The sequence below is a fragment of the Nicotiana sylvestris genome, chromosome 2 (genome assembly GCF_000393655.2).
Source record: "Nicotiana sylvestris chromosome 2, ASM39365v2, whole genome shotgun sequence".
NCBI lineage: Eukaryota > Viridiplantae > Streptophyta > Magnoliopsida > Solanales > Solanaceae > Nicotiana > Nicotiana sylvestris.
The window spans coordinates 61953377-62025465 of NC_091058.1; the positions used below are offsets into that span (position 1 = coordinate 61953377).

General features: G+C 38.7%; 2 protein-coding genes across 3 annotated transcripts; one reads left to right on the top strand and one right to left on the bottom strand.

The window, feature by feature from the left end:
- The first annotated feature begins 32169 nt into the window (after window positions 1-32169).
- On the top strand, window positions 32170-35304 carry LOC104226273 (transcription termination factor MTEF18, mitochondrial). The gene has a single exon (XM_009778224.2). It carries the CDS (start codon window positions 32513-32515, stop codon window positions 34274-34276), a length of 1764 nt encoding a protein of 587 aa, XP_009776526.1. The 5' UTR covers window positions 32170-32512; the 3' UTR covers window positions 34277-35304.
- Window positions 35305-37251: 1947 nt separating this feature from the next.
- Window positions 37252-42057, bottom strand: LOC104226259 (BTB/POZ domain and ankyrin repeat-containing protein NPR1). 2 transcript variants are annotated; one of them, XM_009778213.2, is made up of 5 exons: window positions 41024-42057; window positions 40785-40933; window positions 39258-40008; window positions 38282-38479; window positions 37252-37746 (listed from the first exon to the last, which is right to left on the bottom strand). In XM_009778213.2, exons 1-5 carry the CDS (start codon window positions 41337-41339, stop codon window positions 37484-37486), a joined length of 1677 nt encoding a protein of 558 aa, XP_009776515.1. In that variant the 5' UTR covers window positions 41340-42057; the 3' UTR covers window positions 37252-37483. The 2 variants fall into 2 exon arrangements, with proteins under 2 accessions (XP_009776515.1, XP_009776511.1); XM_009778209.2 differs by having other exon boundaries at window positions 40785-42056.
- Window positions 42058-72089: the final 30032 nt, after the last annotated feature.

Sequence of the window (72089 nt, forward strand, 5' to 3'; positions counted from 1 at the left end):
AAAAGCAACAGTAGTGCCAAAATCTGGGCAGAATCAAATTGTAACAACTGAGCCACTCATTTCATTGGAGGAGAGGAAACTTTTGGATGCAATGGTAAGATCTACTCCTCTAAAATCCTTAAATCTTGCTACGCTTAGCACTGGTCCTGTAAGTAAGAGCAAGAAAAAAATGCAAAACATAGGACAACAACAAAGTAAGACAATCGTGACAACGACACAAGGAGGAGATGCCTTAGTGACACTAGATATCGTTCAAGTTTCTCCACAACCTGTTAATTTGGGGAGTGAATTTTTTGAACAAGGAGAAGAAGATGCAATGTTACAAGAATGTCGTGCACAGGCATCAAGAAAAGGGGATCTATCACCAAGGCATAGCGGCAAAGGTAAAAAGACTCATACAAGGAAAAATAGTTGGGACAACAAGGTAAGTGATTTTTTAAATGTTAGGCGACCTCCAATGAGAAATGCCAAACAAAAGCAGGTCGCCCCAACTACATCAACAAGGTCCAATCGTTCTAAAAATAAATCATGAATTTTGAATACTTCTTGAAGAATTGGGAGTGTGATGAAAAAGAATTACAAATTGAAGAAATTACAAGTTTGAACAAGAAGGGACAACATTTTAATTCCTTCATCATTTTATTCTACCATTATGTTAGTATTCTGATTTGTAATATCATCACAGAGTATGTTATAAACTCTGTGGTGATCATGGAATATTTGATTGTAGCTAGTTCTTTCTTTTTACATGCTTGCTAGTGAGGCTATTTTATGCCTCAATAGGATTAGTAAGGTAAGGTTTAGCCCGGTTTGTGTTATATGGGTAACAATACCGGTGCTATTGTCCCCCCTTATTTCTACTTTTCCTAATTATTGTATTTTTCTTTTCTGTTATTAATAAAAAACTAGCCATAGGCGCTTGCCTAGCGGATTGCCAAAAAAAAAGTACCTGGAGATTCCATTATCAACTAAAAAGCTCTCCCTGATTCAATGACAACCTCTAGTGGAGAAGATCATAGCCAAAATTTCTTCCTGAACAACAAAAAGACTTTCATATGCTGGCAGAGCTCAATTAATCCAATTTGTGTTGTTTGGCATATAAATATACTGGGCACAACTCTTCACCTTGCTCATGAAAGTGATTAAGCTCATTGATGCCCATTGTAGGAGCTACCTTTGGCCGGGCAATAACCAACTAACCAAAAGAGCTCTAATAGCTTGGGAGAGAGTATGCACACCTAAGGCTGCATGGGGTTTGAACTTAACCAACATCCAACTTCGGAATAAAGCAGCTATAACCAAAACTTGTTGAGACTTAGCTCATAAACAAGATAGGTTGTGGATGAAGTGGATTCATGAATACTACATCAAGAAGCAACAATTTCAAGACATTCGAGTGCCCCCACAAGCGTGTTGGATGGTGAGACAAAATTTGCGTACTGTTGGGAGCTTACAACAATTACAATACAACTTTTCTCCAGGTAAAAGTGCAATCAGGAGCATATATATGAAACTATTGGGAGATTACACTAGAGGTCCATGGAAATGTTTAGTATTCAACAATGATGCAAGGCCAAAGGAAAAATTTATTATGTGGTTGCAGTTACATAGGAAGTTACTAACAACTAATCGGTTGCTTAGCTGGGGATTACAAGTAGACTCATGTTGTGTCCTTTTCCAAAGCTATAATAAGTCAAGGGATCACTTGTTTGTGCACTATGATTATACAAAATAATTATGGAAGGAGTTCATGAGATGGATAAAACATTATCACATGCAAGCAGGTACTTGGGAAAGCCACTTGGATTGGATCATCAGCAATGCCAAAGGCAAGTCAAATGCTGCTCATATATATTCAAAAATAGTGTACGCTGAAAGTATCTATGCAATATGGATGGAGAGAAATCAGAGAGTATTTGAGAAGAAGAACTAAGGATGTAAATGCAAAGAAGATTGCATATAGTTGTTGTGTTCGTGCTTTACCTAGCTGTCACGACCCGGATTTCTCACCGTCGGGATCGTGATGGCTCCTACTAGTGAAAATTAGGCGAGCCAACTACTCCGATTAATTTACTCTTTTCATTTTTATCCTTTAACAATTTACAAGTTAACATAATATAAGCAGCGGTATAATAATGTGGAAGAACGGAATTTAACAAGTCAGCTTAATACAAATACGAATCTATAGTAAAACTCTACCCAGAACTGGTGTCACAAAGTTACGGACTGTCTACGAATACTACAAATAGTGGTCTGAACAAGGAAAATATACATCTGTCTCTGAAATAAGTAAAAACAAAATGGAAATATGATGGAAGGGATGCCAAGGCCTGCGGACGCCCGTAGGACAACCTCGGGTCTCCACTGGACTGAAGGCAGCAACCTCGAATTACGGTTCGTAGGGTCCAGTACTGGGATATCCACAAAAGAGTGCAGAGTGAAATATCAGTACAACCGACCCCATGTACTGAGTAAGTGTCGATCCTAACCTCGACGAAGTAGTGACGAGGCTAGGACGCGACAACCACATAAACTTGTGCAATTAAATCATATTCGAGAAGCAATAATAACAAGAATGAAACATAATAAGATGGAAAAAGGGAGAACATGCTGAGGGGAATATCAGGTTATGACAATGATAAAGTAAAGCGACAAGGTAAATATCAAACTTGAAGCAATAGAAATAATAACACAGAAACAAGTGCACGACATCACCCTTCGTGCTTTTACTCTCGTCCTCACCATAGAAATATAGAAACGGCACGGCATCGCCCTTCGTGCTTTTACTCTCTCATAATCATGGCATGGCATCACCCTTCGTGCTTTTAATTTTATTTATATGGCACGACATCACCATTCGTGCATTAACACTCACAATATCGGCACAACATCACCCTTCGTGCATTAACACTCACTCACAATCTCATGCACGACATCACTCTTCGTGCTTTACACTCTTCCTCACCCAAACAAATACAATAATAACATCCCGACAAGGGAACCAATAATAGAAATAATACTGTCCGGCAAGGGAGTCAACAATAGAAAACAATATCATTCCGGCAAGGGAATCAGCTATAACCAATCTAGTTCAACAGTTACTTCACAAAATAATTCCCAACTTGAACCAATACTCGACAATGGTCAATTACCAAGAATTTATCATAAGTTTTGTTCCACAGTGCTAATCATCAATCTAAGTATGAACAAGACATAATAAAATCACAACAATCTTAATATAAGACTCACGAGCATGCTTGACACCAACGTATAGATACTCACCACCTCACCTATACGTCGTACTCGATACTAATACATAGCAATTAAGACACAACACCTATTCCCTCAAGCTAAGGTTAGACCAAACACTAACCTCGAATTCCACGGCCAAACTCAAGCCTCAAATACCATTTTTACTTTTGATTCCACTTCCAATTCAATTGTATCTAGTCAATATTAACTTATTAACATTACTTGAAGCTCAAGAAACCAATTCAAATGGAAAATTACAGATTTTCCAACATTCTTTCAAAAAGTCAAAACCCGACCTCGGGCCCGCTTAGTCAAAACTCGAGGTTCGAACCAAAACCCGTTTACCCACGAGCCCAAATATGTAATTAGTTTCGGAATCTGACCCCAAATCGAGGTCTAAATCCCCAAATTTGTGAAATCCTCAATTCTCCTAAAATCCCTAATTTCTACCATTGAAGAACAAGATTTAGGCCTAGAAATCTAATGGGTGTTGATGGAAAATGAAAAAAATGAGTTCAAGAACACATACCTATGATTTGGTGTTGAATTTTCTCTTCAAAAATCGCCCTAGGTCTGATTCTATGGAAAGAGATATGAAAATATGGCTTAATCTCGTTCTGCCTCTATTTTTAAATCGTTGGACAGACCTTCTTCGCGTTCGCGAAGCTTATGGCCAGAAGGGCCTACGCATTCGTGATGAGCTGCTCGTGTTCGCGATGGTCTGTCCCCCCTGATCATTACGTTCGCGGGCCTGGGACCACGTTCGCGAAGAACAACCCAAAGACTCCCCCCAGCCACCTCCTTTGCACTACGCGTTAGCGTGTGGCCTGTCGCGTTCGCGAAGAGCAATCCCTCCAGTGCTCCGCGTTCGCGACCAAGGCCTCGCGTTCGCGTAGAAGAAATTCCTCCCTAGCCCAGCTTGAGCTTCGCGTTCGCGAGAGCTATATCACGAACGCGAAGAACAAAATATCAGCATACCAGAAGCAGCAAAACAGCAAAATTCCTTAAGTCCAAAACATCCTGAAACTCACCCGAGCCCTCGGGGCTCCAAACCAAACATGCACACAAACCTAAAAGTATCATACGGACTTACTCGTGCAATCAAATCGCCAAAATATCACATACAACTACGAGTTTAGCATCAAAATCAAAGAAAAATCTCAAGAACTCTTAAAGTTCCATTTTCACAATCGAGGGTCCGATTCACATCATATGAATTCCGTTTCTTACCAAATTTTTACATGCACAACTTAAATACCATATTAAACCTGTATCGGGCTCCGGAATCATAATACGGACTTGATACCATCAAATTCAAACATCTTTAAATTTCCAAAAACTCTTATAATTTCAGTTAAATAAGTTCTTTTAAAAATTCATTTCTCGGGTTAGGGACCTCGGAATTCAATTTCGGGCATACGCCCAAGTCCATATTTTCCTACGGACCCTCCGGGACCGCCGAATCACGGGTTCGGGTCCGTTTACCCAAAATGTTGACCGAAGTCAACCTAAATTCAATTTTAAAGGTAAAATTAGCATTTTCTCGAATTTTTCAGATAAAAGCTTTCCGGATATACGCTCGGGCTGCGCACGCAAATCGAGGTGAGATAAAAATAAGGTTTTTAAGGCCTTTGAACACAAAATTGATTTTTAAAACAAGTGATGACCCAAAGATCATCACACTAGATACCTTATTAGACAAAATTTAAATACTAAGGAGTAGCTTATGAAATAGTTAGATTTGGTTTTCCTTTTATTGTAATTCCTACTTATAACAAGCTGAGTATGCTTGGCTATAGCTTTGTAATGTTTATAAGTGATAACTAATAAAAAGTTCAGTTAATTACCAAAAGAAAGAAAACTAAACTAGCATCCTAAGAATTCAGAGAAAATAATTGAAAGACGGTGTTTTTTGCATTTGCTTATCGCGGAAATTGAAAAATAATTAATAAATCTTAGGTCACAAGTCACAATTCACTCGGTACCAATTCTCTTTATATTTTACAATTTATTATATTTCTCGTGAAATGGCAACAAACATCTAACATGTTTTCATAACAAAAAGAAAGCTCATGGTTCAAACTTCAAGGTATAACAATAACTGAATTAAGTTGTTGCCATTTAGTGAAAGTAGCCAACAATATTATGGTCGTGGTAAAGAATTGTTGCCAAATTATTTATATTTAAATGTTATTATATTAACCGTAAAATATGTCAATTAGATATGAAAAGTATACTAATAAAAAGTATATGAATAGCAAAACTTAAATTAAATTATTACTTTTATTGAATTAGTCAAAGGTATTGTTGGTAAAAAGTTGTTCCAAATTTCATACTTTGGTGTAGTGTTCATAAAAAAATTCAGTTAATTACCATATGGAAGTTCGAGATGGGAAAATTGGTATCCCTTCTGATTTTTTTTATTTTTTTGTACTGGGTAGCTTTAATTAATTTTCATTTTCAAATATCAGCTTAACAAGAAAATTTACTTCATGAACAATGTAATTCGATTTATCATTTGGTGATATCACCAATTACAAGGAATCAAGATAAAATTTCAACGTAATTAATTAAATAAATTACATACTAGAATGTTATAAGAAAAAGATGACGGGAATGAAATGTGAAATTATCTCGTAATGAAATGGCCGATGTGTTTTAGATGATACATGACCATATGAATTTTTCTGTGAAGGCTGTGAACTATTTAGTATTTGGTCCTGTTAATTATTGAAATATTATCACTTTAAGTCTATTAATTTTGTTTATATGGTATTATTTAAGGCGGGAATAAATATGAAAAAAAATACTTACTTTAAAGTAAATGATTATCATTTAGGGAACGAGTTTAATTAAATTTGCCTTTGAACTATGCAGAATAAGTTTTTTCCATTCCGTTTATAGTTGAGGACTTGAGGTCATGCTATTTCCAGGGATCTATACCCGCTTTTTGGGTCACGTTTTAACTTATACCTGCTTTGTAAAAGAAATTGCAAGCGTACCCGTTTTTAGGGTAAACTTCAGACATATGAGCCTGAAGTAGCAAAGGCAATCACACAAACTTCAGCATTCTAGTAGACGGGCCTGAAATTGTTTGTAATTCCTGAACTTAAGCATTCTACTAGCTGAAGTTTTGTTCTCTATTTGCTGAACTTCAGGATGTTTTAGCTCAAGTTTTGTCCTGGATTCAATAGTTTTATCGTAAAGCTTTTTCAAAAACTTCAGCAGAAGATGCCGAAGTTATTTAGTTCATTTGAAAAACTTCAGCACTAAATAAGTTGAAGTTTTATCCTGGATTCATTAGTTTTGTCATAAATCTTTTTCAAAAACTTCAGCAGAAGATGCTGAAGTTATTTAGTTCATTTGTAAAAATCTTCAGCACTAAATAAGTTGGAGTTTTTGTCCTACAGTCGTACTAACTTAAATTTTGTCTTCTTCCCAACTAAAAAGGTTCATGCCAATAAGCTTGTTGCAGGGCAACAGTTTACTAGTTATAATGTTGATCGATCAGTTACTAGCCCTGGGATTGGCCATTAACAATTAGCTTCCTATATTGGCTACTTTTAACTTTGCAATGGCTGCATAGATATATACAGGATTATGAAGTGCAAATATACCCCATTCAACAATTTTGAAACAGATAATTGATCAATTAACATATAACTTTATGACGAACATCAACCAAATCTTGATTTTTATTTGTCGAAACATCGACACCAAGAAGACACAAGTTCTTCCGCAACAAATCCGCATTCTTGAATTGAAGGCCTTTGAGTCCTATTTCAACTGCAGCTTCAACATTTCTCATCCAGGACAAAGAGTAGAAAAGAAAGGAGGAAGAAAGGAGCGTACAAGTAGCAGGAAGAAGGAGGCACCTAAGTTGTAAAAATTAGGATATAGGTTAAATAATTTTAAAAATATGAGTATATGCTAAATGGGGGCGACCATTTTCTTGCTATTTCCCCCATTTAGAGTAATTTATTAAAAATGGTAAACTACACTAAACACCTCTACGATGGTAGATATATTCCTATATTTTGTAATCAAACACTTGCATCTCCTATACAAATATAATATGTTATTATCCATATTTTTAAAAATCAAACACCTAAAACCTTATATACAAAGTACAAATCAGGGGAACTCTCGTGTAACTAAGTGAATTTAAATAATACGAAGCAAAACAACAAACAACTAAAACAAAAAATGAAAAATTCATGCACATTAATTAAATATTTTATATTTTAAAAATATAAACCGCTCACATGTTTAATGCAAGAAACAATCCACGTATTCGATGTAGATTATAAATTAGTTTGTGGCCATTTTCTATTTAAGAGTTCAAAATGTACATATTTTACAAAATGTTTAATATATTTTTTTAGCAAAGGGATGAATTATAATTTTTAAAAAAGATATTGTTTCTCTTTCGTACATCTCATAAAAACTGAATATAAAGGAACTTCCCATTCGAATTTTCATATATCTTTAATTATTTTTAATCTATATAGTTATATATATCCCTCTTGATTTTTAAATTTAATACGTAACACCCTTGTGAAATAGAATATTATTCAAACTAACGTATAAAGGGGGTTAAGTGTAGATTTCAAATATAGTAAGTGTATTTACAACTATTTCAAAATATAATGAGTGTATTTATGACTAAGCCCCCGTTTGTCCATAATTTTTTTTTTTAATTTTTTCAATTTTTTTCTTTTCAAAAATGTGAGTCCGTGAAATTTTGCAAATTTTTGGAAAAAAATTCAAAATTTTCGGATTTTTTTCCCACTCACAAAAGTGCAATATTTTTTCGAGAGAAATTTGTGTCCAAATTCTAAATATCATTTTTCAACTTAACTTCAAATACTATTTTATTTTTCAAAAATTATAATTTTTATGTCCAAGCGCCTACTAAGTCATATTACAGTGAGTTTAACGTAATTTACAATGTGAAAAGTACCGATTGTTCCCTCTGTCTCGAAATTTTTATTGTGTTTCTCTTTTAAGAGAGGTTTGGACTATTTTATCTTTATTTGTATCTTAAGATATAATTTTTCTTTATTGAATATTTACTCTACTTACGTGTTATGTCACACCCCAAACTTAGAAAGTGCGAACGGTGCTCAACCGATTGAACCCGGTCAAGCAAACCTGTTGAACACTTTCTACCCAACTCACCCATGATTTAAAGAGAATGCATAACTTGAAAATTGACCAACAAGGAGATCATGTAGACAATATCAAATACCTAACCATTAGTTACTTCATTTAATAAGCCTCTAAAATAGTGTGTTTAACAATCATAGTTTACAAATAGGAGCATGTGATACAATTAGGGCATTCTTAGTTCAACTTTTCCAACACCAATACACGACCCACACTATGTCTACGGAGTCTCTACAAATACCAAAGAGTACAATTGTAGTGCCGGCAACAAGGCCCCGGCTATACATCAAAACATGATAATACATATGAAATAAAAGATGCACAACCCCGGAATGAGATGGGGCTCACCAAGTCAGCTGGGAAGAATGATCACCGCTATTACTGGTCAATGTCCTCCGTTGTGGAACTACCTGCATCCATTAAAGGTACAGCGCCCCCCGGCAAAAGGGACGTTACTACATATCGAATAGTACTAGTATAAAAACCAAACACCTAATCAACAACTTGAAAATACAATATGAATATGATGAATCAAGGTGACAATAGAATAACGTAGATGGCCATTGAAGCCAAAACAAGTTTATCAAGAGCTGCCAATAACATTTATAAAATATAAGACAAGATCCTTTGTAACCATCTTTACACAAAGCGGCCCCGCCGCCTCATCCCAAAGTATGCATGAGGAGGTGCAAGCACAATACCACAACTCTACTCAAGCGGCCCTGCCATACCACCCCAATGTATGCGGTTGGAGGTGTGACCACAATACCAAAACCTACACAAACTCACCCCAATATGTATGCGGGTGACGGTGTAATAACAATACCCAAAATTTCACACAAAGCGACCCTTCCATCTCACCCCAATGTATATGCGGGTGGAGGTATAACAACAATACCCAAAATTCTACATAAAGCAGCCATGTCGCCTCACCCCAATGTGTATGCGGGTGGAAGTGTAACAACAATATCCAAAATTCCACACAAAGCGGCCCCGCCGCTTACCCCAATGTGCATGCGAGTGGAGGTGTGATCCCAATCACAATCTCTACACAATTTGGCATATTATCTTTTATATGAAACACGACTTGGAGTTACAATATTTAGATACACAATCCATAATTTGGAACACATCCTCAATTAATAGTACAACATAACAAGGGCATTTGAAACACGAATTGAACATACATCTTTATCACAAGGCTTATTCGGAATAATCGGTTCATAATGAACATCTTGGAACTTACAAGAGTAATGTGGGGTTCAATTCTTAAAGAAGAGTTTAGCCAACAAACCTCAATTGAGCTTCCTTAAACTCTAAAATGTTCCGGAAATCTTAGCCAACTTCAATCTATTTTAGAAATGTAACAAATTGAACCACAATTAGGAAGATGATCATGGTTCTAGCTCATTTGAGCATTTTATCAAACACTAGGTGTACATTAAGGTTTTAAGGTCCTCCTATGGTGGGTTCCATCATTCCAAACCCATTATCTATTATTTTTAGCTCAACAATCTTTTTACACCCTTAGATAACACATGCATACAAGATGAACAACTGACATACCCATGAATTATCTTACTAATTACCCATTTCTAGTTAAATTTCGAAATTAAGAGTTAGAGTGTAGAATCTTACCTTTAGGATGAAGACCTAGTGTGCTTTCCTTGTTAATCTTCCAAGATTTGAGTAAGAATTGGTGGATAAAGCTTAGGAACTCCCTTTCTCACTCTATGTCACTCCCTCTCTCAAGAAGTATATGTTTTCCCCTTTAAAATGATCCCCAAGGGTGTTTTATTAGAAAGGAGTCGGGTTCAAACTTAGAAAAATAAGAGCCCTAACACAGGTCTGCAGTTGCATATGCGACCGCATAATGCTTCTATAGTTTGCGAAATGGGCTGCGAAATGGCCCTCCGAAACTGGGCAGGTCTGCCCTACTCTGCGGCCATTATGTGGTCCGCAAACCTGTTCTGCGGTCGTATAATGCACCGCAGAACCTCCCTCAGAAGAAATTTTCATGTTGGATCTGCGATCGGTATGCAACCTGCGAAATCATTTTGCGGTCACATAATTGGCCGCGTAATGACATCCAAAAGTTTTCCAGTTGACTGCCTCACTCTACAGCCCGCAGAGTGATTCTACGACCGTATAGTGGGCCGCAGAAATGTCTTTTTCTGCCAAGCATTTTCCTTCAACTCCCCAGCGTACATTTTGACCCAAAAATCTCGCCGCGAAGAATCTCTACTATCATTAACACATATGCCTACCTCTACACCACAAAACCTCGAGTTTTTAGGTAAAATTTTATGGGGCCTTACATCCTCCCCCACTAAAGATCATTCATCCTCGAATGAGGGTCAAAGTTCAATATGAGCATCTAATGCGGCTCAACTGCCATACCACACACCAGCAGTTCCAAATTTGACTAACTCCCTAAATTTTCAAAAATTTCGCCAGAGTTTCCCCTGTAACTGGGCCTATTCATCTGCCAAAGAATCCCAGAAACAACATATACATAATCCAATAATGTAACATAATACAAAAAATACCAACCGTGGCCTCATAAGCAATACATTACTAGAAAGGAAACACCCTGAGCATAAACAGTACAAGTGATACGTAGTTCATAAGAAGTAATTTCATAGAAACTATTACATATTTGTTCAAACAAATGAGGGTACTTCTTTTTCATTTCTTCCTCGCCTCCCAGGTGGCCTCTTCAACCTGCTGGTTTTGCCATAACACTTTCACGGAGGCAATTCCTTTATTTCTTAGCTTTTGAACTTGCCTATCAAGAATGGCAACTGGAGTTCTTCATTAACCTCAATAGTCTCAACTGGCACAATAGCCGACGGATCTTCAACCACCTTCTTCAATATAGACACATGGAATACCGGGTGAACTAATGACATTTTAGGTGGTAGCTCAAACTTGTATGCCACCTGGCCAATCCTCTAAATGATTTTATACGGCTCGACATACCTCAGACTCAACTTCTCTTTCTTTCCAAACCGCATTATACCCTTCATGGGGGAAACCTTCAAGAATACCCAATCATCTTCTCTGAAATCCAAATCTCTACGACGAACATCCGAATAAGTCTTTTGACGACTCTAAGCTGTTTTCAACCGATCCTTAATGACCTTAACCTTCTCCATAGCCTGATGCACGAGGTCTGGTCCTATCAATTACGCTTCTCCAATCTCGAACCACCCAATGTGTGATAACTTGATAGGTCATCTAGAGTTTTAGAACCTAATTCTGTGTTTCGAAGCCTCCGATAGCTTTTTTAAGCCTTCCTCAATCTGCGTGCGCAATCTGAGTGTCTTTTCGAAAGGCTTTTATGTTAAAAACTAATAAATATAAAATTTTACTTCAAAAATCCATTTGAGTTGACTTCGGTCAATATTTTAAGCAAACAGATCCATATCCATGTTTTGACAGTTCTGGTGGGTTTGTATCATGATTTAAGACCTGGGCGTATGCCCGAAATTGAATTCGGAGGTCCCTAGCTCGAGTTATTAATTTTTGTCGAAAATTAAAAGTTTAAAGGTTTAATGATTTTTAAGAATTGACTGATATTTGATTTTGTTGATACCGGGTCCATATTTTTGGTTTCAGAGCCTAGTACAGGTCAATTACTATATTTATGACTTATTTGTCAAATTTGGTGAGAAACAGAGTTAGTTTGACATGATTCGGACGTTCGATCATTAAAATATAAGTTTTAAAGTTTTCTTAAAAATTTCATTTGATTCGGTGTCTGATTCGTAGTTCTTGGCGTTATTTTGGCATTTTGATCATACGAGTGAGTTTGTATGAGGTTTTTGGACTTATGTGCATAATTGGTTTAGAGCCCCGAGGGCTTGGGTGAATTTCGGATATGCTACAAATGGTTTTAGACTTAGAAATTCTGGTGTTTTTCCTCAGTTTAGTTGTCATCTGGTTTCTTTCTTCGTGATCGTGAAGGCACTCTCGCGAAGAGTGAACTGGGCTGGGTAGGCTTTTCTTTTATGCGAACGCGAGACACCGGATGCGAACGTGGAGCACTGAGGGGTCTGCTCCACGCGAATGCGGCCAGTCACACGCGAACGCGTAGTGTATTGAGGTGGGGGTAGGGAATCTTGGGTGACTCTATGAAAACGCGAGTCGAGTCTCACAAACGCGAAGGTTAGGCGGGCTATACCTTCACAAATGCGTGGAGTCTCCCGCAATCACGTAGGCCTAACAGTCTGTACTCTTCGCGAACGCGTCAGGGTTCACGCGAACGCGATGAACTCTCGGACTATGTGTTGTGTGAATTTCATGTGTTGCGGTGTATATGCAAAGTGACGAGTGCTTATACGCTGCTGAATTACTTGTTTTCCCTAATTTTTCGCTTTTCCTTAATTACCTTTTTCCATGTCTTAAATGTTATATGCTCTAAATGCCTTTCATACTTAATTGCTAGCTGTTAATCCGTGTTTCCTTTTGTTAATAATTTTAGATCCTTTCATATTTTCATAATTCGTTGCTACTTGCCTTAACTGACTTACTTGCACCTTCTAATTGTCATTTATCGGACTTGACTTACTGTGTAGTATTACCTATATAAATTCCCACGTTGTACAAGGTTTCCTTTTAGGTTCAGTTTGGTATTTATTGATCGTAAAGGTTTTCGTGATTTGAATTATTGATTTGACTCTGCACTTTGAGTATTTGGTACTGATATGGTGGGATCGGGTTGCACACTGCAACAGATGAAATAAGGGTGGATTGATATGGTGGAATAAGGGTGAATTTGTACTGATATAGTGGGATCGGTTTTCCCGCCGCAACAGGTAGAATAAGGGTGTATTGATACGGTGAAATAAGGGTGAATAATAATACTGATATTAATATATGGTGGGATCGGGTTGCGCGTTGTAACATATATATTATTTATTATTGTTGATGTTGTTACGATAAAACAAGGGAGGATTCTATGTTGTATAGTGAGAACGGGTTGTGTGCCGTAACAACCTATGTGTTTCTATTTCCTTGAGTTGTGTTGGTTTTCGGTATTCTCACTTAAAACTCTAAGGATTGGTAATTCTGATCGCCACTGGCTTATTTCTTGAGACTGCAGCTATTATTTTCAGTTGACTGTCTTATTTCGTTCTGTGTTTTCTTTTCTGTCTTTATTATATACTGTGTACAGGTTGTAGTATAGCTGACCTGCCTTAGCCTTGTCAGTACTTAGTCGAGGTTAGGCTCGACACATATAGAGTACATAAGGTCGGTTGTACTCATACTATACTCTGCACTTCTGGTGCAAATTTTGGAGTCGGTCCTAGTGGCGGTTATTAGCAAGCTCGGATTGGACAGCTTGCGAAGACTTGAGGTACAGTTGCTCAGCGCCCGTAGCTCCTAAGGTCCCCTTCCCTTTTTATTTAGCTGTGTACCTTCTTTCCAGATAGCTTTATGTTATTTCAGACCCTTATTTGTACTATTCTAGTAACTCGTGCACTTGTGACACCAGGTCCAGGGTTGTATCAGACATTTGGTTGTTTTAGTTTCCATATTATTACTTTGGATTATTTCAGTTAATTTAGTTCTTTCTCATTATTTAATTTAATTTAAACTATTAAAAATGGATAAACTGTTCTAACATTGGCTTGCCTAACAAGTGAAATGTTAGGCACCATCACGGTCCCGATGGTGGGAATTCCGGGTTGTGACACAATGGGAGATCTATATCTCCTACCATATAAAGCCTCAAATGGTGTCATCTGAATACTAGCATGGTAACTGTTGTTGTAGGCAAATTCCATGAGTGGAAAATGATCGTCCCAACTACCCTTGAAGTCAAGAACACAAGCGTGCAGCATATCCTCAAGCGTCTGAATAGTCCGCTCCACTTGCCCATCAGTCTATGGATGAAAGGTTGTACTAAGATTCACTGAGTACCCAACCTTTGCTGAAATTTCTTCCAAATATTAGCCATGAACTGTGTCCATCGATCAAAAATGATAGAAACTGGAGCGCCATGCAACCTGACTATTTCCTTAATATACAACTGAGCATATTGTTCCGCTGTGTCAGTAGATTTAACTGGCAAGAAGTGTGCTGATTTCGTGAGTCGATCCACAATCACCAAAATTGAGTCAAATTTGTGCGGTGTGCGCAATAGTCCTACCACAAAGTCCATATTAATTATTTCTCACTTCCACATTTGAATTTCTATGTTCTATGCCAATCCATCGGGCCTTTAATGCTCGGTCTTCACTTGCAGACAATTGGGACATTTTTTCCACAAAGTCCGCTACATTCCTCTTCATGTCATTCCACCAGTAGACTTCCTTAAGGTCGTGATACATCTTTGTAGAACCTGGGTGCATGGGATATCTAGAAGTGTAAGCCTCGGTCATGATTCTTTCCCGGAGACTATCTACATTTAGAACACATAACCGCCCGTGGTACCTAAGTGTACCATCATCCATGCCGCATAGTCTTATGTTTATGAATCCCCTCCTTCAGTTGTGCCAATAATGGATCATTGCATTGCTTCTCTTTGACTTCCACAACAAGCGATGGTTCAACACTATTTTGCACAATTACCCCTCCTTTACTAGATTCCGCAAGACGAACTCTCAAACTAGCCAACCGATGAACCTCATTGGCCAACGGACTTTGATATGCCTCCAAGTGAGCCAAACTACCCATGTATTTCCGGCTAAGAGCATCTGCCACAATATTGGCCTTTCCTGGGTGATACAGATATCAATGTCATAATCTTTGAGTAACTCAAGCCATCTTCTTTGCCTCAGATTCAGCTCCTTCTATTTGAAAATGTATTAAAGGCTCTTATGGTCTGTGAATATATCCATATGGACCCCATACAGATAATGACGCCAAATCTTCAATGCAAATACCACCACTATAAGTTCTAAGTCATGTGTTGGATAGTTCTTTTCGTGAATCTTAAGTTGCCTAGAAGCATAAGCTATCACCTTGTTGTGTTGTATCAATACACATCCAATCCTGATCCTTAAAGCGTCGCAATACACCACAAACCCATATGTCCCCTCTAGTAGGGTCAACACCGGCGCCATAGTCAATCTTGATTTCAGCTCCTGGAATCTCCTTTCACAAGTATCAGACCATTGAAACTTAATTGCATTCTGCGTTAATTTAGTCAACGGAGAGTCAAGAGTAGACAATCCTCCACAAACTTCCTATAATACCCTGCTAAGCCCAAGAAACTGCAAATCTTTGTTGGAGTTGTAGGTCTAGGCCAACTTTACTACTGCAATCTTTTGAGGATCAACCATAATTCCTTCTTTGGAGACGACATGACCCAAGAATGTGACAGATTCAAGCCAAAATTCACATTTTGAAAACTTCACGTACAACTGGTGCTGATGAAGAGTTTGCAGAACTGCCCTGAGATGATCGGCGTGGTCCTCTCAACTTTGTGATATACAAGAATATAGTCAATGAACACTATCACAAAGGAGTCAAGAAAAGACTTGAAAACCCGATTCATAAGATCCATGAAAGCCATTGGGGCATTTGTTAGCCCAAAAACGTCACCAGAAATTCAAAGTGCCCATACCGGGTCCTGAAAGCTATTTTCGGAATATCCTGCTCCCTGATCTTCAATTGGTGGTACCCGGATCTTAAATAAATTTTAGAGAAGTACCTAGCACCCTGCAATTGATCAAACAAATCATCTATCCTTAGTAGTGGGTACTTATTTTTGATTGTGACTTTCTTGAGTTACTGGTAGTCAATACACATCCGTAGCGACCCATGTTTCTTTCTTACAAAGAGAATTGGTGCACCCCAAGGCGACACACTCGGTCGAATGAAGCCTTTCTCTAGCAAATCCTTCAATGGTTCCTTCAGCTCTTTTAATTCTGCCGGTGCCATTCTGTAAGGTGAAATAGATACAGGTTGTGTGCCTGGCATCACATCAATCCCAAAATCAATCTCCCTGTCTGGTGGGATCCAAGGGAGCTCATCCGAAAAGGCATCCGAAAATTCATTCACAACAGACACAAACTCAAGTGTATGTGCCTCAGTATCGATGTCCATAACTCGGACTAACTGGTAGATACATCCCTTGTTAATCATCTTCATGGCCTTAAGGTAAGAAATAAACCTACCATTCGGAACCACGTTACCCTCTTCCATTTAATCACTGAATCACTTAGAAGTTCAAACCTCATAGTTCTAATTCGATAATCAAGCTTGGAAAAACATGAATAAAGCTAGTCCATCCCCATTATTACATCAAAATCAACCATCCCCAATTCAATGAGATCGGCTATGGTGTCTTGACCACGCGCCTTGACAACACAATCCCTATAAGCCCGTGCAACCACAATAAACTCACCAACAGGAGTAGATATAGAGAATGACTCATGAAGTTGTTCCGGTTCTATCCCAAATTCCATTGCAACATAAGGAGTGACATAGGACAAAGTGGAACCGAGATAAATAAGAGCATACACATCATGAGATTGGAAAGCCAATATACATGTGACAACATCTGGAGAAGCCTCTGAATTCCGACGCCTTCGTATAGCATAAATTCTACTGGGCCCTCTTGAGTTTTGGTTACCACCCCTAGTTGCACCATGCCCTGCGGGTACTGGAGTGTCTCGAGCTGGAAGAGGTGTTGCGGATGTAGTAGTTGCAGAACTAGCTGGTTGTGCCTCACCCCCGACCATGGTCTGGCGAGATGAGCGCAATCCCTCTGAATTTAACCCCTCATACCGCACTTATAGAATATAGGTAGGTCTAGGAAACAGGCCCCAAACTGCTTTCTCCCACCCTTGGGACATGGGGGCCTCCGCTGCTGCTGGAATCTCCCTCTAGATCGACCCTGCTGGTGGGGTCCCATGTTGCCATGACTGGGCTTGAAATGACTCAACTGCTGCTGAATAGGCCCTGATGGTTGCGCAGTCTTGAAGACTGAGCGAAATATTGAGATGGCCCTGATGACCCTCCCCTAAATGCCGACCTACTACCACCACCGGAAGGCCACCAAATTTGCCCGCGGACCGGGCCTTGCTTCTACCTTCACGCTCCATTCTATTTTTCAGTTTAGAGTTCTATGTAGCTTGAGCTAATGCCATCATCTTACCATAGTTCATATCATAATTCAAGGCAATTGTCACAGCCTCATTGATAACCTAGGGGCTAAGGCCCAGCGCAAACCGTCTCACTCTATCCTCCATAGTGGGCAACATGTGAATAAAATACTTAGACAGGTGCGCGAACTCCATATGGTAATCCAACACACCTATGCTCCCCTGCTTCAGGTTCTCAAACTCAGTGGCACAAGCCACGTTGGCCTCGGGAGGTAAGAAATGATCCATGAAGGCATTGGTGAACTCACTACACTTTGCCGGAGGTCTCCCCTCCTCGCGGGACTCTTCTCACAACTCAAACTAAGAATAGGCCACCCCTTTTAAGCGGTAGGAGGCCAACTCCACTCCATCTGTCTTAGTGGCATGCATAACCCAGAGAGTGTTGTGCATCTCATCAATGAAGTCCTGGAGGTCTTCCTCGGGATTAGTACCCATGAACATTGGAGGATCTAACTGAAGAAACTTGTTCACCCTGGAACTAGAAGATTCCTCTTACTGACTGGAAGAAGTAGGCCCAACACTCGATCTCTAGGATGGAGAAGCCACTAACTGTGCCAACATATGTATGGCTTCCCTAAGATCCCCATCGGAAACACCAGGACCAGAAGCTGGGGCTGGAGGTGGAACTAGAATATCAGTTGGAGGATTTGTTGCACCCTCATCAGGTGTAGGAACTGGTGCACCCTGAGTAGGAATAGTAAAATCAGGCACGCTAGTAATTGGGGGAATATCCTCACCCCTTGGGTGTTCACCCGCATCATCAATTATAGAATCAACCGCCACTCCTGGGGTAGCATTGGCTCATTGGCCAGTTCTTGCCTTCTTCCTGGATACCATTTACTAAAAGTTAGAGCAATGCAAGAGTTAAAGGAGGAACAATCTTTCAATCAGCTTTATTGCACGATCAAGAACATCAAAGAAGGGTATTATTCCTAAATGTTCAAGTAGCCTCCTAATTATAGATGTGGTCGACAACACACCGATAAAAAGGACTCTACTAGACACGACTCCGAGACATCCTAGGACACTTTAAAACCTTAGGCTCTGATACCAAGTTTGTCACGCCCAACTCACCCATGATTTAAAGAGAATGCATAACTTGAAAATTGACCAACAAAGAGATTATATAGACAATACCAAATACCTAACCATTAGTTACTTCATTTAATAAGCCTCTAAAATAGTGTGTTTCACGACCATAGCTTACAAATAGGAGCATGTGATACGATTAGGACATTCTTAGTTCAACTTTTCCCATACCAATACACGACCCATACTATGTCTACAGAGCCTCTAAAAATACCAAAGAGTACAATTGTAGTACCGGCAACAAGGCTCCGGTTATACCTCAAAACATGATAATAAATATGAAACAAAAGATGCACAATCCCGGAATGAGATGGGGCTCACCAAGTCACCTGGGAAGAATGATCACCGCTATCACTAGTCAATGTCCTCCGTTGTGGAACCACCTGCATCCATTAAAGGTACAACACCCCCGGCAAAAAGGACGTTAGTACATATCGAATAGTACTAGTATGAAAACCAAACACCAAATCAACAACTTGAAAATACAACATGAATATGATGAATTAGGGTGACAATAGAATAGCATAGATGGCCATTGAAGCTAAAGGAAGTTTATCAAGAGCTGCCAATAACATTTATGAAATATAAGACGAGATCCTTTATAACCATCTTTACACAAAGCGGCCCCGCCGCCTCACCCCCAAAGTATGTGGGTGGAGGTGCAAACACAATACCACAACTCTACTCAAGCGGCCCTGTGTCACGACCCAAATTTCCCACCGTCGGGACCGTGATGGCGCCTAATATTGTACCCGCTAGGCAAGCCAACCTTACTGATTATTTTACCTTTTTCCTTTATCCTTTATCCTTTAACCATTTAATAGTTGATATAAGAAAATCAGCGGAAACAAAATGCAGAAGAACATAATTTAACAGTTTAACTTAATACAAATACGAAATTCATAATAAAACTCCACCCAGAATTGGTGTCACAATTTCACGGAGTGTCTAAGAATACTACAAGTAGTGGTCTGAACAAAGAAATACAAATCTGTCTCAGAAATAGATAAAACAGAAAAGAAGCAGGGTAGAAGGGGACACCAAGGCCTGCAGACGCCTGCAGGACTACCTCGGGTCTCCACTGGACTAAAGGCAGCAACCTCGAACTACAATCCGTATGGTCCAGTATCGGGATCTGCACAAAAATGCAGAGTATAGCATCAGCATAACCGACCCCATGTACTGGTAAGTGCCGAGCATAACCTCGGCGAAGTAGTGACGAGGCTAGGACACGACCAACGCCATAAACTTGTACAGTTAAACAATATGTAACAGAATAACAATAATAGAAGCTATCAGAAATTCACGGGAATGGGCAACATGCTATGGGGGATACTAGAATAAGGAAACATAAAGATAACAGAGAAGAAATAATTAAGGCACTTGAACCGATAACACCAAATAATCACAGTACAAAAAAATAGATGCACGGCATCACCCTTCGTGCTTTTACTCTCAATCCTTACCATGCAATCAATAATGAAAATGTGCACGACATCACCCTTCGTGCTTTATCACACTTCCTTACCATGTGAATAATAGGAATGTGCACCGAATCACCCTTCGTGCTTTATCTCTCTTCCTCACCATATGCATCAATATAAATGTAAATGTGTACGTGCTTTATCACTCTTTCCTCACCTTATGCATAAGTATGAATGTGCACGGTATCACCATTCGTGCTTTATCACTCTTTCCTCACCCAAATGGTAGAAACAATAACATCCCAGCAAGGGAATCAACAATAGAAACAACTACATCCCGGCAAGGGAATCAACTAAAACCAATCTTGTTTCAATAGTTAACTTCGCAAAACAAATCTCAACATGAGCCAATACTCAACAATGGTTAATTACCAAGAAAATACCATCAACATGGATAATCATCAAGTTAAGCATTAATAGTACATAATAAGAATCACAACGGCCACAGTTTAAGACTCACAAGCATGCTCGACACCAACGCATAGATACTCGTCACAAGACCTATACGTCGTACACAACACTAACACGTAGCAAATAAGACACAACACCTATTCCCTCAAGCTAAGGTTAGGCCAAATACTTACCTCGATTCCACGGCCACCAATCAAGCCTTAAATACCACTTTCCCTCTAGATTTCACCTTCAATTCACTTATATCTAGTTATAATTAGCTTAATAACATCAATAAATGCTAAAGAACTCCAACCCAATGCTTAATTATAGTTTTTCCAACAATTTCCCCAAAAAACAAAAATTGACCCCGGGCCCGCTTGGTCAAACCCCGAAGTTCGGACCAAAACTCAATTACCCATTCACCCTCAAGCCCGAATATACAATTAGTTTTAGAATCTGACCTCAATTTGAGGTCTAAATCCCCAAATTTTGAAATTCTCAAATTTCACCCAAAAACATCCAATTTCCCATGAAAATCCCTAGATTTTGTGATGAAATCTTGTAAAAAGATGAAGTAGATTGAAAGAAATGAGTTAAAAGTTGTTTACCTATAATTTGGGGAATAACTTTTCTTTGAAAAATCGCCTATGGGATCTTAGAGTTTGAAAATTTAAAAGAATGAGTTCAAATCCCGTCTAAGTTGTAATTTACATAGTCGCAGATATCGCATTTGCGATAACAAATTCGCAAATGCGACCAAAGCATCGCAAATGCGAAGTTTGGCCTGGGCTGCTGACTTCGCAAATGCGAACTATTGTTCGCAAATGCGGTGACTGCTGGAGTTGCAATTGCGACATTGAACTTCGAAAATGCGAAGGTCCCCCTCCCTGCCCTCTGATTGCAATTGCGATGTATCTTCGCAAATGCGAGCAGACTTCACAAATGCGATGCTCGCATTTGCGACTCAGACTTCGCAAATGCGAAGTCTGCAGATTTGCAACACAACAGCTATTTCCCTTAAGTCTCAAAATACTCCGCGGCCTATCCAAAACTCACTCGAGCCCTCGGGGCTCTAAACCAAACATGCACACAAGTCTAAAAACGTCATACGGACTTGCTCGTACGATCAAATCGCCCAAATAACATCTTAAACAATGAATTTAGCACCAAAATCAATGAAAATCTCAAGAACTCTTAAAGTTACCATTTTCACAACCGAGGGTTCGAATTATATCATATGAATTTCGTTTCTTACCAAATTTTACAGACATAATTTATATAACATACCTGTACCGGGCTCCAGAACCAAAATACGGGCCCGATACCATCAAATTCAATCATTATTTAATTTCTAAATTCCTTATATTTTTCAGTTAAATAATTTTCTTCACAAATTTATTTCTCGATCTAGGGACCTCGGAATTCAATTCCGGGCATACGCCCAAGTCCCATATTTTCTTATGGACCCTTCGGTACTGTCAAATCACGGGTCTGGGTCCGTTTACCCAAAATATTGACCAAAGTCAACTAAATTCAATTTTGAAAGGCAAAATTTAGCATTTTCTCAAATTTTTACATAAGGGCTTTCCGGATATACGCCCAGACTGCGCACGCAAATTGAGGTGAGATAAAAGGATTTTGTAAGGCCTTAAAACACAGATTTGATTTCTAAAACAAGAGATGATCTTTCGGGTCATCACATTCTCCATCTCTATAACAACCGTTCATCCTTGAATGGACATAGAAAAGTACCTGAGTCGGTGAAAAGATGGGGATATCGGCTTCGCGTATTGGACTCGGACTCCTAGGTAGCTGCCTCGACAGGCTGACCTCTCCACTAAACATGAACCGAAGGGTAACTCTTCGATCTCAACTGACAAACCTACCGGTCTAGAATAGCTACCGGCTCCTCCTCATAGGTCAAGTCCTTGTCCAACTGGACAGTGCTGAAGTCTAACACGTGGGATGGATCGCCGTGATACTTTCGAAGCATGGACACATGAAACACTGGATGCACAACTGATAAACCCGGTGGTAATGCAAGTCTGTAAGCCACTTCTCCCACTCGATCAAGGATCTCAAAAGGTCATATGAATTCAGGGCTTAGCTTGCCCTTCTTACCAAATCTCATTACGTCCTTCATGGGCGACACCCGAAGAAACACTCGCTCTCCGACCATAAATGACACATCACGAACTTTACGGTCGGCTTTAACCTTGACTGAGTTGTACGAAGCCTATCCTGAATGATCTTAACCTTCTCCAAGGCATCCTGAACTAAATCTGTACACAACAACCGAGCCTCTCCCAGCTCAAACCACTCAACCGGTGACCAACACCGCCTACCATATAATGCCTCAAGGGAGCCATCTGGATGCTAGACTAGTAATTATTGTTGTAGACAAACTCTGCTAATGGCAAAAACTGATCCCACGAATCTTCAAAGTCAATAACACATGCTCGGGGCATATCCTTCAAAATCTGAATAGTACGCTCAGACTGTCCGTCTTTCTAGGGATAAAAGGTTGTGCTCAAATTGACCCGTGTACCCAACTCATGTTGAACTGCCCTCCAAAAATGCAAGGTAAATTGTGTACCACAGTCAGAAATAATAGACACAGGCACACCATGAAGACGAACAATCTCTCGAATATAGATCTCAGCTAACCTCTCTGAAAAATAAGAGACTGCCACAAGAATGAAATGCGCTAACTTAGTCAGCCTATCAACAATAACACATATCGCATCGAACTTACTCTAAGTCCGTGGGAGTCCAACAACGAAGTCCATAGTGATATGCTTCCACTTCCACTCAGGAATTTCAATCTTCTGAAGCAAACCACCAGGTCTCTAATGCTCATACTCTACCTGTTGACAATTCAAACACCGAGCTACATACGCAACAATATCCTTCTTCATCCTCCTCCACTAATAATGCTGCTGCAAGTCCTGATACATCTTAGTGGCACCCGAATGAATAGAATACCAGGAACTATGGGCCTCCTCTAGAATCAACTCACAAAGTCCATTCACATTAGGCACACAAACTCGACCCTGCATCCCCAAACCTTCGTCATCTCCAACTGTAACCTGCTTGGCACCTTCGTGCCGCACTGTGTCTCTAAGGATAAGCAAATGAGGATCATCATACTGTTGATCTATGATACACTCAAATAGTAAAGAACGAGCGACTGTGCAAGCTAGAACGCGGCTGGGCTCAGAAACATCCAACCTCACAAACTGATGGGCTAATGCCTGAACATCAAAAGCAAGCGGTCTCTCACCAACTGGAATATAAGCAAGGGTGCCCATACTGGCTGACTTCCTACTCAAAGCATCGGCCACTACATTGGCCTTCCCTGGATGATACAAGATGGTGATATCATAATCTTTCAATAGCTCCAACCACCTCCTCTGCCTCAAATTAGCTCCTTCTGCTTGAACAAGTATTGCAAACTCTTGTGATCCGTGAACACCTCGCACGACACGCCATATAAATAATGCCTCCAAATCTTCAGCGCATGATCAATGGCTGCTAGCTCTAAATCATGAACTGGATAATTCTTCTCGTGGATCTTCAGCTATCGCGAAGCACATGCAATAACCTTGCCATTCTGCATCAACACCGTACCAAGTCCAATATGAGATGCGTCACAATAAATTGTATATGGCCATGAACCTGTGGGCAAAACCAACACCGGTGCCGTAGTCAAAGCTGTCTTAAGCTTCTAAAAGCTTGCCTCACACTTGTCTGACCACCTGAACTGGGCACCCTTCTGGTTCAACCTAGTCACCGGGGCTGTTATAGATGAAAACCCCTCCACAACCGACGGTAATAACCTGCCAAGCACAAGAAACTCCACATCTCTATAACTAATGTGGGCCTAGGTCAGTCCTTAACTGCCTCGATCTTCTTAGGATCCACCTGAATACCCTCTGTTGATACGACATGACCCAGGAATGCTACCGAACTCAACCAAAACTCATATTTTGAAAACTTAGCATACAACTGACTATCTCTCAGAGTCTGAAGAACGACTCGAAGATGTTGCTCATGCTCCTCTCAGTTGCGGGAGTAGATCAAAATATCATCAATAAAGACAATCCCAAAGGAACCCAAATAAGGCTTGAACACTCGGTTCATCAAATCTATGAATGCTTCTGGGGTATTTGTCAACCCAAATGACATCACTATGAACTCATAATGCACGTACCGAGTGCGGAAAGCTGTCTTAGGGACATCGGATACCCTAATCCTCAACTTATGGTAGCTAGACCTCAAATCAGTCTTTGAAAATACCTTGGCACCCTGAAGCTGATCAAACAAATCATCAATCCTTGGCAATGTATACTTGTTCTTGATGGTGACTTTGTTCAACTGCCGATAATCTATACACATCCTCATTGATCCATCCTTTTTCTTAACAAACAACACTGATGCACTCTAAGGCGAGATACTAGATCTAATAAAGCCTTTATCAAGCAAGTCTTGCAACTATTATTTCAATTCCTTCAACTCTGGCGGGGCCATACGATATGGCGGAATAGAAATGGGCTGAGTGCCCGGAGCCAAATTAATGCAAAAGTCAATATCCCTATCGGGTGGCATACCCGGCAGATCTACAGGAAATACCTCTGAAAACTCACGAACAACGGGCACAAAATCCATGGAAGGGACCTCAGCACTAGAATCACAAACATACACCAATTAGGCCAAATATCCCTTTCCAACCATATGTCGAGCCTTCATATAAGAAATAATTCTACTAACAGACTGACCAGGAGTCCCTCTCCACTCCAATCGAGGCAACCCTGGAAATGCTAAGGTCACGGCCTTGGCATGATAGTCCAATATAGCATGATAAGAGGATAACAAATCCATCCCCAAAATGACACCGAAATCCACCATATCGAGAAGTAGGAGATCTACGCTAGTCTGAAGACCCCCAATAACAACCACACACGAATGATAGACACAATCTACCATAATAGAATCACCCACTAGTGTAGACACATATACAGGAGCACTCAAAGAATCACAAGGCACAACCAGATAAGGGGCAAAATTAGATGACACATAGGAGTATATGGACCCTAGATCAAATAGAATTGAAGCATCTCTACTGCAAACAGAAACCGTACCTGCAATAACTGTATCGGAGGACTCAGCCTCAAGTCTGGCTGGAATGGCATAACATCGGTGTTGGGCCCCACCACTTTGAACTACATCCTTAGGATGGCCTCCTAGTGGTTAGCCTTCACCTCTAGTTGTCTGACCTCCACCTCTAACGGCATGACCTCCACCTCTAACACATCAACCCCTACCTCTAGCTGGGTGAGCGGGCAGTAGAATACTCAATGCTGAAACCATGGCACGAGAACCCTAGTGTTGAGAACTGCTCGAGGCTTGAGGGCAAAATCTAGCAATGTGCCTCGTGTCGGCACAAGTATAACAAGACTTCGGCTGCTGAGACTGCTGACCTTGAAACTGACCCTAACGGCCTGAGTAACCACCCTGAAAACTCTAGAGTAAAGGTGCACTAATAGGAGCTAGTGGTGCACTGTAGGGTAATTGATCAGAATACTGCATATGAGATCCACGGCCACCTAGAGCACCATGAGAAGCCTGAAGTGCTGAATAGAATGGCCTGGGAGGATGGCCTCCACCAAAAGAATCCATACCTCCAGACGAGGCACCGTTGAATTTGTCAGAATGACGAGGCCTCTTGTCAGAACCCTGACCGCTCCCCTAAGCTAGAACTATCTCAACCCGCCTAGCCACATTGGCCGCATCCTGGAAAGAAATCTCGCTCCCTGTCTCCTTGCCATCTGCAATCTAATAGGCTAAGCGAGTCCCTCAATAAACCTCTTCACCCTCTCTCTTTCTCTCTCTCTCTCAGTGGGGAGTATAAGAAGAGCATGGCGATCCAAATCAATAAACCTCATCTCTTACTGGGTGACAGTCATAGAACCCTGATGAAGACGCTCGAACCACCAACGGTACTCCTCTCTATGAGTGATAGGAAGGAACTTCTCGAGGAATAGCTGCGAGAATTGGTCCTAAGTGAGAGCTGGTGACCCAGCTAATCTGGCCAAAAAATAATCTCTCCACCATTTCTTGGCGGAACCTGATAGACAAAAAGAAGCAAAGTTAACCCCATTGTTCCCAACTATCCCCATGTTCTGAAGAACCTCATGACAACTGTTCAAATAATTTTGGGGATCCTCTGAAGATGTACCGCCATAGGTAGTAGTGAAGAGCTTGGTGAACCTATCTAATCTCCACAAAACATTTGAAGACATAGCTTACCCGTCACCGGTCTGAACTGCAACACCTGATGGGACTACCCCAACTGGCTGAGCTGCTGGAGTCTGAAGTGGGGAGCCATCTGCTCCGGAGTGCGAGTAGCGGGAGTCTGTGCTCCTCCCCCAGCCTGAGAGACAGCTGGTGCTACAGGAAGTATGCTTTCCTGAGTGACACTCTCCATAAGGCCCACTAGACAGACCAGAGCATCCTGGAGTACCGGGGTAGCAATGAACCCCTCTGGGACCTGAGCTGGGCCCACTGGAACTGTCTAGGCCAGAACCTCATCATCAAACTCTACCTGAGGCTCTACCGCTGGTGCTGCTCCTCTACCCCTCGTAGGAGCTGTTTTTGGGGGCTTGGACTGTTGATCAGCTGATGAAGTGGTACGTGTTCTCACCATCTACGAAAGAATAGAGTAGAAGTTCAATTAGCATTGAGAAATCAACCGCACGACAGGGATGAATAGAAGTGAAACTGTTCCTACCTCTATAGCCTCTAGGGGATAAGCACAGACGTCTCTGTACCGATCCCTCAGACTCTACTAATCTTGTCCATGAATTGTGAGACCTAAGCAACCTAGAGCTCTGATACCAACTTGTCACGACCTGAATTTTCCACCGTCGGGACTGTGATGGCGCCTTAAATTGTACCCGCTAGGCAAGCCAACGTTATTGATTATTTTACCTTTTTCCTTTATCCTTTAACTATTTACCAGTTGTTATAAGAAAATTAGTATAAACAAAATGCGGAAGAACAGAATTCAATAGTTTAACTTAATACAAATACGAAATCCATAATAAAATTTCACCCAGAACTGGTGTCACAATTTCACGGGCTGTCTAGAATACTACAAATAGTAGTCTAAACAAAAAAATATAAATTTATTTCAGAAATAGACTAAACAGAAAAGAAGCAGAGTAGAAGGAGGCGCCAAGGTCTGCGGACGCCTGTAGGATTACCTTGGGTCTCCACTTGACTGAAGGTAGCAGCCTCGAACTACGATCTGTATGGTCTAGTATCGGGATCTGCACAAAATTGCAGAGTATAGCATCAGTACAACCGACCCCATGTACTGGTAAGTGCCGAACCTAACCTCGGCGAAGTAGTGACGAGGCTAGGACACGACTAACACTATAAACCTGTGCAGTTAAACAATATCTAACAGAATAACAATAATAGAAGCTATCAGAAATTTACCAGAAGGGGCAACATGCTCTGGGGGATACTAGAATAAGTAAACACAGAGATAACAGAAAAGAAACAATTAAGGCACTTGAACCGATAACACCAAATAATCACAGTACAAAAAAATAGATGCACGGCATCACCCTTCATGCTTTTACTCTCAATCCTCACCATGCAATCAATAATATGTGCATGGCATCACCCTTCGTGCTTTATCACTCTTCCTCACCATGTGAATAATAGGAATGTGCACGGCATCACCCTTCGTGCTTTATCTCTCTTCCTCACCATATGCATCAATATAAATGTAAATGTGCACGACATCACCCTTCGTGCTTTATCACTCTTTCCTCACCTAAACAGTAGAAATAATAACATCCCGGCAAGGAAATCAACAATAGAAACAACTACATCCCGGCAAGAGAATCAGCTATAACCAATCTCGTTTCAACAGTTAACTTCGTAAAACAAATCTCAACTTGAGCCAATACTCAACAATGGTCAATTACCAAAACAATACCATCAACATGGATAATCATCAAGTTAAGCATGAATAGTGCATAATAAGAATCACAACAGCCACAGTTTAAGACTCATGGACATGTTCGACACCAACGTATATATACTCGTCACCACACCTATACGTCATACACAACACTAACACGTAGCAAATAAGACACAACACCTATTCCCTCAAGTTAAGGTTAGGCTAAACACTTACCTCGATTCCACGACCACCAATCAAGCCTCAAATACCGCTTTCCCTCTAGATTTCACCTCCAATTCACTTGTATCTAGTCATAATTAGCTTAATAACATCAATAAATGCTAACGAACTCCAACCCAATGCTTAATTATAGTTTTTCTAACATTTTCCCCAAAAAGTCAAAAATTGACCCCGGGCCCGCTTGGTCAAAACCCGAAGTTCAAACTAAAACCTGATTACCAATTCACCCCGAGCCCGAATATGCAATTGGTTTTTGAATCCGACCTCAATTTGAGGTCTAAATCTCCAAATTTTAAAATTCTCAAATTTCACCCAAAAACACCCAATTTCCCATAAAAATCCCTAGATTTTGTCATAAAATCTTGTAGAAAGATGAAGTAGATTGAAAGAAATGAGTTAAATGTTATTTACCTGTGATTTGGGGAAGAACTTTTCTTTGGAAAATTGCCTATGAGAGCTTAGGGTTTGAAAATTTGAATGAATGAGTTGAAATCCCGTCTAAGTTATAATTTACACAGTCGTAGATATCGCATTTGTGATAACAGGTTCGCAGATGCAACTAAAGCATCGCAAATGTGAAGCTTGGCATGGCTGCTGACTTTGCAAATGCGAACTATTATTTGCAAATGCGGTGACTGCTGGAGTCACAATTGCGACATTGAACTTCGCAAATGCGAAGGTCCCCCTCCCTGCCCTCTGATCGCAATTGCGATGTATCTTCGCAAATGCGATGCTCGCATTTGCGAGCCAGACTTCGCATAGATCTGCAACACAACAACTATTTCCCTTAAGTCTCAAAACACTCCGCGGCCTATCCAAAACTCACCCGAGCCCTCGGGAATCTAACCAAACATGCACACAAGTTTAAAAATATCATACGGACTTTCTCGTGTGATCAGATCGCCCAAATAACATCTTAAACAATGAATTTAGCACAAAAATAAATGAAAATCTCAAGAACTCTTAAAGTTACCATTTTCACAACCGACGGTCCGAATCACGTCATATGAATTCAGTTTCTTATCAAATTTTACAAACATAACTTATATACCATATTAAACCTGTACCGGGCTCCAAAACTAAAATACGGTTCCAATACCATCGAATTCAATCATTATTCAATTTCTAAACTCCTTATATTTTTCAGTTAAACAATTTTCTTCAAAAATTCATTTCTCGAGCTAGGGACCTCGAAATTCAATTTCGGACATACGCCCAAGTCCCATATTTTCCTACGGTCTGTTTATCCAAAATATTGGCCGAAGTCAACTAAATTTAATTTTTAAAGGCAAAATTTAGCATTTTTCTCAAATTTTCACTTAAGGGCTTTCCGGATATATGTCCGGACTGTGTATGCAAATCGAGGTGAGACAAATGGGGGGTTTTAAGGTCTCGAAACACAGATTTGACTTCTAAAACAAGAGATGACCTTTCGATACATCACACTCTCCCGCCCACCCCCAATATATGTGGGTGGAAGTATGACCACAGTACCAAAACCTACACAAAGCGGCCCTGCCGCCTCACCCCAATATGTATACGGGTGATGGTGTAATAACAATACCCAAAATTCCACAAAAAGCGACCATGCTGTCTCACCCCAATATGTATGCGGGTGGAGGTGTAACAACAATACCCAAAATTTAACACAAAGTGGCCCTGCCGCCTCACCCCAATGTGTATGTGGGTGGAGGTGTAATAACAATATCCAAAATTCCACACAAAGCGGCCCCGCCGCCTCACCCCAATGTGTATGCGAGTGGAGGTGTAATCCCAATCATAATCTCTACACAATTTGGCATATTAACTTTCATATGAAACACGACTTGGAGTTACAATATTTAGATACACAATCCATAAATTGGAACACATCCTCAATTAATAGTACAACATAACAAGTGCATTTGAAACACGAATTGAACATACATCTTTATCACAAGGCTTATTCAAAATAATCGGTTCATAGTGAACATCTTGGAACTTACAAGAGTAATGTGGGGTTCAATTCTTAAGGAAGAGTTTAGCCAACATACCTCAATTGAGCTTCCTTAAATTCTAAAATATTCCGAAAATCTTAACAACTTCAATCTATTTTAGAAATATAGCAATTGAACCGCAATTAGGAAAATGATCATGGTTCTAGCTCATTTGATCATTTTATCAAGCACTAGGTGTGCATTAAGGTTTCAAGATCCTCCTATGGTGGGTTCCAAAATCTCAAACCTATTATCTACCATTTTTAGCTCACATAATCTTCTTACACTCTTTGATAACATATGCATGCAAGATGAACAAGTCCCATACCCATGAATTACCTTACTAATTGCCCATTTCTAGTTATATTTTAAAATTATGAGTTAGGGTGTAGAATCTTATCTCTAGGATGAAGACCTAGTGTGCTTTCCTTGTTAATCTTCCAAGATTTGAGTAAGAATTGGCAGATGAAGCTTAGGAACTTTCTTTCTCACTCTATGACACTCCCTCTCTCTAGAAGTATATATTTTTCCCCTTTAAAATGATCCCCAAGGTTGTTTTATTAGAATGAGCTAGGGTTCAAAAATTAGAAAAATAGGAGCTCCGACACAGGTTTGCGGTCGCATATATGACCACATAATACTTCTGCAGTTCGCGAAATGGGCCGCGAAATGTCCCTCCGGAACTGGGCAGGTCTGCCCCACTCTGGGCCCATTATGCGGTCCGCAGAACCTCCGTCAGAAAAATTTCCATGCTGGATCTATGATCGGTGTGCGGCCCGCGAAATCATTTTGCAATTGCATACTTGGCCGCGAAATGACATCCAAAAGTTTCCAGTTGACGGCCTCACTCCGCGGCCATTCTACGGCCCGCAGAGTGATTCTGTGGCTGCATAGTGGGCTGCAGAAATGTTTTTTCTGCCAAACATTTTTCTTCAACTCCCCAACGTACAGTTCGACCCAAAAATTACGTATCGTATCATTGACACATACGCCTACCTCGGCACTACGAAACTTCGGATTTTTAGGTAAAATTTATGGGACCTTACATGTTATTTCAATCTTTAAGAATAATTAATATTAAGGGTAAAATGAGAAAAAATAATTAATTTTGTCTTAAACTTATAAAGTAATAAATAATTTGAGACAGTTATTTTTAGAAATTAGGAAGGAGTAAAAATAAAAGACAGAAATAGCAGGAGGTTTGTACGGTTGGGGTTTGAACTTCTAAACTCTAGACCAAAAACCAAACCTTTTCTCCTCCTTGTAGGAGAAGTTTTATTTTGTGGCTCATACAACTGACACTAATTGTGTGAAACTCCTTTTTGTCTCACAAATTAGTGGACCCCAATTTTACACTTTTGGGTCCACAGACTAGTGTTAGTTGTATGAGACACAAAATAAAATTTTGCTCCTTCTAGGGTTTTAGAATTTTAAAGTACTCCCTCTTTGTATCCAACGCTTAGCTAAAACCCTATTATCTTCTTTGTTTCTAAGGCGTATTTAAAATACCTGTCATAAGAAGCCATCGTTTCTTCGCTAACTACGGAGAAAGGAACAAAGCAGCTCCAAACTACAATCAGAGGTATCAATTCCACAACCTGCTCTGTACAGCTCTAATTGCACCATAATCAAACCATGTTTTGCTGAAGAATTGTTCATTGATGTGATCCTTCCAATGTATTTGTGCAAAAAATGAAAGACCAATGAAATTTTCTTGGACACTTGTTCATTTGCATAAGCTTTATAAGCTAAAAATCATATTTCTTTTTGTCCTTTGGTCCAGAAATCAGAATCTTTGTTTGCTAATTTGAGATGCTAATTCGAAAAATCCGCAAAAGTGTATCTTGGAAAATGATATCTCAGCTCAACCACCTATTTATTTCTCCTATTTATGAAAAGGGTTCTAATTCTCATAGCCCCCAGAATTTTTCATCTTTGAATATTAGATGCTTTCGTAGTTCACATAATCCTAAGGTATCTGTCCCCGAATCGACAACTCAGACACCCATTTCCGTTGCTGTCAATAAAATGTCGCGGGTTACAAGAACTGATGCACAAGCAGCTCTCTTTGATTACTTACATTGTACAAGAGGGTTTAATTATGTGGATGCCGAACATATTAGCAAGAACTCGCCTCATTTTCTTCAAAGCTTGCTATCCAAGGTTGATAATGATCAAGACATAACAAGGGCATTGACTCGTTTCTTTAGATACCATCCGATTAATGAGTTCGAGCCGTTCTTGGAAAGCTTGGGGTTGTGCTCATCCGAGCTTACATCTTTGCTTCCGCGAAATTTGATCTTTTTGAGTGATGACAGTGTCTTGCTTGATAATTATCATGTTCTTTGTGATTACGGCATTCCTCGTGTTAAAATGGGGAAGATTTATAAGGAAGCGACTGAGATATTCGGATATGACTATGGAGTATTGGATATGAAATTGAGGGCTTATGAGAAATTGGGTTTGAGCAGATCAACAGTTATAAAGTTGGTGACATGTTCACCTACTGTTTTGCTTGGTGAGATGAATAGTGAACTTATTAAGGTTCTTGAGAAATTGAAAATCTTAGGGTTTGAAAATGATTGGATTGGAGGATACTTATCCAATAGGCACTCCTACAATTGGGGTAGAATGCTTCATACGTTGCATTTTCTCAATGAAGTAGGATATAGTGATGAAAAGATGGCGGCTTTGTTTAAGATGAACCCTGCATTCTTATTTGAAGGCTCTGGGAAACGGATTTATGTGTTGGTTGGGCAGTTACTGAAGTTGGGTCTTAAAATGAATGACATATACTCACTATTCTGTCAAAATCCTAATATCCTATCTCTGAAGTGTGCTAAAAATCTCTGGCAGGCATTGTACTTCTTGTTGGAGATAGGATTAGAGACCGAAATTATTGCAAATATTGTATCTACACATATACAACTTCTGGGGTCACATTCTCTGAAGGGACCAAAGACCGTTTTGAGGTGCTTCAAGGGCGACAAATGTCGTTTATGTGAAACTATAAAAGAGGATCCTTTGAATTTATTCAGATTAGCCTCAAAATCAAAAGTTAGCTTGGAGCAGATGACTTCCCAGAACCCAGGAAAATTATTTGAGAAAACTGCTTTCTTGTTGAGATTAGGTTACTTAGAAAATTCAGATGAGATGGCAAAAGCTTTAAAGCAGTTCCGTGGACGAGGAGACCAGTTACAAGAGAGGTTTGATTGTCTAGTAAATGCTGGTCTGGACTGCAATGTTGTAATTAATATGATTAAACAGGCCCCCACGGCGCTGAACCAGAGCAAAAATGTGCTTGAGAAGAAAATTGATCTACTGAAAACATATTTAGGTTATCCAGTGGAATCTATTGTGTCATTTCCATCTTACCTCTGCTATGATGTTGACAGAGTCCATCTTCGGTTTTCAATGTATGCATGGCTGAAGCAAAAGGGTGCTGCAAAACCAACATTGTCAGTGAGCACTCTTCTTGCTTGTTCAGATGCCCGCTTTGTAAAATATTTTGTTGACATACATCCAGAAGGTCCAGCAATGTGGGAAAATTTAAAAAGTTCACTTCAATCCAGCTAAGATTGATTTTCCATATCAGTTTTGATGAGTAGAGTTACCATTTTTACCTCAAGCTGCTATAAGTTTCTGGTTCTAATTGATTATTTTAATTTTCCACCTTTAATTGGTTTGTCTATGCTCTTTTTTTCTTTAATATGTCTCTTGTTAGGAGACACATATCACTCAACTATACTTTGAAGCGTCAGAAGGGGGGATTGCTTGATTTTAGTCTGCTCTCGTTCTATTGAAGAACTTTTCATCCCACTTGCTACTCCCATCACAGCCCCTTCTCTTCATGCTTTCGACGAGGGAACTCTGGATATTTAGGTACTTTCTGACCGGACAAGGAGGTGTAATGTACTCATTAGACTAGTAAAATAATAGATCTGACCTACGTACACTCTAGCTATCCTTCTGATAAGCCATAGTAGGTAGAGTTACCTGTGCTGGTGGGAGATAGTGGGGGCCCAGTGGATTAGTTAAGGTGCAGACAAGTCTGGCTTGGACAACAAAGTTGTTCAAAAAATCCAAGTCGCCCCTGAAGAAAAGTATGACTATGATTTTGGGTGCAATCCCTTGTCGTCCATCAGAGGGCAAGTCAAAAGACCTGTATAAGAGGTTTTTCGATTTTCTCAATTTTTTTTTTTCTGGTCAAGTTTCTTATCCTGAATAAGGCTCAAGAATCTCTTTCCCAAGTGGAGAGGGGAGGCTCTTAAGAATAAAGAAGACAATCTACTCTGTTACTATCAGAAGTGTACTATTTTTTTGGTGTGTGTATCAGCAGTGTTCCTTTTCGTTATTTCTTTATGCTAGTACGTTTTCAGTTCTGCCTCTGTTACTTCTCTTTCTGCTGGTATGCCCCTGATTTTCATAACAGATTGGGACATTGCTTGTTGAATACCAATTTTCTCATTCTACATATGTGCTTTTTCCCCCCTATTGTTGCTCCAAAAATAAACAAACTGTTCATGATGTTTTGCTATGTCATTATGAAACAATATTGTATTGGCCCCAAACTCCTTTGTCTTGAACTGGCCATGATTTGTGCGCCTGCGCTCTTTTCCTGTTGTATCTTGTTTGCTTATGAGGATGTTATATACTATTTCATATTGTAACATGAACAACCAATTGGCGTATATTGGTGAATATTACTGCCTTCTATGCAATTTTAGAGCATCATTATCTCTATCCTCAAATTTATTAGTATTCAAGGAATAAATTCCAGAGAATATCGTTATCAAGCTGTGCTGGTGGAATAATTTTATGAATAAAATGCTAGATCACTTCTTCTCATCGGTATAAGCCTTGCTGAACAGAGTTACTCGGTACTTGTACTAGTGGGAGGTGGTAGGTACCCAGTGGACAGATCCAGGTGCACGCACACTTGCCTAGACACCACCGTCATATAAAAAGCATCTAGAGACACATGTTTTGTTATGTCTCAGAATGCTCATTAATGAGTTTAGTGTTCTTTTGTTATTTTTTTATGAGGTAAATTTCATTGCTATGCATCAAGTTGGTGCCAAATATGTACAGCAGGAAAGGGATTTCTATCCTCTCATGTCTGTGGAGAGTTAAGAAAATCCACAAAAACGTGAACCACAAATACAGAAGCTGTAATGCTTTGAATTTTTACACATGGGAAGGCCTAGGGTATTTTTAAAACACCTACAATTTTTTTCTTTCCAAACTGTCCAAAAAATGCATGAAGGAACTGTATGTCAAATATATTTGATTTTCTTGTCAAACCTCTGGCTGCATCAGCCCTTTACTGCGTCTTTAACAGATGAGAGAGCCACCAGATTCACTCCAAAGACATTAAGGAACACTGTCCACACCTCCCGCGAAAATCTGCAGTGTATCAGTAAGTTTTCAGGAGATTCTGCTTGTAACTTGCATAGGCAGCAATACTGTGTACTCTTTTTTGTAGACTGTCCTGCGCGAGGCATGCCCCGTTCATGGCAATCCAGCCAAAAACTTCAGCTCCTTCATATTACTCTCCTTTGTTAAATAAATCTATCCTTTTCCCCTTCCCAAACCAATTTATCCTGTTTATAATGTATCAAATCACCAATTTACTTTTATTGACTCACTCTTTCATAGGGGACCCCTTGTCTACAATGAGCAATGGTTGCAGTATAGATATGTATACTAGTTTAGAGAACTACTCCTATAGAAGCTAATGTTTTTCCATAATGAGTCGGTGGTTTGTCTTGTGCACCAATTCCTTTGCATACCGCTCTTGGCTAAGATAACTTTTCTCCATAGGGCCGCTTCTTCTATAGCCATTTAAGTTAAAGGCGACCCATGGAAAGTCCTTGCGCTGTTAATTAGTCTCTTCACCACATTGATTGTTCTAGACTTACTTACCTATTACTTTGAAGTTAAGCCTATTTGGTGGCGGATATAGGCTTTGCCAATATGTAGCAGAACAATCCAACATAATGCCATTTGTAACCATATTTTTTTGAGTCTGCACTAACGCTTCATTTAGGTCATTGTGTTCAGGTTAAGGCTTGCCCAGCACTTATATGGGGCACCATTTATGTAGTCCTGTCTTCGATTTAGTGTTACTAATTACCCCCCGGCTAGCTTTGCCCATTCGAACTTGAGGCATATGTATGATCGCTTCGGCAAAGCCATCATACATGTAAATCGAAGATGCTTAATGTTCTATTCATTAACATATGTGCCTTTTTCAAGGGGAAGTAATTATTAAGAGAAAGAGTTGTACTGATAAATTGCTTAAGATTTGTTGAGAAACTTGTGGGATCGTATTTAACTTAGCGTTGTATTCTAGAAGAACCGAAAAGGCGATAAAGTAGCACTGAGATTAGGCAAAATAAGTTCCACTATTTTTCTTTTTCAAGGACGAGGTTTTGTTAACAGGAAAATGATCTGCAACTCAACATAAACTCCGTCTTCTGCAACAAGAAATGACTATATATTATTCTCATTAGTTTATCTAGTGCAAAAAGTGATGATCTAGATGTCTCTACATCGCGGTAGGATACAATCAATTTTCCATATAAGCTATTCCAAAAGCTTGTTCCTAAGCAAATTTCTTTCTACTGTAAACATGGAAGTTTAACAAGCTGAATAGGGAAATGGATAGCGACAAAGCAGGCGCTCTAATGAAGGTTGTACAAGACAAGTCTTTATAAAAACTATTAATCTTACATTCAAAACTGAGATGGTAGAGAAACTATAGGACAAAACCCTATTTACTCATAGTTTCCTAAGTTTGACACTTGCACCATCTTTAAAAGAAGAGGAACATGATGATGAGGACAAGCGGGAGCAATGAAGTTCAGCTTTGTCTTTGTTAAATGCCCGTTGAACGTCATCTTTGAGCTCCTTAAATCGCTTCCTCTTGATCTTTTGCTCCTCTGGAGTGCCCATCTCAAGGAAAATTAAGTCGGGTAAGTCATCCTCCATAAACTTGTCCAGAACTTGAGAGCAATGTGGAAAATAGCGCTTGCCAAGTTCAACTGCAACCATAAAACAGATCAATTAAGAATAATGACAAGAGGAAACTTGAAAATACAATTCTTAAGGCATTCTTAGTCCATGATGGAATCTATATGTGCAAATCAAGAATATGTTAAATGAAAATATATACCTGCTTAAGGAACATATTTGGTCATTCTTTCAAGTCACGAAGGGTATTTGATGAAAAGGAAAATTGGACATAAAATGACGTACTAATAGTCATCTAGTAGGTTATCAAAACCCTCTACACACACATTTATAATTCCATTTCTCCTGGATATTTTGGGGATTAACATCAGTTATTAATGCTACAGACTTAGACCAATACTGTTAATTTGCATTCTTTGTTTTTCCTTCTTCTCCTCTTTTTGGAGAATAAGGAGGGAGGATGGTGGAGCAAAAAGTGGGTTCAGGTCTAGATGCTCTTCATGTCACTTAAGTTGCTACTGATTAGATGATGATGAAATTGGAAATAATAGGAGACCTGGTACATGTAGGACGATCTTAATAAATATACTGGCTATCAGTGGATACCTGTCTTCGAGAGGGCTTGCATCCTTGAAAGAAGTCTTTCTTTCTGCTTTATGGGTGTCTCATTCAAATCAACCTCCCTCAAGTTCCCAGATGTACTTTTAGATGCCAAACGGACTGCTACTTCAGCTGCAGTCTCAGCATTTGCAATTTGCATGGCTAGTCTGGCTTCAAGAGGGAACAGTAACCGTGCAAATGCCACTGTAATACAAAAGCCATCACGAAATTATTTGCTCAGCGTCATACTTAATTCATGCGAGGGCCACAACAGACTCAACAAAATTGAGTGCGAAACCAAATCAAAATTTGACAGATGAGATATTGCACATAACAAAAACAAACAACCTGATAAATGATAACATCATCGCTGCATCCCAAGTCATCATATAATGCAGAAGTTACTCTGTGTGTGTGTGTGTGTTTTATTTGTTCTTTTATTTTTCTTTTGGCTGGATTAGTCAATATACCCTAGATTTCCTCATAATCTTTGTGTGGGCATCAACTAGTATTGTGATCAGCCTGATTGTCCAAGAAATGGTACAACTGTAGTTCATGTACCAAGACTTGGCCCCACTGAGATCTTCCCCTAGATGTTAGAGAAATAATGAACTAATATAAATGACTTCTAACAGGAGGTGAGTACCTATTAGTCAACAATGTATCCTGGTGCAGATAGGCCAACACTTTCATTATGTGCGCCAAGCTTACCATGCTTTCAACATTAACTGTCAAGGTCAAAATTTAAAGGCTACTCTCTCCATAGATTTCCAAATTTGAGATCATGATCAAATGATATGAAACACTTAAATCTTAGTCTTGTAACTACTATCAATGAACAAGGCCCAGTAGGACTACTAATCTTGCTTAGTATTAACTCTCGGCCAAGGAAGCCTGGCTTCCAGATCTGCAAGACTAGAAGTTGCTTGGGCCTTGGTTGGTAAAAAGTGGAAACCCAAGATTACCGTATTTTAAATGGTACCTCTATTTTCCAGGTAGTGCAGTTTCATGTGCAGATCATCGGCCAACATTGGGGAAGAAAACAATGCATCTCCAGCCATTGGGTTGCGACGCATCTCTCTCTCCAAAACATCAATACATACCCGATCTTTGTTTGCTTCCTGGCCTTGTTCTGTTTTTGCATGGTACTCCTTAGGCCTAGTCAGCCTCCTACAGATACTAACAGCACTCTGCCCATCCAATGTAGTCTCTGATGCACGAGCTCCCTTAGTCAAAAGCGATACAATTACTGCTGGCTCCTTACGCATGGAAGCAATGTGAAGCACAGTGTAACCACGAGTATTACGTAGGTTGACATCCGCAACACCCAGTCCAAGAACCTCAGTCACAACCTTGGGATCACAATATGCCACAGCATAATGAAGAGCGTAGGCTTCATCTAAGCTTATGTTAGACTCACTCAGTAGAAGCTTGACAAGTTCAACATCATCCGAATCCAATGCCTTGTATATCCTATTTTTTCTCTTTTCATGCAAGGGATCCACAGGTAGAACCTTACTTTCATCAACCTGACATTTCGGCCACAATAATTTAATATTCTCTGCAACTTCAAAGGGAACCTCTTTCTCAATGCATGTGATTTCAAGATCTGATCGTGCTACTCTATCAACGGAATGAGTGAGAAGCTCGCTCAATTGGCAATGAAAAGCAACTCTAAGTATTGGGATAACATCTTCCACAAGAGCCTTCCCAACAAAATTGATAAGGCGTCTCTGCAATTATACGAGCTAGTGTTAGCAGACTGTACTCTTGATTGTTGCCAGTAGGGAAAAATTCTCTATATATTTTTGACAAATGCATCAACTTTTATGTAACTGGCAGCAGCCGTAGATTATTCATTGTGTTTATTATAATTAGGCAGAGCTGGAACAGTTACTGCAAAGACCACTACCCTCAAAACTTAAAACTGACAATGATGTCCAACTGCCTAACACAAATTATTAGATATGCATGCTAAACTCAAACATATCCATAAATTCCAACAAAGGCAATTCAAATTTAGTGCATATATCCATCAATGGCTTGGGGATATTCCATGTCAACTTGACAAGGTCCTTATTGCAATGACTAGCTTCTTCTGTTTGAAACAAATTTAGAACTACTTTTTTCCCAACAACCAATATCGGACACTGAAAAGAATATCATGATACAAGTAGCGAGAAATTGGATTCACAACACAATGGCATTGCTATGTATGATTATGCACAAAATCATGACATTGCAGAATATTCCTTAACTGGATACCACTTTAATATGATTAACGTATTGACCATACACTTTCTTTGACAAATTGACAGAAGTTCAGAAGAAAAAATCATTTCAAATGAAAACCTACAGTTCATACAGAGATTTCATAATACAACCTAATTATCAGTGGTCAAGCTAGACAAGCATAATCTTTTGTATTTGGCCTTGTTAGCTTGAATCACAACAAACACCACAAAATCACTTGAAATGTACATTAATCAGCAGAAAGCATGTTAGTTACCAGGAAAAGTGATACTAGCTCTGGAACCTGAAACATGGAAGAGGCATACATCAACTCCACACTAAAATTAATTGCTGGTCTGCAAGAGTCATGAGCACATATAGTGTCCATACATGTTGATACCTCCGGAGGGAAATGCTTCAATTTTCCTGAGTACAAATAGCTTAGGAAGGTAACGAAAGCCTCATATCCAACCTTACCATAAGGCAAAATATCGGTCATAGAATATCTTGGTTTACCTTCCTTTCCACAACTTCCCTTCTCTTTCCTAAAAAGATCCTGAAAAAATTTACTCCTGGCAGCTAATATACAACGGTGAACACCAAGTGAAACACCCTCAACAACAATCTCAGCATCAGTAAAATCAGAGCTGGAATCTGACAAGAGTTGCTCTAAATTGTTACTGAGTTTACTCAAGCTGATGATTTCATAACTACTCCCTGTCTCAGAGCCGCCATAAGCATGAGTGTTTTGGCCAACGCCAATCGACCCATTCGATGTAATGGAAGATGAAGTAAAGCTTATAGATGATGATGGTTCAGCAGAACAAGCCATTTCCCAATTCTAATGGTCTAAAAACATATACAAAATTTATCTACATCTAAGATAGTCAAAGTCCAGAAAATCTAATGTTTTTAACCATGTATAATATTCTCCGCACAGGCTCTATGCAAAAAAAAAAGAACCTCTCCAAGACCATAACCAATCACCAATACAAGAAATTCTTCTCAAAGGACAAAAGTTTGACCAAAACTTTCCATAAGTTTTCTAATAACATTCAACTATGCAGACCAAGAAAAGAAGCAAATTCCAAAACTACAAGTCATATTCTCCCTATTTCAGGTAAAACCAAATCAACCCTTTAAAACTTTAGAAGAAATTAACAATTCCACCCCATCTATAATCAACAAAACTGCAATTTCACAGTAAGAATACAAAGTGCAAATCTTCAACTGCTTGATCACAACTTACCCAAATGAAAAATTTACCAACTTCACAAAAAGTCAAGATAACTGGCAAATTTTGCAACAAAAAACTTCAACTGCTTGATCACAGCTTACCCAATTGGAATAACATTCACTTCGGCTAAAAAAACGAGAAAATTTGCAATTGCAGAGCTAAAAATACTGTTTTTTTTCCTGAGTTAGATCCGAAATGCAACCAAAAAAAGATTAAAAGGGTTAGAGTTTGTCCCTGGTTGCTTTGGCCTTTGAGGAGACAGCGAATTGGACCCACGTGTCTCAGGGAAGTTTCGTAAGAAAATAACGCTAAGTTATTTTATTTTTTGGCTGCGTGTGGCTATGCAGAAGAATCCATGTTCCTAATCGGTATAGTATAGACTATATACTTAGACCCGATTCATGAGATATCTCATTATTTGGTATCGACCCGATTGGGATTTTTTCCCATTTGTTTTGTTGATTATTTTGAGAAGCTTTTTAACATAGAAAAATAAATTGTTTATAATTGCATGTGATGTTATTAGAAAATAGTTACTCTCTTTATCCTAGATTAACTTTTTGATTAAGTTTATAAGGGACAAATTGAGTAATGTTTTCCTTGTCCCAGACATTCAATTCATCCTTTTACATTAAACATATAATTGTATAAGATTTTTTTTAAAATTTAAATTTCCATTTTTAGGTTTTATTTTGGTAGAAGAACAATGCTAATTTTCTCTCTATCATTACAGTCTTATCAAATAATCAGTTCTGTAATTTCATGTGGTTCCTAATTAAATATTAGTGTTTTTTTGGGTAATAAATGTGATTAAATATTAGTGTTAATATGGAGTATTTGATAAGGAGGAAACAAAGAAAATTTATATTATAATAGAAAGGAGCTATTTGGCCCGACCCTTATTAGTATATGATACTCGACCCGTTTTGTGTTCTGCGGGTCCAGTGGCTCTTCGGTTGTATAAAAGTGTTTATTTATGTAAGGTGTTGGTTAGCGGGTGAAGTCGTTAAGCTGACGCAGCAGATGCTGTCACCTCTCTTTGTTGGCTCCTATACACGTCATTGGTATCGTCATTCTTCTTTTACGTTTTATTTCCCTTTCCTTATGCATATAGTAGCATACTATTTCCTTTAGGGGTCGTTTGCTTGGGTGTATAAGAATAGTGCTCATTAAAATGCATGCATAAGTTAGTTATGTAGAGATTATTTTTTATCTATTATTTGATGTGGTGTATTAAAAATTAAAATGCATTGTATAATTTTTAAGAAAACTAGTTGTTTACAAAAATGCACTCCATATTCTTTATTTTTAAGGGACTTTAAGGATAATTTTGTCTTTAATCATGCTAATGCATTCATTAATACCCTTGGTATTGCTAATACCACGATTTGTCATGTATTAGTTATACATAGGATAATACCAAATATGGTGTATAACTAATGTTTGTATTAGTTATACATAGGTTGAAGAAGTGTACCAAACAAGGTATTACTAAGGGGTCGTTTGGTAAGGTGTATAAGAACAATGCGGAATAAGATGTATTAGTAATGCATGGATTAGTAATGCATGGTTTAGTAATGCAAGCATTAGTTATGCATATATTATTTCTTATCTATTGTTTGGTGTTATGTATTAAAATTATAACGCATTGCATAATTTTTAAGAAAAATATTATTTACAAAAATGCCCTCCATATTCTCTAGCTTTAAGGTACTTTAAGGATAATTTTGTCTTTAACCATACTAGTGCATGTATTAAGGGTTTGCTTGGTAGGAGGTATTAGAAAAAATAATACAAGCATTAGCTCCATGTACTACTAATACCTTATTTGGTATATTTTTTCAACATGTGTATAACTAATACCTATATTAGTTATACATCATACTTGGTATTATCCTATGTATAAGTAATGCATAGAAAACCATGGCATTAGTGATACCAAGGCTATTAATGCATGCATTAGTATGGTTAAAGACAAAATTATCCTTAAAGTCCCTTAAAACTAGAGAATATAGAGGTGATTAGGCAGGATATGGCGAGATTTCAAATTTTCGAGGACATGAATGTTGATAAGAAGTTGTAGAGGTCGAGGATTAGGGTTGTAGGTTAGGAGGCAGTTGAGTCTTTCCTTATTTCGTACCTTCGTGAGGCTAGTGGCAATGTATTGTCTTATTACTCTTTCGTTTCTTATAATGCCGAGTTTATTTATTGTTTATCGATTTTGCTTTGCGTCTACCTTATCTATCTTCTAGTTTCCATGTTGTTATTATTTTTTCTACGATTTCTGGGGTGATACTAATTTTGTCTTTTTGTCTTTTTGCCTTTTTGTCTTCTCGAGCTGAGGATCTTTTGAAAACAGTCTCTCTACTCCATCGAGGTAGGGGTAAGGTTTGCGTACACACTACCCTCTTCAGAACCTGCTCTTGAGATTTTACTGGGTCGTTGTTGTTGTTGTTGTTGTTGTTGTTGTTGTTGTTGTTGTTGTTGTTGCATTATTAATCCATGTATTACTAATACATCTTATTCCGCACTATTCTCATACACCCTACCAAACGACCCCTAATAACCTAGGTATTCCTAATGCCATAATTTTCTATGCATTACTTATACATAGGATAATACCAAGTATGATGTATTAGTTATACACAGGTTGAAAAAATATACCAAACAAGGTATTCGTAATGCATAGAGCTAGTGCTTGCATCATTTTTTCTAATACCTCCTACCAAATGACCCCTAATACACAAAGCTAATGTATGCATTATTTTTTCTAATGCACTTTACCAAATAACCTCTTAAAGGGTATATAAGAATAATGTTGAATATAGTGTATTAGTAATGCAAGGATTAATAATACAAGCACTAGTTATGTAGAGATTATTTTGTATACATTGTTCGGTATGATGTATTAAAAATTAAAATGCATTGCATAATTTTTAAATAAATTAGTTGCTTTCATAAATACCCTTATTATTCTTTAGCTTTAGGGATTTTAAGGATAATTTTATCTTTAATCATGCTAATGCATGCATTAATACCCTTGGTATTACTAATACCATAATTTTTTATGCATTAGCTATTCATAGGATAATACCAAGTAGAGTGTATAACTAATGCTTGTATTAGTTACACATAGGTTGAAAAGTGTACCAAATTAAGTATTACTAATACACAAAGCTAATGCATGCATTATTTTTTTTCTAATACACTTTACCAAACGACCTCTTAGTCTCTTAAAAAAGATGTCATATTTATATATTTTTAAAAAATTTAATATTAAACCTTTTATTTTAGTCACTTTATTTTTATTATAAAATTTTTATAGCCACACAAATATAAATATAATGGTTATAAACTTATACTCTTAAGCTTTTTGTACAGAGTCAAATGACCTTATATGAATAAAATGAGAGGAATCGATCTACCTCGTATTATTTTATTAAAACTTTGTTTATAAAAGGAAGATACCAGCGTTAGTGGAATTGAGAATCTTGACTTTTATAATGAGTGTTTTATCGATTATTTTCTTTCTTTATACCTACCTTCTAGTTTTATACTATTGACGTCTTCCTTAGGACGTGTAGTTGTTTGCCGTTTTTATATTAAATCATTTTAGGAGAAGAAATGATAATATTCTCTTTTGCCGTCAAATCAAAGTGACAAAGTCTTTGTCGTCAAGACATAGAACTGTCAATATAAGCGGGGCCGCAGCCCAGGCTTTACAGCTTGTTTGGATGGTTGCTGTCCTTTGTATTGTATTGTATTATTACTTTAAATATGATATTTGTTTTGATTGTTACTTAAATTTTATTGTATCGTATCGTTAAATCCGTCGTTACATAACAACGAAATGTGCCACTTTATGTAACAATCGATTTGGTGTGGTCGTGTCGTTACCTTGTCTTTTTCTCTCAATCTCACTCTTTATTATTATTAAATAATTTTATTTTATCATTTACCCTACTTTTTTATATAATAATTTTACCATGTATCATAATTTTTTTTATAATATTGCAAATTTATTCTTCATATTACTAGTGCGTGATATCATGAAACGATGGCAAAAGACACAATCTATCCAAGCATTGTATTTATCAAACGATACAATACAACACAATACAGTACGATACGATACATTATGAAAAGACATGTAACAACCATCCAAACAAGTTGTTAGTAATTGACGGGCTGGATTGGGCTAGCCCACTATTTTGATGAGCCTTATAATAATCAGCCCACTTCAGCTTTATGTAGGTTGCGGGCCCTACGGGCTGGCCCTCGTTTTTAAAATATAATTTTATATTTTTCTTTAAGTTCTAACCTAAAAAAAATATTTAAAAGTTAAAAAAATCTTATTAGAAAAAAATTATAAAACTTAATAACTTTTTATATTATTCTAATATATCATAATAAACATTAAAAAGGTAAAAGACAAGACTATATTTCTTTCACTAAAAGTCAAAACTTAAAACAAGCTATCCAAGAGAACGTCCATGACGTTTATAGGATATCCAACACATCATCTTCACAAATACATTTGAATCCACTTGTGAGAAGGTTATCTTAAGATCTTCACTTTCATCTACATCTACAATTCATATGCAATAATAATTAATTAAATATTAAATTTTAAAAACAAATTAATGTTTTAAGACGTTGATCTTTTAATATGATGAGCTTAATAAATTTTAAGCTTGGGATACTCTTCTTGTTATTTTTAGTGTCATATACTTTTTATATTTATATTTTTTAAATACATATTTTTATTAGGCCCACGGGCTGGCCCGACCCAGCCTCAATCAAGCCACAAGTTTATTCGGGCCGAGCTTAAAAGCCTAATTTTTAAATGGGTTCCAAAAATTCTAGCCTAATCCTGCTAAATCAAGGGCTGAGCTTAAGCTTAAAAGACTCGTTTTTAAATGGACTCCAAAAATTATAGCCCAGTTCTGCTAAATTACGGGCTGAGTTGGACTAGCCGAACGGACCAAACCCATATTGACCGCTCTATCAAGATATCAAAATTTGCATACGAAAAGAGAAAGAGAAATTTAGAGCAAAACCTCTTTGATCTTATTTAGATATGAATTTAAAACTTTGCCCCCTAAACTTGTGAAGAATAAAAGTTTTAAATAACAGAAATGCTTCCTTGATTACCAAAACAAATTATTTTCTAAAATTTTAAAAATTGAAAAAACAAAAGAAGAAGCCAGAATTTCAGAATAACCCACCGTCGTTTACCGCCGGATGACCATCTTTTTCTTTTTGCCTTCAAGTTTGAATATCTTTTCTTCCACGTCCGTTTCCTTGTATTTTAGCCATTTTTTCTCCCTACAATTATGTAAAAAAAGGTTCCGCTATAATCACTTTCATCTTTTATTGTTTTCTTTTCACTATATATATATATATATATATATATATATATATAAATATATAATTGTTTTCGGCCTTTTCTTACTGTCATTTGTTGTTTAATGTTACAGAGTTAATATTAACATAAAATGTGTTTGCAGTGTTGTTATAACGTTTACACCGTGTTAGTGAAATCAATATTGTATTGGTCGAAATCTGACCGCCACGGTCGATCTGTTCGACATCCCATCCAAGCGGCAAGGTAGCGAAAACCGACATGTTTTATTCTAAATCTCGTACTCATAATACCTGTCAAGTTAGAAAAGACGACGTCTAGGGGACGACAAAGACGGACGTAGTATGAAAAAGCATCAAACCAAGTACATAGCAGAGATTCCATAACTATATATAGAGGGGCTGGGGGATAAAAGAGGAGGCGATCTCCAAGAAAATATGTAAAAGTCTCTCCTCCGTTGATTAAGATGAGCCACAATGAAAAGTATCAATAAGATTGGTTACCTTCATTTTATCTTATGCATGATTTTTTCCCAATTAGTTTACAGGTTTGGAATTTATTATGTTTAACTAAGATTTACCCCTTCACTCTCTTTAATTGATTTATTCAAAAAGGTTCAAATATCTTTGAGTCAAACAATTTGGCGCAGTCTGTGGAGATTTCTTAGTAAAATTTCCTAGTTTCTTCCAGATCAAGAACCGGAAACACGATTATCCACCGAAAAGGGCGCTAAGGAAAAGCCCAACCCACGCAGGGCAAAAGCACAACATAGAAGGAGAAAGAGAGCTGAATACAGTCACCGAATTTAGAAACCATCGCCCCATCAACCATTGAAACACCAGGCAAAATGAGCAACGTTATAAATCCACCCTCATTCGCCGGCTCATCGGATCTGGGTAAGGAAAATATCATTTTGACTCACCTTCTGTTCTTTACTCAAACAGGAACACAAGCGCTGCGCAGGCGAGCGAGCAAAGAAACACCTCAACCGGAGAATGGGAAACTACTACAAAACAACCGAAATATCACCCACCAATGACATCTCCAGACCGGAAAGCGAAAAGATTAGACAAGGAAACTCCAATGTATATATGAAACAAACGTGAGCAAAACAACAACGTTTCGTGCTCTCCGATGTTACACTCTCCAATGAGAACAAAATTAAGCGAACCGGGACTCCCCCAGAGGATACCTGATTCTTCAAAAAACTGGGACTAACGATGGGTTAATATTTCGACAAGTTCGAAATAACACCCTAAAGGCCAAAGGCCTTCGCCAAAGAGAAGAGTTCGACCTCAATCGAACGACGACGGTTAACATTTCGACAAGTTCGAAATAACAACCTAAAGGCCAAAGGCCTTCGCCAAAAAGAAGAGTTCGACCTCGTTCGAGTAATATTTCGACAAGTTCGAAATAACAACCTAAAGGCCAAAGGCCTTCGGCAAAAATAAGAGTTCGACCTCGTTCGAACGACAACAGGTTAATATTTCGACAAGTTCGAAGTAACAACCTAAAAGCCAAGGGCCTTCGCCAAAGAGAAGAGTTCGACCTCAATCGAACGACGACGGTTAACCTTTCGGCAAGTTCGAAATAACAACCTAAAGGCCAAGGGCCTTCGCCAAAAAGAAGAGTTCGACCTGAATCGAACGACGACGGCTAATATTTCGACAAGTTCAAAATAACAACCTAAAGGCCAAAGGCCTTCGCCAAAAATAAGAGTTCTACCTCGTTCGAATGACGACGAAGAAATATTTCGACAAGTTCGAAATAACAACCTAAAGCCCAAGGGCCTTCGCCAAAGAGAAGAGTTCGACCTCAATCGAATGACGACGGTTAACATTTCGGCAAGTTCGAAATAACAACCTAAAGGCCAAGGGCATTCGCTAAAGAAAAGAGTTTGACCTCAATCGAAAGACGACGGCTACTATTTTGATAAGTTCGAAATAACACCCTAAAGGCCAAGGGTCATCGCCAAAAAGAAGAGTTCGACCTCGTTCGAACGACGACGGATAATATTTAGACAAGTTCGAAATAACACCCTAAAGACCAAAGGTCGTCACCAAAAAAAAGAGTTCGACCTCGTTCGAACAACGATGGGTTAATATTTCGACAAGTTCGAAATAACAACCTAAAGGCCAAGGGCCTTCGCCAAAGAGAAGAGTTCGACCTCAATCGAACGACGACGGTTAACATTTTGACAAGTTCGAAATAACACCCTAAAGGCCAAGGGCCTTCGCCAACAAGAAGATTTCGACCTCGTTAGAACGACGACGGCTAATATTTCGACAAGTTCGAAATAACACCCTAAAGGCCAAAGGTCGTCACCAAAAAGAAGAGTTCGACCTCGTTCGAACAACGATGGGTTAATATTTCGACAAGTTCGAAATAACAACCTAAAGGCCAAGGGCCTTCGCCAAAGAGAAGAGTTTGACCTCAATCGAACGACGACGGTTAACATTTTGACAAGTTCGAAATAACAACCTAAAGGCCAAGGGCCTTCGCCAAAAAGAAGATTTCGACCTCAATTGAACGGCGAAAGCTAATATTTCGACAAGTTCGAAATAACAACCTAAAGGCCAAAGGCCTTCGCCAAAAAGAAGAGTTCAACCTCGTTCGAACGACGACGGAGTAATATTTCGACAAGTTCGAAATAACAACCTAAAGGCCAAGGTCCTTCACCAAAGAGAAGAGTTCGACCTCAATCGAATGATGACGGTTAACATTTCAACAAGTTCGTAATAACAACCTAAAGGCCAATGGCCTTCGCTAAAGAAAAGAGTTCGACCTCAATCGAACGACGATGACTAATATTTCGACAAGTTCGAAATAACACCCTAAAGGCAAAGGGCCGTCGCCAAAAAGAAGAGTTCGACCTCGTTCGAACGACGACGGCTAATATTTTGACAAGTTCGAAATAACACCCTTAAGGCCAAGGGCCGTCGCCAAAAAGAAGAGTTCGACCTCGTTCGAACAACGATGGGTTAATATTTTGACAAATGTTCGAAATCGCACCCTTAAGGCCAAAAGTCATCGCCTAAGAGAAAATTCGAAACATATCTAAGGCCAAGGGCCATCAGAAAAGAGAAAGGGAAAAGAAAGACTGGGACTCACGACGGGATATTGTTCGATATAAGCCCGAAAGTAACATTCCTACAGTTAAGATGGTTAAAAAAAAGAAAAAAAAGAGTTCGATATCATTCGGGCAATGATGGGATGGCATCTCGACACACATTCGAAAACACCGTCCCGCCAGCGAAAGCCGACATCAAGACCCCATTCAATCCGAATAGCACTAGATTCCCAAAGAGTAGGGAACTTGCCACGCAAGAATCTACTTCGCATCGAAGTCACGAAAAGCAAAACGGAGAAAAAGTACAGAGGGCATATTACAATAAAAAATTGCTCTTTATACAAAGTCATTGCACAAACAGTCGCAGATTACATATGGCTTGAACCAACAGTCTAAAAAAAAGAAGAGAAACAACAACAACTAACAAAAAATAAAGAGAAACAATGACAACAAACAAAAGGGGGGGGGGGACAGGAAACGGACAAAGATAGCAATTATTTCACTCGGCGCCATCATCGCCACCCTCTCCATCACCATCTCCAAGAAGTCCTCCCTCGCCATCTGTGCCCTCATCAGCTTCCGGCATCGCGGTGTCATATCCACAATTAACACGAGCCTCTCATGACTTCGCCCGTGCTCCTTCATATACAGCCTTGGTAACATTGCCCGCCTCCCACAAACTCTTATATATATCCCGCTAGGCTTCAACATGAACCCAAAGCTCGTGCAAGCGGCAGGGAACAACGGTGGAAGAAGACTCAATTTGGGCCAACAGTTGCTCCTTTTTGGCCTCCAGAGCAGCGACCCAATCTCCCAAGATCGATGTTTCCCGGTCATCTCACCAATGCGTTCCTCAAGCCTCGCCTCTATTAGTGTGGCAGTCGCCCTCTTCGATTCCTGCTCGGACTGGAGGACGCGGATAGTGTTCACCAGGGGTCACCGCCCTTGCTGAAGCCGAAGACCAGGCACTTTCGATACTCTCCAAACCGGCAACCTTTCTCTCTAACTCAGCCAATTTTTCCATCCACTCTACGCTCATCGCCTCGACCCAGATAAGGTTCAAATCCATCTTGGATTGCATTGACCTCAGTCTCCTCTGAAGATAGTCATACTCTACGGCTACCCACTTGCCTAACTCAAGCTCTTCGTTCTTCACACGAAGTTGCTCCTCGAGCACACTATTTCTGCGAATGTCTTCCATCAATTGCTGGTCTCTCTTCTCCAATTCCTCGCTAAGAGATCGAGCACTAGGATTCTCCCTCAGCCGCTCGTGCATCTCACGACACTTATTGCGATAGCGCCGATATTTCTCCAAAACCTTCAGAAAAATCTTAGTCTGAATGTCAGCCCTACGAGCGCTCTCAATCCTCAACATGTATGTCTGAAAAACGAAAAGACGGGTCAAGATTGTATCATCTAGAAAAATAAAAGAAACATGAAAAAGGCGAAATGTACCCTCAGGCCCATAGCGGCCATTTCATGCATCAAGTCGATATCAGGAATGTCCCGAAGAGCCTCGTTCTTAGCAGCGGAGCAAAATGTCGAACTACGGCACCAGATCCCCCATGTCCCCTAGGAGATTAATATCCGATGAGATCTCGAGAATACGGGACGAGCCTCCCGCATGAACCACCAAGTGAGTAAGACCCTCTTCAAACATCCTAACATTATCAGGATCGAGGTCTGACTTGAATTCATAGTCATCGACCACGACGCCCTTTCCTCTTTCAGCAGTCGAGAAGGAAGCACGACTAGGTATAGAGGACGAAGGCCCGTCCAAAACCACAACGGCGGCCTCAGAAGTCTGGCCCCCCATCACAGCAGGTTGCTGATCAACTACAGTGGCAAGAATCCCTGTTGACGGGGCAGATACAATGGCTGGCTCTATCTCTATAGGCGGAGTGGTATCAACTCTCTCCCCAGATCGCGTCAAGGGAAAGTCTTTTTTCAGATGTATTACGGTCGGAGGTGCTATCCCAAACTCTACTCGTCGCCTCTTGGATGGCCCCTCTCCTTCTTAAACATGGGGAGATTTACCCGTCAAATAAGCGGCACGGGTCGGAGCCTCAGTCTGAGGAGTGGCCTCCGTAGGTATAACCACAACCTTAGACTCAACTGAAGCAGCCCTCGACGAAGATCGAGCAGCAGACACTGCAGCAGGGCGAGCAGACGATGCAGGCTGACAAAAAGCTAATGGAGGAGAACTCACTCTCCACACTCTCCCTGACATCGACAAACAACATATAAGAAACCAAGTAAAAAGAGAGGAAAAATAGCAAATAGAAACGACATCTCACCTGTAAGGGGACTGCGTCCATAATTTTCATAAAAACCTGACCATGTGCGAACCCCCACCGTATGAGGAAGGATAGCACTCACCCACTCGTGGATACCTTTGACAGATGGTGGGGTAGTTTCGCAACTGCAGAAACATAACAGGGTTTAGTACAACGGAAAACGATTGGGCATCTCTCCGACTAAAAATATAAAAACTTACATGCAAAGTTCCACTTCTCAAGGAACCCCGTAGGATCCGCCACAAGGTGCTCTGCCCGCACATAAAAGTAATTCTCGTAGAAGCGACGGTTAGCCCTATCATCCATCTTCACCACCAGACTCTTCGACCCCCGATGACACATGTGAATCATCGTGCCGTGAATAAGCCAAGGGGAGAAGATATTGAGCATGTGCTCCAAAGTGATTTCACGACCGACGAGCTCTACAAACTTGATCAACATAAGGAACAGTTTATACAGGTACAACAAAAGTTGAGCGGGGCATACCTCAAAAAAGCGGTAGAAATCTACCACCAGGAGAGGAAGGGGAAACGTATACCCAATAAGAAAGGGGTAGGCGTAGAACATGCAGTACCCGGGCGGTCAAAATAGACTATGTCGTCCCCTACCGCCGGCCGCATTTCAACATAACGGGGAATTTGCTACCTAGCTTTCAGTTCTGCGATTTCCTCCTCTTTTATAACAGAGGGGACAGGTTCCGGCTCCTCCTCGGCGGGACTGCAGAAGTCGGTCCATGCTTTCCTGGGACGAGGCAAGATCTCGGCGATCGACGGGACCTTCTCATTCTCTACCACTTCTACTCCTCCGGTGACCAGAACATCATTTTCCGGCGCTGGAATTGTGACAAGGAGGTCAACATGAGAAGAATCATCAGCCATTGTGTCAATTTGGTAAAGCAAAAAGATAAAGAAAAGGAAGGATGGAGTTTTCAGTTAATTGGGGTCAAGTAAAAATTTGAAGTATCAGAAATAAAGTATATTCGCAAAGTTCTTCCAAGCAAAGGGTAAGGAAGTGTGTCAATCGAATGATGTGTTCCTTATATTTATAAGAGATATAAATCCCCCGCGCACGAAACTCAAGAGTCGCCAACCGAATTTGATAGGGCACGAAACGTTTCAATTCCCTGGGAACGTGTGTCATAATGGCGGCAGCCACGAACAACGTTTCAATTCAAATAAGGTTTCGGTTCCAAAACAGCCGCAACGATCCAAGGATATCAAAAGAGTACCGTCACCTCATTCGAGTCTAAGGATCATACACAAGGGGTAGGTAGTCAGATTTCTCAGAAATGTGGTAATCATAATCCGTCTGCCTGGCCTGACAGGGGACGACCCTGGCAGACGGAGGGACTAACTGTATTGGTCAAAATCTGACCGCTACGATCGATCTGATCGACATCTCATCCATGCGGTGAGGCAGCGAAAGACGACATGTTTTATTCTAAATCCCGTACTCATAATACCCGTCAAGTCAGAAAAGACGACGTCTAGGGGACGACAAAGGCGGACGTAATATGAAAAGGCATCAAACTAAGTACATAACAGAGATTCCATAACTATATATAGGAGGCTGGGGATAGAAGAGGAGGGCGATCTCCCCGAAAATATGTAAAAGTCTCTCCTCCATTGATTAAGAGGAGCCACAATGAAAAGTATCAATAAGATTAGTTACCTTTATCTCATCTTATGCATGATCTTTTTCCAATTAGTTTACAGGTCTGGAATTTATTATGTTTAACTAAGATTTACCCTTCACTCTCTTTAATTGATTTATTCAAAAAAGTTCCAATATCTTTTGAGTCAAACAGATATTATATATTTGAATAGGGGTGTCAATGGGTGGTTGGACTCATTTTGAGCGGGTGAAAATGGAATGGGTCAATGAATGAGTGGGTCATTGATGGACTAAAGTTTGGGTTATATCCCAACTCACCCACCTCTTACTAAACTTTAATTAATATCTTTATTTTTTTAATGAATTGTTTAATTACTAAATAAGTTTTTTTAATTATGGTCATATATAACATATGAAACGAAAAAATAATCATTTTAAATATATTTTGGCAAAGTTACTCATGGATTAGTTTGGGCTAAAAATCAGTCCAACTTTAGATAGGAGAAATTCAAAAATAGCTAGATTTACAAGTGGTCTTTAAAAAATAGCCACAATTTCAAAAATAATCGAAATTTAGTCACTTTTCATGTAAAGATAAATCTGAACGAAAACACTGTTCAAAATCCGAAAAATACTCCAACATAATATAATGAAGTTCCAAAATAAGTATATTGGAACTCCAACATATTATAGTGGAATTCCATCATAAGTATACTAGAACTCCAACATATTATAATGGAGTTCCAACAGTCTCCAGTATAATATACTGGTCCAACATAATATGCTGGAAGTTCATACACATGTGCTCCAATCTCTAGTATATTATGCTGGAACTTTCCGCGTGTTGGAGTTCCAGCATAATATGCTGGAAGTTCATATACAGGTGCACCGATCTCCAGTATATTATGTTGGACCGGTCACTGTTGCAGCAAAATAGTGGCTATTTTTCAATAACTTTACAAACATTGGCTATTTTTGAATGACCAGTCCGAAAACTGGCTAGTCCGTGCTATTGGGCCACTTTAGATGGGTTGAGATTAAAAAAAAAAATGGACGGGTCATGTTTTTCTGGCCAATTTTGACACCTCTATATTTGATTGGTAGTGTATTCAAAGTAAAATATTGGTAATGTTGTTAGTCTGTGGAAAGTACTAAATCCAAACGCAATTATAAACTATTCCTCAGTGTATAAAAAATTAAATCTAAGGCAATAAATCCAAAACATGAACCGTCTTTTATGGAAAGAAGTGGTCAAACGTACATTGTGGCTATTGAAGCGGGCTTGACTAATATGCAAGAAAACAAATTTAAGCTGTTAGTACTAATTAATAGAAATGCTTTCATTCCGGAAATTGAAAATAATGCAGGCCGTAGGCTTCAGACTTCCACTCAATTTCCGTTCAAAACAGACTCATATATACTTTTACCAATCTCTATCATTGAAACTAGCCCAGAGAAGACCATATCCAAGAGAGAAAAGTGACAACAAAAACACAAAAAAAGACAAAAAATATAACTACGTATCTCAAGAAAAAATTTAAAAATAAATAAAAGATAAAAATGGCTGTTAGAAATGGGGTTGCTTTCTCATTGGTCTCTCTGGCCTTAACTTTTCTTCTATTTGCATCCATTGCAAATGCACAACCTGGTGTAAATATCAATCCCTTTTGTGTAAAAGCCTTAGACAAGGCATTTTGTTCAGAGGTTGTAAAGCCGGCTGACACGTGGCAAGAAGCAATCACTGAAGTTTTATCAGAGACAATAATGCAAGCCAAAATGGCAGAGCCGATTATGGCTAACTTATTAACAACATTGCCTTCTACATTGGATGCAAAATTTAAAGACAACATTGGATTAGCTTGCAGAAAGTCGTATGATGATGTTCTTGATTTTCTCAAAGAGGTTGAAGAGGCATTAAAAACTGGTGACAAGACTAAGGTTGCTAATATCAAGTTATCTGCAGCCTATACAAGATTGGAAGATTGCGCAGATGAATTCAGCAAAACACAAATGCCAGCTGAATTTTCAACCTTTTATGAAGGAAGTAAGAAATTGCTTAGCACTTGTTTGGCTGTTGAAAGAACCAGGCCTGATATTATTTAAAATCTTTTTGAGGAGGAAAAAAGTTGGTAAGGTGAAAATTGATTTTCTAATTTTATTATTGTAACCATTTCTTTTTTTAATATGGTGAATGGAGCTAGCATTTTTTTGGTATCCGAAACTTCATTTGTTGAAATCTGATCTATTATGTAATTTCATCACTGATGATGAATAAATGCTTTTTTTCACCCTTAAACAATGAGGTGGTGCTATTGTCAAAGCACAATTAATCCTTATTATTGGAATTTTTTTTGTTTCATTTATGTACCTCTGTTTTGACAGCGTTGTTAATAGATAATTGTTGTAAATTCTCATTTACTTTACCTTTCCTTGGCAACTGCAAATTAAAGTAGAATATGTGCTTCTTGTTTCCCTGTTATACAAGAGGATATTTGAATTACATACTAACATTGTCGACAATATCAAGAGGCAAAGGCATATACAAGCATATAACCCTATGGTATTAGTTAATAGTTATAAATGTTAGTACAATATACCTATTTGGCGCAATTGGTAATTTGGTAATTCGATTGTATTGTAATGTAAACCTAATTAACTTGTGCATCTTAACAAAGACATCTGAAATATCTAATATACTTTAAAATTAGCTCACAATGATAAGTCGTTCTAACACCAGTAGGTATGGTGGAATGACAAAGGTCCTTTCTTCATTAACTAGAGGTCTCAGATGCGACCCTTAAAAATAGAGTCATTTTCGATAGGAAGCTTTAAAACTCGCACCGTGGGCAATCTAGGTGCAAAGTTAAGTTAGCCGGGGCAATGAGTTCTGCAGATCGGATGCCAAAAAGAGAAAAAATAGTTAGGCAAGTAGATTCTAGATACCGGATGTTTGAAGTCAAATGGGGAAAGAAAAAAAATGAAAAATCAGGAGTTGTTTTATTACTATTTCTAGTAAAACCATTGTTATTTCTATGAATGTGGGAAGCATTTGCTTTTAACAATACTATGACAATTATACACACGAAACAAACATGTTTTTTTTTTTCCTTTTCATATGAGCTGCAGTAAGAGGTAATTTTCAGCGTTATATCCACGTTAGAGAGAACTTCCCCAAAGTTGTCCAACTGTCCCAATAGGATTTATTGAGCCAATAAAATCTCATCAGAAATGGAGATAGAAAGCGCAATAATTTGAAACGGAGACATATCAATAAATTTCGGAAATTTTACCTTATATAGCAAAGGTTAACACTTTATTTATTTTAAATGAATATCATTTAAAAAAAATATATTCTATAAATACCTTTTAATGTTTATAACAAAATATCTAATTTTGGTTACTTCCTACCCCTAAGCCACTAAATACGCTATTCAGATACATTATTTTCTTTCTCTCTACTTTGATACATGCCATTCTCTTCCCCCATTCCCTGAAAACACAATGCTCAATCTCAATCCAACGAGAAACCCTAGCTCTTCCTTGGTGGTAAGACCTAGTTGTGTTTCTGGAATTAGAGAATCGTTTGATGGAAGTTGCAGTAGTCCTATGGTGAGCAGCAGATGTGTGTCTCCGTGGTTGATGCTATCGCCGGAGTTTGAGGAGGAAAGCACCCTTTTGAAATTCTACAGACTTGCCGAAGGGGATGTCATACTCATACGGGTACAGGCTGATGAGCACCAAGTGATGATCCCTGATGTCGATTCCGTTTGTGTGGGATCATTATCCAAGGGATGGATTGCTTGCATACAGCCTAAAGATTGTTATCTCTTCCTCTATCACCCATTTTCTGGGAAAATTATCCAGCTTCTATCCATTGAAACCTTTCCCTGTGTTAACGACGTCATCCGTAACTTTTCAATCAAATTAGAGGCCCTGGTATTCAATTAATCGCGATGAAGAAGAAGATTTCTGTTAATATATTTTAATATATTTTCAACGTATCACGCTATATTTTCATGTATTTTATTATATTCATTGTCTTTTTTTCATTGTAATTCAATGTATCTCGCTGTATTCCATGTATTTCATTGTATTAATGTCTTTTTTTCATTGTATTTCAATGTATCCCACTATATTTTATGTATTTCATTGTATTCACTGTCTCGTTGCCATGAATATATTCATATGTTTTTTTTAATTAATATAATTTATGTATTCAGATGTATTATATAATTTCTCTAAAAACTGCTATGTTTTTGGGGTATTTTTCGGTTGAGAATCTTTTTTATATCCGGAAATAGAAAATTTGTGTGTTATAATTGAGTTTGTTGAATTATATTAGGAGTCTATTATGTTAATTGATTCATTTTCCGTTTAAAAATAAGGTAATCCCCTATTTCACGCCGTGAATACAGTCGAATACAATCATCTGTCTAGCTGTAATCCCATGTTTCACGCCATGAATATAGTCGAATACACTCGAATACAACAACTGATTAGCTGGACTTCCCTGATTCACACCTATTTTTGCTATTGTATTCATGAATACAATAGCTTAAATACATCTAATACATCTTATAACAGAAAACGTGTCTACAATTCGTAATATAGCAAATGGTATCTATAGATAGCTAATTACCACTAAAAGATAGTGCTTTATGAAAATTTGCGCAATTTGACCAAGCTGAAGGCCCAAATATGGGCAAATGGTCTATTAAATGCTGAAGAATGGGCCTCTTTCTTTTTTCTTTCTTTTTCGTAAAAATTGCATGGGGCACTCTATTTGGTCGTCCCTTTTTAACCTGTAGCCGCTTTGTTTTTCTGTTTGCACCCGCACCCGTTTTTTTGTTAAAAACCTTTTAAAAAAACTATTTTTCCCTTCTTTATTAAAAGACTACTTTCTCTCCACGCATACGCTAGTCCTCTACTGTTTCTCTCTCTCTCTCTCTCTCTCTCTCTCCCGTTATTCGCGTTATTTTATTTGTTCTTCTCTGAAATCAAACGATTTTCGTCGTTGTTTTTGATTTTTCAACCGTTTGTTCCCCAATAACATTACGTATAATCACAGGTACATTGCATTAACTTTTTGGGTTTTATTTTAGTATTAATTTTTACGATTTAATTTCTAGTTTTGGTTTTGATAGTCATGTATTTATGATAAGATAGTTTCCTAGGGTTTAGTTTGATAAGTGTATTAATTTTACTTTTACGATTGTGTTTTTAGGTTTTTTGAACGTGTGCTTGTGTTTTTGATAAAAATTCAATAAATTCTTCAGTGATTTTTGGAGATGTCGAAATTTTTAAAAATTTTGAGAGTTAAATAGATGATACTATTAAAGTGTGAAGTTTATAATACTTCAATGATACCTTAGTTTTAGGAGCTGAAGTTTTATTTCGTATTTTGTGTTTTTTCTTATATTTTTTTTTATGAACTTTAGCATTATTTTGGAGTTGAATTTGTGTTTTGTTTTTTGTAAAAACTACAACATATTTTTGCTGAATGTTTTGTTTCGTAAGTGGTGAACTTCAGCTCTAGGAGCTGAAGTTTTTATTTTGTAACTGGTGAACTTCAGCTCCAGGAGCTGAAGTTTTTGTTTTGTAATTGGTGAATTTCAGCCTTCTTAGAGCTGATGTTTTAACTGATTTTTTTGATAATGTTCTGATGTTATTTTTTGTATCTTTTACTTTTTTTGAACAGATGCAACCTAAAGATCCTAAACCAGCTAAAGCACGTAAAGCAACTAATGCAACTAAAGATCCTAAAGCACCTAAAGCACCAGTTCACGGCGGACTTGAATTGTTTTTCTCATTTCCCCGAAGAACCAAATGTATGCCTCATTGTTTTCTGAATTTGCTACACCAAAGATAGAGGAAAGATTTGATTGTTTGCATCCTTTGATACAACAACAAATAGAACACCACAATATTTTGACTTTAAAAATGTTTCATCTATTGAAATAACGGGTCTACAGTAAGACCAACCAGCTATTGATGCTGCAGGAGCAAAGAATATGTAAGCAAATCTGTACAGTGAAACACAAAAAAACAAATCATAAGGTGTGAAGTTTTTCAAATAGGAACATTTGAAACTTCAGGCTGATGGTTAGTATTGTTTTGCTTACCTATCATGCTCATCTCTTTTTATGCTTGTGTACGTTCCTAGGTTTCTGTACACCATCATGTGTAGGTATGAAGAAAGAATCTGGTAGTTCTCTTCCGATGTTCCCCTTATGCAAGCAATAGCTTTTTGAATAGCGCGTCATGCCTTGTGATAACCAATGTCAATTCTAAATTTCTTTTTTATTTTATTTTCTACAAAGGCTGGTGTAACCTCTATCTTTTTGTCTCGAACATGTTCTATAATTTGTTCACTTATAAAATTTGATGTAGCATGCTTCTGATCTCATTTTCTTGCATCAACCGAGCATTCATGGTTGTTATGATATTTTATCACCCTGAAAAGTGTAAAATTTTTTATTCTGGTAGTACGTACATTCCAACCACATTTCTCCACGATGTATTTCAGCTCGTATCTCTTTGAACATGATCTAACAGCAGTGAATTCAACTTTCTGGTTTATCTTCAAGCTGCAGAAAAATTAGTCATGTTTTGTTTGTTCTCAAAAATTGATCCTACTCTTACTTCCTCAGGCAACGCATCGTGCCTAAGTATTTTACATGGTGAAGATTCTTTCAGCTTTCTCCTCACTCTTTTTCTTGATTTCTGAGAAGCACTAGAAGTTTCAGCAATTTCTTCAATTCTATCTGATTTTATCGGTATAAGCTCCATGTTTACTTCATCTTCGTTGTTGCTTATCATTACAGAAGGTAACAAAAATTTTTGTTGGATTGTGTGTTGGTTGTCAATTTGCATTATTAGATGTCCTTCTTCTTCTTGGTCATTGACAAACTGGTATGAATTTATTGGAGAAGCGGGTAATTGTTGCAGCATGATGTAACGACCCGACCGGTCGTTTTAAGCCTTTTGCACATTTCTCGCCAGTTCTTGGGCATGACTTTTCTCGTGTAATGTATTATGACTTATGTAAATCGTGGTTTTGGTTTTCAGGGTAATCGGAATGAACTTGGAAGAACAGTTTTCAATTTGAAGCTTGAAATTTGAAAAGTTTGATCAAGATTTGACTTGTTGGTATATGGTCTCGGATTGGAATTTTTATGATTTGGTTAGCTCCGTTAGGTGATTTGGAACTTAGGAGTGTGATCGGAATGCACTTTGGAGGTCCGTAGAAGGTTTAGGCATGAATTGGCGAGATTGAGATTTTAGCATTTTTCGGTTGATAGGTAAGATTTTGATATAGGGATCGAAATGGAATTTCTGGGAGTTGCAGTAGTTCCGTTATGTCATTTTGGATGTGTGTGCAAAATTTCAGGTCATTCGGACGTGATTTGGTTGGGTTTTTATCAAAAACGGAATTCGGAATTTTTTTAGAAAGTTTGGCTTGAATTCAGTGTGTTTTGGTTGATTTGATGTTATTTGAGGTGTTTTGAAGATTGGAACAAGTTTGGATAAGATATTGGGATATGTTTATGCTTTTGGTTGAGGTCCCGGGGGCCACGGGGTGATTTCGGAAGGTTGACAGAGGGATTTGGAATTTGACTTGCAGCTGAAGCTTTTGGTTCTGTCATAACCGCACCTGCGGTTGGGAGGCCGCAGGTGCGATGATCGCAGATGCGTAAAGCAGCCGTAGATGCGGCCAATGTGAATGTCTTCAGGAACAACAGAAGCAGTGTCGTGGGCGCACCTGCGGTAGCGCAGGTGCGAGTGTTTAAACGCAAATGCGAAGATTTGTCATTTTAATGAAGACCACAGATGAGGTGGAAAAGTTGCAGAAGCGGGACCGCAAAAACGGTAATGAGACCGCAGGTGCGGAAATACCTGGGTCAGAAAGTATATAGTGTCCCTTTGTGAAATTTTGCTAAAGTTCTCCATGTTTGAAGACGGGAAGCGAGCTAGGGCAGTGAATTCAAGGGAGAACCGAAGAGAATCATTTGGGTAAGTTCCCTAAGGCTCATTACTCATGTTTATGATCATTTTTTCCATTATTTAATCATGGTATTAGTGGAAATTAAGGAAGAAAATTGAGATATTAGGGCTTAAGATTAAGAGACCATTGAGTGGGGTTTGAGGGGCCATTTGAGGTCCGATTTTGATGTTCTTGATATGTATAGACTCGTGAGAGGATGAAGATTCCATTGATGTTAATTTTATCGAGTTCCAAGACGTGGGCCCGAGGGCTGAGTTTGAGCAATTTCGGGATTTTTGATGTAAATTGGATATTTTCGAGTGGGCCTTGTTCCCTTAGCATATTTTAATAGTTATGTACTGGTTGTGGCTAGATTTGGAGCATCCGAAGATCGATTCGTGAGGGCAAAGGCATCGCGGGCTAGAGTTTGGACCGGACGAGGTAAGTAATGATTGTAAATACTGTCTTGAGGGTTTGAAACCCTGGATTACACATCGTTGTGTTACTTTGAGGTGACGCACACGCTAGATGACGAGTGTGGAGTTGTGCACCATTCAGGATCATGACTTGGTCCATCCCGTACGACTGTTTAGTCGCGTATTTGATTTGAAATCTTATGATATTCCATGTTCTAGATATTTATATTATATTTTGGGATGTATGCCATGTTTGGGGCCTTGTGCCGACCTGCTGAGACCCTTAGGGGCACCTTCATTATTTTTCCTCACTCTATTTGTTTTGAAAGCATATCCTCAGTCATGTTTTATCTGTTTATTGTTTGAATCTGGTTTTATCCCTTTATTTCTTAAAATGTGAAAAACTGGTTGGGCTGAGTTCTCTATTTTACTGATGGTCGAGTGATCGTGAGGTTGATGACTGAGATAGACCGAGGGTCGGATTGTGAGGTTAATGATTGAGATAGACCGAGGGTCTGATTGTGAGGTTGATGACTGAGATAGACCGAGAGTCTAATTATGAGGTTAATGACTAAGTGAGGCCGAGGGCCTGGTAGTGAGGATTATATATTTATGGATGGGGTTGCGCGCTGCATCAATATATATATATATATGGATCGGTCTGCACGCCGCAGCAATATAACGCTTGGATTGTAGGAGCCCCTCCGGAGTCTGCACACCCCGGTGAGCGCAGTTGACTATATATATAGATCGGGCTGCATGCCGCAGCGATATATGGATCGGGATGCACGTCGCAGCGGTTACTATATGGTACCTATTGAGTGTGAGTGTTGAGTGTGAGCATTGATTGATAAGAGTTGAGTCACGAGTAACTGAGAGGCTTTCCCGAGGGGCTATATATATATACAGATACATGAGTGATGCTTTGCGTGAGGGGCTGGTTATGAACTTACTATTTTTCACTCCTCCTTAAAGTGAGTTTTTATCGAATATGTGGATTTAATTACTGCTTTCACTCATCTTTAAACCGAGCCTCTATTGAAAATGTTGAACAAACGTTTTAAATAATCTTTCATTAAACTGAAGTTTCTAAGTTATGAAAAGGGTTGTGAAATTTCTGTTTTGCTCGAGGGGCTGTATGCGAACTATGTTTTGCCCGAGAGGCCGATTAGGTTCAGGGTTCAAGAATTTGAGCTTAGAATAATTGTTATATTTGGCTTTATTTATTGTCTGGTTTTATTTACATGGTTTGGCCTAATGTGCTAAATGCTGCTTTTACCGCTTTGATATTTGGTTGGAATGTATATAAATTGTTACGAAACCCTCCTCTCTTTGAGTTTTCTAAATCATCTGGGAAGTGTGCACTTCGTGTGACTTCTTTTCTGTTAGAGTCATATCCCAATTTTAGAACGAGGTTCGGACAAGTTGCAAAGCCGGTGAAGCTTCTGTATTCCTGGTACGCTGCCCCCCCCCCCCCCCCGGCTCGAGTTGTCCGCTCGGGTAAGCCAAGTCTAGAACAAACAAACCCAAGTTTTTAAACCTAGTATAACAATACCTCATGCCGGATCCCTAGTAGGAACGCTTGTTTGCATCATGTGCATTTTGACTTTGGGGACTCAACACAGGGGTTGGGTCCGTTCTAGGACAGGTGTACCCAAAATAACAGACCATCTTGATGCATCCTATGTGCTACATGTTGCATTTCTTCGAGGGTAAAAGGGTCATTTGGCGGACTAATGATAGTTGAGGGCAAATGAAAAAAAAAATTAAAAAAAGAAAAAAAAGAGAGGGTGAAGTGTGAAGATAAAGTGAGTGGGGCCTAATTATGTTTTATGTTACATTTTGTTAAGAGAAAAGAAAAAAAAGAGCTTGGAAAATTCAAAAGATTTTTATACTTTTTCATCATTTTTCAAAAACCAAAAATCAAAAAAAGGGAAAAAGAAAATAAAAAAAGAGTTTACATGTTTCATCATTTTTTCAAAAAAAAGAGAAAGAAAAAAAAACATATTTTCTCTAAATTAGTTGTTATTTTTACTTCTCGCCCGTATCCTATCAGCCCGAACTACGCGAACCTGATTCTCGTCTCTCGGGGCGGGATACGTAGGCAACCCACATAGGGTCCGGTCTTCCTAGTAAATCTAAGGTTCTTGGCTTTGCGGGTCTTAGCCAAATTTTGCACTTCTAGCCACCTTTTGGCCAAATAAGTTATTTTGCAAAAATAGCCTCAATCATGTCTTGCATGTGTCCAGTAGGGAGTGCTATTGTCTCACATAGTGTTGGTTTAAAGTTTTCTCATACATGTGTGGATTTATTTACCGGAGTTTGAGCATGACAGACACCCCGTGACCATCCAGTCAGGATCGCTCAATCAGGAGTTGCTTAAGGAGATTTGTTTTATTTTTATGTTTTGAGTCCGTTCTTCATTTTATGTCTGTCTTTTACTTTCTAGTTTTGTACAATAATGTCAAGTCTTTTGTTATTGTATTTTCTTCTTTATATTTGAAAAACATGTGTTGTAACTCAAAAATCCAGAAAAAAAGAGATATTGCATTTTATATTTCCGTTATAAGTTTTCTTTAGATTACTAATTCTAGAAATGGGAAAAAGAAAAATTTTTGAGGTTGTTTTTCCTTTAGGCAATCAATATCTAGGACTTAAAATGAATTGTTTTTATGTTTCCTTTAAGTATATTAGGACCAAAATTCCAAAACAAAAAGAGAATTTTCTTTTAGTACTTCTTTAAAAGCTTTATTTAAGGTGTTAATTCAAAATCTAAAAAGATTTCTTTTGAGAAGTTTCTTTGGGAAATTAGTGAAAAATAATTTTTTTTTTTTAGGATATTGTACATAGAAGAGAAAAAAAGACAACATACTTTACCTTTGATTTATTTTCGGAGTTTCTCTTTTAGGCAATCAAAACTGAAATCAAAAATATTTTTTTTTGCTTGTTTCGAAATCTTGCGCCAAGATATCAAATGAAAATTCAAAATATTTTTCTGTGGTTTATTCTTTAGATTTTCTTCCTAAAAAAATAAAAAATAAAAAGAATAAAAAAAAATATTTTTCTCTTCTACGTTTTTCCCTTAATAATTCCCATAGAGTATTTGTTTCCAAAAGAGAGAAAAAATATGTGTTCGTTAAGCTTGAGTTTGGAATAGGTTATAGAAAATTCAGTTTAGAAAATTCAAATTCTTTTAGTTCTTTTTCTCATCAGAGTAGTCATTAAGGTAAAAAAAAATGTCAGTTTGTTTACATTATTCCCGATCTTCCAGAACTACGCAAAGATCTGATTCATGCGGCGTTATGATACGTAGGCAACCTACATAGGGTTCGATCGAATCATTTTATTTTTTTTAAAAGAAAAAAAGAAGGAAAAAAGGGAAAAAAGAAAAGAAAAAAGGGTGAAATTATGGGACGTGAGAAATGAGAGGAAAGAAAAGAGTGATAATTAAAAAAAAAAAAAAGAGGAAGGAAAATGATCAAGCAAGTGCTAGAAAATCAAAGAAAAGGGAGGTTGAAATGAACAAATTGGGATGATGCCAAGTGACCTTATGACCCTCGAAGTCATTCTAGAACCGTTAATTGTGGCTAGGTCCATTGCACGCAATATGATATTTTTGTTGTTAAATGCCCTAACGCTAACGTGATGGCCTAATTTTGTTATATTCATAGCAGAAGGGTGGTTGGTTTGTGGTTTTTAAAGTGGTAACTCTTCTCTACAACACAAAGTCAAAAGGCAATGGCAGACAACAACAGAACTGAGTTGGTTGATACCGGTGCCTGAAAGCAGTTGGTTGAACAAGACAATGGGTTGGTTGAAGAGGTAGAGATATTAAGACAACACATGACGGACATGTATCAGGCTTGGATTACTGGGAAGGCACCACCCCCGCCACCACCTAGCTTCCTAGATGCTGCCCTTACCCAAACTCCGGACACAATGCCAGATGATCCTCCATACTCTCCAGATCTACCCGCTTATCACAACTTTCCCAACCACCCTAGTAGCTCCATCACTCGTCCTCCAACTATCTTTTCCCAAAAGTACCCTCCTGTCATATCCACTATTCCCAACAATGAATATCTACTCAAAGCTCATGACCAAAACTACCCCGTAGAGGTTGCCTACAAGGTTCCTGACTCACATAAGAAGAGCCCTCGGGATAAGCTTCATGTTGAAAATGAAAGGTTCACAGGAAGAGAAGGGAAAGAAGGGATACCTAGGAGGCTGAAAGGCATAGAAAAATCCTTGAAGAACAAACAAGGAAGGGAAGACCAGGGTAGCATGGCTTACAAAGAACTGTCTGTGTCCCCTGACGTTCGCCTGCCCGCGGGGTTCAAAGTGCCAAAATTTAACTTGTATGATGGGTGTGGAGATCCGGTAGCCCACCTGAGGGTCTATTGCAGTGAAATGAGAAGCGTTGGAGAGAAAGATGTCCTGTTGAGGGCATATTTCAGTAAGAGCCTAACTGGGGCAGCTTTGGACTGGCATATTCGTCAAGATGTTGGTAAGTGGCCTACATTGGGAGACATGTCTCAAGATTTTGTTCGACACTTTCAGTACAGGTCAGGCGTTACCCCAGATCGCTCCTCCCTATCTAGAATGGAAAAGAAGCCGGAGGAAAGCTTTAGAGAGTTTGGGCTCAGATGGAGGGAATAGGCTTCTCGAGTCAATACCCCGATTGGTGAAGAAGAAATGGTTGAGCTTTTCCTACGAGCCCAAGGGCCCACCTACTTCAGTCATTTGATCCCGGCCTTGGGAAATCCTTTCAAAGATGTGTTAAAAATAGGGGAGCTAGTAGAAGAGGGAATCAAGTCAGGCAAAATCATGAGTTGTTCGAAAGACATTCAGAACATCCCAGTAAGCTTGGGTGGAAGAAAGAGAAACAGAAAAGATGATCCGATGGGCTTTCCCGATCAAAACTTCCAGCCTCGACATCGTCCCCATGGATATCCTGATGCACATGGTGATCCTCCCCAATGGCACTTCTCTCCACGGAACTCGCAAAATCGTACATCACTCTCTCAGTACCCAGCTCCACAAAATGCCTATTCACCCCCACGAGCCTATCGAAAACCCCCTGGATCAGGTTTCCGGCCCAATCAAGCATTTAAGAATGAGAGATTGCTGAAAAAAGAAAAGGCTTTCACCCCATTGGGAGTGTCATACACCAGTTTGTTCCAAAGGTTGAAGCAATTGGACATGTTGAAGCCGATCCAGATAAAAATGCCAAACCCTCTTCCAAAGAAGTTTGATTTTTCTCAAAGGTGCGCATATTGCTCAGATGCCCCGGGGAATGACATAGAGAAGTGTTGGAATCTGAAAAATGCGAGTCAAAAGCTTATTGATGCAGGCGACATTGTCGTGCAAATCTAGATGCAGCAGACACCAGCCAAAGTCCATTGCCTGTGCATAATGAGACGCATATGGTGGGTATGATTTATTTTGAAAAGGAATGTGAGAATTCTTCTGGGAGCCTCGGAAGTTCACATGCTACTAATCTTTCAGCGCTGTCAGAGGTTGATCTTAAGAACGAGCCGGCGGAAGGAACCCAAAAGCAATCTGTTAAGAACAATGTGCTGAAGACGTGTGAAGTTCCTAGTATTGTTGATGCAGAAGTCAGTGGCTAAGATGTTGAGTTTGAGGATTGGAAAAATGCTCTTTTCTTGGTGAGCCAGGGAGGAGCTTTGGTGGCTTAGTTTGTTGTCATTTCTGTTGTCCGGGTTATTTCAGGGTTGTAATCCGGATATTATCTTGTGACTTAAACCCTTCTATCCTTTTATTTTGTCTAGTTCCTTTAGTCGTAATATCTCATTTAGTGCTATCTAGGTTTGTTCCAGGGTTGTATCCCACTTTGTTTTACTTGTTTTGTTATTCGAACCGTTTCACCGTCTGTCTAATGCAATGTCCTGTCTTTTGTTATTTCCAGTCGTTTTCTTTGTTTAGTTCTTTTCTATCCTTTCATTTTGTCTTTTGTCTAATGCTGGTACTAATGAGATGACATGCATGCAAAATTCTAGGCATGGTCTTAAAGTCAGTTTAGTTATGAAGCAATGGAACAATTTTGAAGATGATAGGGACATTTGAGGGAAATAAGTAAATGCATTTTGAGATCACTTCCAGCCCGAATTGTGTGAAACTGGGGCAGGTATAACGTAAAGAAAACCCTACTAAAATACATCATGCCGCATCGGGTTGAAGCTAAAGGCAAGTTTGCCCAAATTGATAGGAGTCGTTCATAGTAATGAGGGTAAGAGTGTTGTCCAATGGTGCTTTTATATTTAACAGATGTAGAAGGCGAATGTGTAGATATGGTTTTCAAGTCTGGTACAATCAAAAGATGTTACGATTGTTTTCCTTGGTTTGTTTAATTGTGTTGTTTGTACTTGGCATGTTTTGAAGATTGGAATGACGAAGGCATTTTGTTTTGCTATCTAAACACCTTATCCTTCGTTACCCCTTTGTGCCTCATTTATTTTCTTTCATACCCCTCTTTCAGAATCAGTAGCAAAGATCAGAAACACAAGCGTGAAAGATAAGTAAAGGAAAAGGAGAAAAGAATAGAACGAAAAGGGAGAGAAGAAAAATGAAAATTGAACAAAAAAAAAAGAAGAGAAAAGAAGAAAAAGAAAAAAAAAGAGGAAAAAGAAGAAAGAAAAAAACAACAAAACAACAAAAAAAAGGAACAAAGAAAAGAAAAGAAAAGAAAAGAGAAAAGAAAAATCACAACAACAGAACAATTCCTATGACATGAACTACGTTCGACCTGATTCCTTTTAAGGATACGTAGGCAGCCTCACGGTTCGGTCTCATCAAAATAAAAATCCAAAAGTCCCCAAGCAAAGAAATTGGGGCAGAAGTGGTGGTTGTGGTAGGAAATCTGATTCCGAAAGTTGTAATTTTGAACCCATTCAAATTGTTTTGAGCCTTTGATATCCTTTCTTCCTAACCCCATCCAAAGCCCACATTACGGTCCAAAGAAAGACCTTCCGACCAGTTTTCGAGAGATGCCAAGTCAAGCGAGTAGAGGGGAATCATATCAGGGGCAGCACTCTGGTCCAAGCAGAGAAATAAAATGAGAGTCTTAGAGGTGAAAACCTTCACGGGCAACGTAAGGCGATGAGAGCTGAGAGAAATAAAAATGAGAGAATCTTATTGGTGAAAACCCTCGCGGGCACCGTAAGGCGACAATAAGTTGAGATAAAGAACAAAATGAGAGAGGCTTGATGGTGAAAACCCTTCGGGCATTACAAGTCGAATAAGGACCGTGAATCGGATTGGATAATCAGAGCATTGAAGCCCAGTTTCACGGTTTAGGAGTATAACAGGAGTTGAACATTAAACTTGCTCAACAGAATAGGCCACAGGTGCATGTCATGGTCATTAGAGTTGGTATCCACATCTAATAGGTTTCTACTTTGTAATTTTCTTGTTAGGAACCATCTCTTTCCTTTGTCCTTTACTCTGTTCCTCTTGTCTTATTTACTTCCTCTTCCTGAGTCTGTTGGGTCAAAATAAGTGAGAAATGACTTCAAAATTTGCCACTGGCTATCCAATTGCACAAAACGGGGTCTGGCTAACACATCGAAATGTCATAAGTCAGAAAAGAACAACAAGCGCATTGAGCTGGTAATAATCAACATGCTTTGGGATCCTTATGAAATACAAAGGTTTGGTACATATCAATTCATGGACAATGCAACAGATGGAGGGTGTTAGGTGAATAGATTAAGGGTATTTTTTCCGCCCCCGCGAGGGGCGTAGGAGTTTTTCCAATTAAAGGTCAATCAAAACGGGATTTGTTTATTTATTTCAGAGTCGCCACTTGGGAGATTTAGGGTATCCCAAGTCACCAATTTAATCCCGAATCGAGGAAAAGAATGACTCCATATTACAGTCTGCGAACCAGAAATCCGGATAAGGAATTCTGTTAACCCGGGAGAAGGTGTTAGGCATTCTCGAATTCCGTGGTTCTAGCACGGTCGCTCAACTGTCATATTCGGCTTGTTTATATGATTTTATACAATTATGCGCTCTTGTGCAAGTTTTAACTCTTTACCGCTTTTATTATTATATTTCAAAAAGAATGTGAACATCGTTTAAAAACATGTCTTTGGATGGCGTCACATGAAATGCACCCGCAATCCGGAACACAGTTTTATTCAATGTTTTGGGATTTGGATTTGGGTCGCATGAAATGCGCACCCGAGTTTAAGAAGGTAAGATTAATTAAATCGCGCCTAAAGAGTCTAACGCGTTATTGTCTTTGGGGAAGGCAGTGAAATTCACTAAACAGTCCATCCCAAATTCTAAGTATTTATTATGACCAATTATTGAGGGCCCCGCAGCTTGCTTTTCTATTTGGCGAGGCTCGTCTCCTTATTTTTAAAAGGATAATCTTAACATGACTATATTTTCTATTTTTCGTTTCCTAAAATAAATGAAGATAAGGTCCTACTTTATTTACATACTTTCGGGTTATTATAGTTAAGTTTCGAAAGTGAGTTGTTTAAAGAGTTTACATGGCAATGCATAGAACATTCTACATACAGACAGTAAAAGAAAGAAAAGACTACATTAAATTACAACTTCAAATCTTTCTCATTTTTGCATTCATGCTTCGAGTGGCTTACAAGATGAACCAGTGTATCAGTTTGTGTACCTGGTATTTGGAAAGCAAGGAAAGAAGATGAAGATTAGTAGAAGCAGCAGTAGTGTAAATACACAGCAACAGCAGCAACCCAACAACAACAAATTCGAACCAGATTCAAGGCCCAGAAAACTTTGAAGAAAAACCGAACAACTCAATAGAACAAACCCAAAAGTTTGTAAACAAACTAAACAGCAACAACTCACGCGTGTATTAAACTTGAAAACTAAACACGACTCTCACTTTGTTTTTGTTTTCTCTTTTTAAACTCTCCAACACTCTCTTAGGATTTTCAGAATGTCTTCCTCTCTTTCTAAGTAAGTCTTTTTAGTTCAAGTCTTTTCTCTCAAGTCTAAAAGCCCTTTTTTTTTCTCTGTCTCCTTTTTTCTGCCTCTCTTCAATATTCAGCTCTCTCTTTTTATCTCTCCCCTCCTTTAAATCTGTCCAAGCCCCCTCTATTTATTACCATCTTTCAGCATTTTTTAAACATAAAACCCACTATCTTCCCACTCATTCCCCTTTTAATCCCACTACCTAATATTTTATCCCCCACTATATTAAACAAATACCCCATTATATCTTGTCCCCCATGCTTATATTAAACAATTGCATTATTCCCCACCATTATATCTTGTCCCCCCATTATTGACTATTTTAATATTATCTTAATCTTAATGGACAGAACACTCAAAATAAATAATTGTTCAGATTTTTAATTCCAAAAATACCCATCCGCCCTTACTGAAATTACCACTTTACCCCTGAACGTACTACAATTTACCAGTCTACCCCGTCAGCTATAACAATTCAGCTAATCAATTCTAACCAAAATATAGCAGCTATAACCAATTCCTAATCAAATTTTATGAACAAATTCAAACTAAATGATGAACAACAAAGAAACAACTTGAATTATTTTGATTGAACAATCTTTAAACAACGAATCTAC

Coding starts and splice junctions, on each gene's coding strand:
- LOC104226273 (XM_009778224.2), top strand. CDS start 32,513: ATGCTAATTCGAAAAATCCGCAAAAGTGTATCTTGGAAAATGATATCT.
- LOC104226259 (XM_009778209.2), bottom strand. CDS start 41,339: ATGGCTTGTTCTGCTGAACCATCATCATCTATAAGCTTTACTTCATCT. Junction 40,009..40,784: donor AGCTAGTATCACTTTTCCTG/GTAACTAACATG, acceptor GTATAATTGCAG/AGACGCCTTATCAATTTTGT. Junction 38,480..39,257: donor GCACTACCTGGAAAATAGAG/GTACCATTTAAA, acceptor TTTGTATTACAG/TGGCATTTGCACGGTTACTG.